The following is a 72,089-nucleotide window of genomic DNA, read 5'->3' on the forward strand; positions in this document are numbered from 1 at the left end:
ATATAAACATTCTTATCTGTTCACATAACATTCTTCAGTTGTATAAACACAAGTTTTATGTTACCACTGTCTTGAGTCCTTTGAAAAGTAACAGGGTGAAAGATACCACATTGGTGTGACTTGTGTCAACTTTTCACAGTTTATACTCTGTACTTTGGTATCTCTGAGCACAGTACTTGGTTGACCTAATGTATCATAAGTCAAAGTCTTTGGCTGTCTCCTGGTTCTACTTGGCTGTATTCTACGTACAGGTGTTGAGTTACAAGAGTCCTCAGATTCATCTTCAGCTTCAGTAGCCTCAGGTACCTCTTCAGGATGTATTATCTCTTCTTGCTGAGCGTTTTCTTCAATAACAGCATCTGTTGGATTTTCTGAATCACAGGGACGGAATTCCTGTGCGTCTGGGTTTAACTTTACTGTATCTTCAGGTGGGTGGTCATCCTTAGTAAGAGGAATCAGTGATCTCCATTGGTCCTGTTCTTCTTCTGATTCACTGTCTGAGTCTTGGTCTGGTCTTTGTACAGGCTGTTTCTTATGCAGAACATTATGATTCCCTGTTTTGTTCGAAGATGTCTTTGATGCTACTACATTATCTGGTTCTGTTGGTAGAAAGTCACATGGTAGTAACAAATTTCTGTGTAGAATTCTTGTTCTACCTTTTCCAGTTTCTGGTTTAACTTCATAAACTGGGCTGTCATCATGTTTTCTTTTGGTTACTATATATATTGTATCTTCCCAGTATGATCTTAGTTTTCCAGGACCTCCTTTTTCAGCGAGATTTCTCACTAACACTCTACTACCTGGTGTTAACTCAGCTCCATGAATTTTCCGGTCATAATAGTCTTTACCTCGATCTGCTCCTTTACTTGCAGTTTTTGAAGCAAGTTGATAGGCCTCACTCAATCTATTTGTCCATGTTTTTACATACTCTGGATATTTGTCATACTTTTCTGTTGCTGGGGTGTTGAACATATGATCAACTGGTAGTCTGGGTGATCTCCCAAAGAGAAAGAAAAAGGGTGAATATCCTGTAGCTTCACTTCTTGTGCAGTTGTAAGCATGAACTACTTTTGCTAGTGAGCTTTTCCAATCCTTCTTTGTTTCTGTTGAAAGAGTACGAAGCATTGACAGAAGTGTTCGGTTGAACATTTCAACTTGTCCATTTCCCTCTGGATGGTATGGGGTTGTGTGAGAATTTTGGATGTGGCAATATTCTCCTAAAGCTGCAAAGAGCTGGTTCTCAAATTCTCTACCCATGTCTTGGTGAATCTTAGCAGGAAATCCAAATTTCAGTACAAAGTCATTGAATATTTTGTCTGCAGCGGTCCTTGCTGACTTGTTTTTGGTTGCATAAGCCTGAGCAAACCTGGTGAAATGGTCTATAACAACTAAAATATACTCAAAGCCACCTTTACAAGTTTCCAGATGCAGAAAATCAATTGAGATCATCTCAAATGGGTATGTTGTAACAATGTTGTTCAATGGTGCTCTGGTTGGCTTGTTTGGACGCTTGTCTTTCAAACAACGACACTGGTGAGTAATATAGTGTTCAATATCATGTTGCATGTGTGGTCAATAAAATCTGTCTCTTGCCAAATCAACAGTTCTTTCCACTCCTAGGTGTCCCATTTCCTCATGTAGCTCTTTATACACTAAGTTATAGTATATTACAGGCAATACTAATTGAGATCCTGAAGGGGTTTTTCTCCTCAATATTTCTTCTGAATCAAGATATAGTTTGTGCCATTGTCTCATAAGTGCAGAAAGTTCATGAGATTCTCCTTTTCTCTGATGTCTTGTTGGGAATCTGTTCTCCTTTTTATGCTGCCATACTTTTCCAATTACTGGATCCTCCTTTTGTGCCTTTCTTATGGCTTCTTTGGAAAATTTAGCAATTGTTGGAACAGAACACAAATCCACTGTAGTTGTTGTGTTACTTATTGTCAGTGGACACAACCATTGAATTCTTTCTTCTTGCTGCACTTGAACACCTTGAGCTATACTGCTGATGACTTTGGGGTCAACTTCCTTGCAGAATTGTTCCATATACTGTTCAGGTATCTGATGGTAAAGTTGAAATCAGCAAGTTCTGCTACCCATCTATGGCCTGTTGCATTAAGTTTTGCTGTGGTCAGGATGTAGGTTAGCGGATTGTTGTCTGTGTACACCAGAAAAGATGGACAGTAATAAAGATAGTCTCTGAATCTCTCGCATATTGACCATTTCAATGCTAGGAATTCAAGTTTTCCTGAGTGCATATGGTAATTCTTCTCCGCTGGTGTTAGAGTTCTTGAGCCATAAGCAATGACCCTTAATTTGCCATCATGCTCTTGGTAGAGAACAGCACCTAGTCCCTCTTGTGATGCATCACAGTGAAGTACAAATGGTTTGGAGAAGTCTGGATAACCCATTACTGGTGGATGAGTCAGTACTTCAATCAGCTGGTTTAACACTTCCTGGTGCTGATCTGTCCATAAGATGGGATGATGGGAAGGTAACTGCCCATTTTGTTTTAGCTTAGGTCGAGGTTGTTTCCCTGACTTGTTCACAGGTCTGGAACTGGATATCGGTACTGAGTCTGCTGATAATAAGTCATATAGCGGTCTTGCGATTCTGGAGAAATCTTTAATATAGGGGCGATAATATGAAATAAACCCTAGTATTTTTCTGAGTTCTCCAACATTCTCTGGCCTCTTCTCTTTTAGTGCTAGAACAGGTGCAATTTCAGCTGGATCCATTGAGTGACCATCTTTTGACACTATTTTTCCCAGAAATCTGACGTGATCCTTAAACAGTTCACACTTTTTGGCAGTTAATTTGACTCCATGTTTCTGATAATGCTGTAATACTGCTCGGACATCTTCCACATGGTCATAAAAAGATTTGCTGTGAACCAAGTTGTCATCTAAATAGGGTTGGCAAATGTCATCTCTAAGTCCTATCAGACATTCTTCCATGCTCCTTTGAAACTCTGCCGGTGCTGAGTTGAGGCCAAAGGGTATACGAATCCATTCATACAACCCCCATGGTGTTATGAAAGCAGTTAATGGTCGGCTGGATTCTTCTATAAAGCCTTGATGATAAGCCTTCCCTTGGTCAAACACTGAGAACCATGAGCTTCCTCCCAAACTATCAAGCATGTCTTAGATTCTTGGTATTGGGTGACGATCAGGGATTGACTTTTGGTTCAACTCTCTGTAGTCACAACAAAGTCTTAAGCTGCCATCTTTCTTCCTTACACATACTATGGGTGAGGAATATGAGGATTTGGATGCTGTGATCCACCCACGGTTTAGTAGGTCCTGCAGGTATTCCTTCACCTCCTTGTGCAGTGGCTTTGGGACTGACATATAAGTTCGCTTCACTGGAGTGTTATCCATGAGCCGGATACTTAACTGTAATGAAGGTATACATCCGACATCTGAGTCATCTCTTGCAAAGGCATGACACTCCTTTCTCAACATCTGCCTCACCATGTCTTGTTGCTCATTTGTTGGTGACTTAGCATTGAGTTTTCTGTCAGTAGGCTCTTTTCGGGTTACAGTAGAACTCTTAGTCTCATGACCAATTGACGTGACTTGCACCACTGGACATTCTTTCGGTTTTACTTCTGCAGGGTAAGCTGCCTTAATGTGTTCAATACTTCCAAGGCTAGTCTTTCCTTTCAGAATGATGTCATGTTTGTTTGAGTTCCACACAGGTATAGCTAGTCTGGAAAGCGTACCTTTCTGGAGAGTAACTAAGGTTTCATTGATACACAGTCCATCAGGTAACTGACAAAAATCATGGGGTGTGAACAGCATGGTCTGAATCTGTTGAGATGGTCCTATGCGGGCAGTACATTTTAAGCTAGTGGCAGAATTTGCAGGTATCCTTTGGTCTCTTGTGCCCGTCTTTACAACTGGAGCCACCGCTTCTGAACAGTTAGCTTGTACTAGTTTTAGCAAACTATCTGCCCTGACTTTAGACAGAGAAAAGGATGTTCCTATAGCTTCCACTAGACTTGGAACTGAATCATCTGTGCCTCTGGAGTCTTTGATGATTTCCTCAATCACATTGTAACCAATGATTGGTTCTTCTGCCACCTTTGGGTCTCCAGAAACTAATACTGGCACTAACAACTGTCTTGTGCACTTGGCCTTTGAAGTAAGCTGGAACTGAACTTCAATCCATCCTGTGAAAGGAATGTCTGATTTGTTTGCTGCTTTTCCACACAGGGTTGCAGGTCCTATCAGTTCCTCTATGGCTCTCATTTTGGTGTGTGGAAGGACTCTTTCTCTCCATGCCTCATTGATTATGGTTACCTGAGAGCCTGTGTCCCATAAAGCCTGAACAGGGATTCCATCCATTTCACAGTTCACAAGGCATCTCTTTCCAATGAGTTACAGTAACTTTGTCTGGTACTTTGGAGCAATACAACTTACTTGGCTTATTACACTTTTAAGCATTTTTGACGAATTGTGAGCCCTGGAGTCTTGCAGATCTGTATTCTTGGTTTTCTGGCTCACCCCTGACGTAAGACTGCTTGCTGGTTGCATGTTGTTCTGGGACTCTGAGGTTTGGCAGGCTACTGCATGTCCCTCTGCAGCAGCCGCCATCCTTTTCCCGAATGCTGTTTGGTTACTCTGCAGCCTCTAGCTAGATGTCCACACTGGCCACATTTAAAGCAATGGTTACAACTTTGCTCCTGATTGGTCACTTTGCAGGCTTCACAGCTCGGTTTACCTGTTCTTCATAGAGTCTCTGGTGCTTTGGATGTATTTGCCCTGTTGCCAACAGAAGATATGAAGAGTGACTTCATCTCTGCCATTTCTTTCTGTAATTGTATGATTGCATTTTGCATGTCAGACTTGGAATTCTGATGCAGCTGCATTACATGGTCATTTGTATTCTGCTTCCTGTTTTGCATTGCTGGAGCAGCAGTGGTGGTTGGACTTAACTCTGCAGAGCTAGATTGGGTATTTGCTTGGCACTCACTTGTTTTAACTGCTTTAGTTGAAGGGGCTTTCTTCTGCTTTTGTTCCCTCTCCAACTCAATATTTGCTGCTTCATTCATTTTCTCTATAAGTAACTCATCAGAAACTGAAGGATTATCCAAGTACGGCTTTAAGTGGAACTTAATATTGTCACTGATCAGTCCAGTACTTACAGATCTTAAAAACTTTTTCTGTATGAGCTCAGTTCCAAACTGCTCCTCTGCTCCGGCCCCTTGTGATGCAAACAGTAGCCTATCTTTTAATTCAATGGCACGAAACAGGAAGTTCTGAGGAGATTCTTTGCTGTCCTGTGCAATGTTCACCAACTGGTTATACAAATCAGAAGCACTTTCCTCCTTGTAATGGCTCTTCAAGATGATTTTCAGTTGCCCAAGGGTTAATTCGCTTTTCATTTCAAGCATGCCTCTCAGACTTAGGCCTGGGCTTATAGCTTTTACTACAGCCTCTACAATTTCAGATTCTGTGTAGTCCTTTTGCAGTCCAGTGTCAATCTGATGAATTAGGTTAGTATGAGACAGTTTCTCTTTCTGCCCTCTTTCACCAATCTGGCCACAAATTTTAAAGTCTTTCCGTATAGCAACTTCTGGTAATTTACTGAAAAGGGAATTTTTGGCAGCTGTAGCATTCTCTTTTTGGCCTTGGTTGCTACTAGTACACTTTACTTTCTCACTGAGTGCTCTTATCTCCTGTTCAATTAACCTAGCTGCTTCCTGAAAATCACTTTGCAAAGTATGGTACTGGCCCTTTAAATTTTCAAGCTGTTGCTGTTCAGCTTGGAGGTCACTATTTCTGTCACTGTGAAGTGCAGCTGGCAAACCTTTCTCCAAATTCAAAATGAATTGCTTGGTTTGCATTAGGAAGGACTTTGCATTATCCTCTTCCTCTGTTTCAACCACAGTGTCTAGTACATTGTTAATCAGCCCCATAAAATGGCGGCGAGACTTTTTGCCATGCTCTCTTCTGTCACTTTAACAAACTGGCATGTCTTAATCAGGTCCTCCACTGCCATCTCAATTAACAATCGGCTGATTTCATTTTGTACTCTTTCTAGCTCCATTTTGTGGTTTAAACACTGAACACACCACACAGGCATATACTATCATAAAGCAGCTGATGTCTCACTTGTTGCTTAGTTTCCCTTGCAAAGCTCACACTCTCTTGACAGTAGGATTTTACTTCTAGACTGAGTGAATTTCCTCTCTATGATGCAGCACATTTTTCACCCAGTCCCTGTTCGGGCGCCATTTTTGTTGCACATATGAAGATGAATTCAGAGTGCGAGGGGAGGGTAAGAGAAGTAATTCCTTTTATTGCAGGGAGCTGTAAGGCAACAGGAACAGTCTCTTAGTCCTGCACATGGAAACTGGTGCATCAGGTAAAAGTTCCTAAACATCTAAACATACACTTTTATACAAATACTTTAGTATACAAGTAACATAACATATTACTATGCTGGAAATCTAACATATCTTGCTGCATAAAGAATCTATAACCAGCATTAACTACTGTGCAACATGTGCAGGTGTAACTGTCTGGCTGCTGTATCTCACTGCCGGCTGTCTGTGCTGGAGACAGTGTAAAACTGATTTGCAGTGACATATAAATTATTTTAGATAACTTTGTAAAACTTTAGGATGAGGATTACTACCTGTAAGACAACAGGAACAGTCTCTTAGTCCTGCACATGGAAACTGGTGCATCAGGTAAAAGTTCCTTCCTTAGCTGTGCACTTTGGTTCCCCCTGCGGTAGCAGAGCAGGAAGTGTTCCTGGGAAATACAGTCTTATGGGAAACAAGATGTAATTAAGTGCTGAACTTGTTTAAAAGCACAAATTTTTATTAGGGAGGTGCATAATCATCTTATACCTCTTACAGGATACTCTGGGTCACTTCCCATTAATGGGACATGTAAGGGCTGTAATAGAACTGGGAACTCCCTTCTGCCCCTTTGCCCCTTCCAGGCAGCACAAGGCAATGTAACTACTAGTGTTGTAGGGGGAGGAGCCTATCAGTAGCCAATCCTGAGGATGTACATGTAACCTATTTATCAGCTCAATAACTGCCTCCCCGGACTGGTACCAGTAGAACATGGGTTACACCATACCTCCCAACTGTCCCGCTTTCTATAGCTTGTCCCGCTGTCCCGGATAGTTCCCTGAATGTCCCGCATTTTCGTAATAGATTACAGAAATGCGGGACATTCATAGAACGATCCGCGACAGCGGGATGAGCGCTCCGACTCCTTGCGCTGCTTCTCTCAAGTGGCTCCTTCTCCGGCGGTCCCTGGCCCTTTTATAAGGTTGTGCCCGTGCGTAATGACGTCACACGTACGCACGGGCGCAACCTTATAAAAGGACCTGGGACCGCCGGCGAAGGAGCCGCATAAGAAGAGAAGCAGCGCAAGGAGTCGGAGCGCGTATGGGGGGTGCTCTGTGTATGGGGGCCTCTGTGTATTGGGGGGGCTCTGTGTAGGGGGGCCTCTGTGTATTGGGGGTGCTCTGTGTAGGGGGGCCTCTGTGTATTGGGGGGGCTCTGTGTATGGGGGGGTGTTCTGTGTATGGGGGTGCTCTGTGTATTGGGGGGGCTCTGTGTATGGGGGGTACTCTGTGTATGGGGGTGCTCTGTGTATGGGGGGTGTTCTGTGTATGGGGGGGTGTTCTGTGTATGGGGGGGGTGTTCTGTGTATGGGGGGGTGTTCTGTGTATGGGGGGGTGTTCTGTGTATTGGGGAGGCTCTGTGTATGGGGGGGTGCTCTGTGTATTGGGGGGGCTCTGTGTATGGGGGGGTGCTCTGTGTATGGGGGGTGCTCTGTGTGGGGGGGTGCTCTGTGTATGGGGGGGTGCTCTGTGTATGGGGGGGTGTTCTGTGTATGGGGGGGTGTTCTGTGTATGGGGGGGGTGTTCTGTGTATGGGGAGGTGTTCTGTGTATGAAGGGCACTGTGTATGGGGGCACTGTGTATAAAGGGTACTGTGTATGGGGGGGCTCTGTGTATGGGGGGGTTCTGTGTATGGGGGCACTGTGTATAAAGGGTACTGTGTATGGGGGGCACTGTGTATAAAGGGTACTGTGTATGGGGGGCACTGTGTATGGGGGGCACACTGTATGGGGGCACTGTGTATAAAGGGTACTGTGTATGGGGGGCTCTGTGTATAAAGGGTACTGTGTATGGGGGCACTGTGTATGAGTCTCCCCTGTGTGGGGGGGCAAAACTGGTAGATAGTTAGAACTCACATATAACTGACTGCCTTCTCTCTATATTTGTATTTTATATGTAGGAGTTGCTATATTATTTTCCTTAGGTAGTACAGTATGAGGGTATAGCACATTTGCGTCTGATCCCACCATTTCAACTATATAAAAGGAGTATTTTTTGGAAAACAATGGGGTGTGTTAATTAGGGCGTGGCCACAAAAGTGGGCGTGGTCAAAAAAATTTTTGTCCCTGTTTTCGGTTTTCAAATGTTGGGAGGTATGTTACACTGTACTCTCTCACCCAGAATGGGCCTTCACTAAGTGGTAGAGGAAGTTGAGGGGGTTGTGCAACTACATCTCTCTTGCTGCTATACAGAAAAATAAAAACAGAGGGCGCCGGAGCTTCTTGCAACAAAACAGAAAAAGTTTATTGGACTCCCACAGGGTTACTCACAGCAGCCTTATTATAAAGGCATAAACGTTTATAAAGTTTGTTACACTCTCCCCAGTAATTTATCCTTGGTAAAGGCCCCAAGAAGGGCCGAAACGTTGGCTACACTGTAATAAACATGAATAAAGAATAATTCTTCACACGAGCTGGAGTGCAGGTCTGTGTATCAATTTGTATTTCATAGATTTTATTAATATATAATATCAAAATATTTGAACAGCCAATCACACTCATCCTATAGAGTGACTGCAGGTACTATTGATAAATATGCAGGTTCTAGAACAATATTATGTAGGAAAGTCTATTGCTGTAATAGGGATTAACCCTTAACCTGCTGCTGCTTCATTAGTAAACTTTATCCCTGTCTCCCTGTAGGTACAGAGTTGGAGCTGCTGAGTGAGGCGCCTGGGGGAGAGAAGGAGGAAATTCAGGGAAATGTTCTGTACAGACTGAGAGTGAGAGACTCCCACTGACTGAGGCACCAGCTAAAGGGCCCCCCCAGGAACTGCCCCCCAAGGAGGGAGCTGCCAACCAAGGGACTCATCCATCTGCAGATCTGCCCCCAGAAGCACAGGAAAGATGGGTGGAGGGACCCCGAGGGGGCAGGGGGGCAGGATCAAACAGCTGGGGATAGAGATGCACCAACTGGATCTGAGGGTCAATATCACTGAGGAGCTGTGCAACTTGGCTGGTACATTGGGTTCCTTACTGGCACAGGGATCAGATGGAGCTGCACTGTGTGGGGCTGAGGGGGCAGATAATGAGGGCAGAGAGGCAGATGGGATAATGGCCCCTGGATTGGCTGATACTGTGCTGGGTATAAGGAGACTGATCTATGGGCCGGGGGCTACAGACCTGGTACTGGATATAAACACGGCTCATAATCGTGTATCTGTATCAGGGGACAGGAAATCTGCTTCCTACTCACTAACAGAACTACATTACCCACAATCCCCAGAGAGATTTCGGAAGTATGCTCAGGGTTTAAGCAGCAGGAGTTTCCCCTCAGGGCGACATTACTGGGAAGTGGAGGTCAGTGAATCAGGGGGCTGGGGGGTAGGGGCGGCCTATCCCAGTATAGAGAGGGGAGGGAGGCAGTCTAGCATTGGGAATAATAACAAGTCCTGGTGTTTGTACAGGTGGGCGGATAACAGATATTCAGTGAGACATGACAGTAAATGCACACAGTTACCCCACGTCCCTTCCTGCAGGAGAATCGGGATCTGGTTGGACTATGAGGCCGGACGCCTGTCCTTTTATGAGCTGAGTGAGCCAATCAGGCACTTACACACCTTCACTGCCTCCTTCACTGAGCCCCTTCATGCTGCATTCTGGGTACGGGGGGAGGGTACCTGGGTGAGAATCATTAGAGAGACCAAAAAAGGAGCAGAAGTACTGACACCAGAAACACAGAAAGACAGTGAGGATCTGACCCCAGGCAGAGAGAAGTTGGACCCAGAGACCCGGATGCAGGAGAAGGCTGCTGTGTCTCATATAATCCACAAGGGGGAGACAGAGAGGGAAGAGTTGGCCGGGCAGATCCCTGACATGGAGGAGCTGTGCAACTTGGCTGGTACATTGGGTTCCTTACTGGCACAGGGATCAGATGGAGCTGCACTGTGTGGGGCTGAGGGGGCAGATAATGAGGGCAGAGAGGCAGATGGGATAATGGCCCCTGGATTGGCTGATACTGTGCTGGGTATAAGGAGACTGATCTATGGGCAGGAGGCTACAGACCTGGTACTGGATATAAACACGGCTCATAATCGTGTATCTGTATCAGGGGACAGGAAATCTGCTTCCAACTCACTAACAGAACTACATTACCCACAATCCTCAGAGCGATTTCAGCTTTATGCTCAGACTTTAAGCAGCAGGAGTTTCCCCTCAGGGCGACATTACTGGGAAGTGGAGGGCAGTGAATCAGGGGGCTGGGGGGTAGGGGCGGCCTATCCCAGTATAGAGAGGGGAGGGTGGCAGTCTGGTATTGGGAATAATAACAAGTCCTGGTGTTTGTACAGATGGAATAATAACAAATATTCAGTAGAACATGACAGTAAATGGACAGATTTACCCCACATCTCTTCCTGCAGGAGAATCAGGATCTGGTTGGACTATGAGGCCGGACGCCTGTCCTTTTATGAGCTGAGTGAGCCAATCAGGCACTTACACACCTTCACTGCCTCCTTCACTGAGCCCCTTCATGCTGCATTCTGGGTATGGGGGGAGGGTACCTGGGTGAGAATCATTAGTTAGGGTGATACCAAGGAAGGAAATACATAGAGAGGTCTTATGACTTTAGGGAAAATTAGTAATTTAAGTCCGAAAATGCTCAATATGGCTTTCCTGTCTTTAACCCTTTTAGTGCCACAGGATGTAGAATCTACATCCTGGGTACCAAAGTACCTAAGTGCCACAGGACGTACATTCTACGTCCTGCTGCACTTTCGGATTTGGGAGCGGAGAAGCAGCTTTTCAAGCCGTTCCTTCGCTCCCCGCTCGTTCCCCAGCCTCCAGACAATAGTCAGAGGTGGGGAACGAGTGGCCCCTGGGGCGCGATCGCCCAGGGGCCCCATAAGAAAAGTCAGGAATGTGAATTCCATGCCTGGATTTCACGATCGCCTTCTGCCTTTCTCTGCTAGCCCCTCTGCTTCCTGCCACTCCTACTCACTGCCAACTGCTGCTGTCTCCCTGCAGATCCAGGATCTACTGAACAAGTAAGTGCCAAATACACACAAAAACACACATACGCACACATAATACACTAATAATACAATAATACACACTTATACTCACATTTACACACAAACACATACATTTTAGGGGAGTTGGGAGATTTGAAACATTCACAACACTTACACTTACACACACTTACTTGCATACATGCACACAAAAGACATTTTACCATGTGTACACACTCACTTACACACTTATGTAATTTTTTTTTTATCGTATCGTTTTTATTCTTGCCTGAAAAAAATGTTTTATTGCCATTGCGGATAGTGTATTCGCTAACCGCACTGCGCAATACCATTTGTGTATTATTTTGGTGTTTCTACTACATTTTCTGTGATTTTGGTGCATTTTTAGGTATTTTATAGCCTTTTTAGCCATTTATTAATGCATTTTCAGTTATGCATAGTTGTTGTTCGCTTGCCTTTGTCTGTAAAACTTATTTGCCCAAGCCAGAATACTCAAACTGTTATTCTGACCGCAGATATTATTAGGCAAAAAAGAAAATGATTTTAGTGATTTTTTTTATTTTTATCACTTATATTGCATTTCACATTGTTTTTTTATTACTTGTCTTTGCACATGGATATTTTGTCTGCTGTATTTCAATTTGGCTTCCTCTGTACCCCACATCATTTTGTAAATCTATGCATATTGGGCATCAAACTGTTCAGTAGACCCCTGGCGTTCATACTTAGAGTGCTTTATGTTGGTACATTACTAAATATGGGGTACATAATGGGGCAACATGCAAGCTTTGTCCCGATTTTCAGAAATGTCACATAAAACCGTTCTGTTTAGCATAGCTTTGTAGTTTGGTAGTTTGCAGTAGAAAGTTGTACTTGCCCATTTTTGTTTTATCAGAATGTGTACTTTTGGAAAATGTATGGTTTTCTAGGGTCTCCGTACTGTTAGGGGGTCTTATGGCACATAATACACATACCGGGTGCAAAAATTGCATGAGCCGGAGTGTCTTATGTGAAAATTCATATGCACTATTTTTATTTGGGTGCCCCTGTATGGCACGTAGTTTGGCCAATATATGCATATAGGGCATCAAACTGTTCAGTAGACCCCTGGCATTCATATTTAGAAAGTTTTATGTTGATACATTACAAAATGTGGGGGTACATAATGAGGTAACGTGCAAGCTTTGTGACAATTTTCAGAAATGCCATAAAAACCTGTTCTGTTTAGCATAGCTTTGTAGTTTGGGAGTTTGCTGTAGAAAGTTGTATTTGCCCATTTTTGTTTTGTCAGAATGTGTACTTTCGGAAAATGTATGGTTTTCTAGGGTCTCGGTACTGTTAGGGGGTCTTATGGCACATAATGCACATGCCGGTAGCTTATATTGCAGCGTATATACTTTGTATGCACTAATTTCCTTTTGGGGTCTCTAAATGCCAGATACATCAGTGATCCTATGCACAATGGGCATCAAACCCTTCAGCGGACCCCTGGCTTTCATATTTAGGGTGTGTTTTCTTGGTACCTAATGTTATGTGGGAGATAAGGTGCTTGAAAGTGGAAGATCTGAGGTGATTTTTTTAGAATTTTCATAATTTTTTATAGAAAATGCTAAATTCAGTAAAGCATTGCCGTTTGGTACTTAGGAGTTGGAAGACATAGTTACCCATTTCGGATTCGGCAGAATGTGTACTTTTCAAAAATGTATGGTTTCCTGGGGTAAACCTAATGTTCCAGGATTTTTGGCTTTGGAATTTAAAGTATGCGTATTCTGCTGTAATGCTTTGAAAATTTAGTAATTTACTGCTGGGAGTTTTTGATCTATAGAAGTCAGAAATCTCAATAAAACTATACATATCAGGTATTGGCACGTTCGGGAGACATGAGGCTTTCCAAATCAGTTGAAATTTTGTCCATAAAATAAAATATGTTTCTGGTAGAAATCCTTATATCATGAAAAATAGCATTTTTCTTTTTTTTTTGTATTTCAAGCTCTAAATCTTGTTTCAGAACTGGAAATACACAAAAACTCAGGTAGATTTGGAAAGCTCAGGTTCTCCTGAAAAAAAACAATATATAGTTTGCCTACCTAAACTTAACCCTTCCCCCAGTAAAAGCCCCTAAATTGAGAGAGCACAGAATATTTACAAAACGTCTGGCACTGAGGGGAACCGAAATGTCAAATTCTGCTGGCACTTAAAGGGTTAAGGAGGGCTGCCATCTTTCCACGCTGACTATACCAGGCAGGATAGGGGGGTCTATGAGGTAGTGGAGCTACACCATCCCGGGGCAGGCAGCTGGGGACAGATGAACTATATATATATATAGGATTTTTACTATTAACCCCTTTTATTTCCTTCTATGTATTAATAACTAATAATGTTCAATGTTTCCCTAACTGGGCGCATTCACCTGTCCGTGCGTGTGTGTATACCTTCTTGTCCGTTGGTTTAGGGGCTAAAGGGACATCAGGCTTCTCACCTGCCAAAAGTTTTTTTTTTTTTATCTGAAAGGATAAACCTTAAAAATGTAATGCCAAACTGCTCAGGGTGCTTTTGTAAGGACTTTTGCAACATTTTGCATTATTTCTTTTTTTCAGTTTCAGAGCTATTTCACTCTATATGAACTGCCAATATAATGAATTTTGTAACAGCGCCACCTGCTGGTCAGTTCCTGTAATGGTACCGTCAGAGAGATAAACCTTCAGAAGGAAAACAGAGACGTGTTATGATGTTGCTCTGCTCAGGGAAGAGATCAGAAGCCCCAGATGCCCTTTCCCTTCTCATTTCTAAGCAGAAAAACATCAGAACCCTGTTTTCCTTCTGAAGGGATATTTCTCTGAGATGTATGTACTATGACAGGAACTGCCCAGCAGGTGGCGCTGTTACAAAGTTCATTATATTGGCAGTTAAAGGAGACATATCCTATAAAAATTATGAATGTACCAGGGAATTATACTCCTCTAGATATAGAAGGATTGTGCTTAAAAAATTTGTGTTTCTGACTGATTTATTGAGAAATTACCCCAAACCCCACTAGCCCCGCCCATCTGTTCCACTTCCTGCTGGCTGAATTCTCTGGATGAGCTGGGGAGCCGGCGGCCCTCCGTACCCTGCACTGTAGGATAGGAACCAATCAGCAGCTAGGCTGACCTGATAGGGAACTGAAGCCTGTCTGTGCTTGTGTGAGTGCAGGGCTGTGATTGGCTCTCCCCCTCCTACTGTGCTTCTGGCAGGGACCGTTAGGACACGCCCACCCCTCATGTGAAACCCAGACAGGGACCTGAGAGGATCTATAGGGAGCTCCAATAAAGGGGCCATTGTTACAGATAGGGTTAATGTTTAGCCCAAAGGGAAACCAGCACCGGATATTATTCATAATTGCCTACAGGGTTAGGGTTTTTCCATTTATCCAATATGTCTCCTTTAATAGAAACTGAAATAGCTCTGATACTGAAAAAGAAGTAATTCATACAAGAAATTGCAAAAGTCCCTAAATCCCTTGAATGAAAAAGGAATAGTATCACTCAATAGCAGATCAGAGCTTGGGAAGTTTCCCACTGACTGTACTGGAATAAAGATAAATATTACTGAGTTTTATATAACGGTATGTGGCTGCTGCTGTTACAGACTAGCATGGGGGCCGGTATATGTCACTAGGTTATTACTTTGCTTTATTAAAGATTTTCTTGTTTCCCTGTGTCGTATGTTCTTCCCAAATGGAGCCGCCTGGTTTTATAGATTCAGACCCAATGCGGTGGGGGGGGGGTCTGTACTTGATGTGCCCCATACTCAGCCTGTCAGTTATATCTGCCCTACCGTTGGCCCCCATACTGGCCTGTACATTGGAACCCTGCCCTGAGGGCTTGGGGAACTATTTACGTACTTTGGCCATTTAGAGAATGGCTCCACCCACACTCCCAATGGGAAGGAGGAAATACAGGTTAAAGGAGCTTGTGGCCCAAATGGACAGGTCACATGATATTGGCCTCCGTTCTATTGTTCTGTGTGAGTTAAGAACTGGGTGATTGGAATGGAGAGAGGAAGGAAGACCTAAGGCTCCTTTTTACTTCCTCCTCTTCCTCTCACCATAGGGCGATATTGTGCAGCAGCAGATTGGTTCCCAATGTTCCTGATCAATGAGCCAAATAGATTGTACATGGATATAAGTTGGGTTTGGTCTTAAAGGAGAAGGAAAGTCATTTTGGCATTTTACTGCCAATAGATTTGCCACATTAGTGCCACCTAGAACCCTATATTTATTCTGCAGAAAGCTTTACCTGCCTGAGTAACAGCCCTAGAAGCTCCCTCTGATAGCAGCTGCCATTTTAGCTTGGTCTTGGGAGCTTCCTGCTGCAGTTATAGCCGTTGGAAGCTTAGATTACACATTCCTAAGGGAGGGGGGAGTGAGTTCTTATGCATTCTTATGGGAGGGGGGAGAGGGAGAAAGAGACAGGAGAGAACTGAGCAGACTCAGGCCCCAAACCTGAAGGAGCCCTAAAAGAGAGGAAGTCTGACACAGAAGAACATATTCACAAAAAAGGAGACAAGAAATCCTGTGTTTCCTTTTATAGAGGACTCAGTGCAGCGTTACTGTGAGTGCTTATGGCTGTATTTACATAGACCTTTCTGATAAAGCTACTGAGTTTGTACCTTTCCTTCTCCTTTAAATGTGTAACAAATCGCACAGATCTTTCATCTCTATATGTATGGCTGCCATTACAATAAACTGGAGAACCAGGAAGGGGGGACTCATACAATGAATAAATAGATGTAACTCGGTTGGTTATATGAGCATTACGCCTCTCACTTTTTAGGTATTGACCCCTCCCATTATCCTACATCCAAGTGTGTCTGGGAAACCAACTCCCCCTATGCCCACACAGGGGCCAGTAATGCTCCCAGTAACCGAGAGGGATCTGACAGTCACAGAGCTGATTGGCCAAAGCCGGATACAGAATTCCTGGAAGAGAGACACAAGTATTAGAAAACTGCCCGAAATCCCTACAGCCCCTGAGATAATAACCCCTTAACCGCCAGGGCAGTCCTTAGTGCTGGAAATATACTTATGTATGGGTAGCATTGTGGGACAGAATGGCACAAGGAACCCTACGCAATGCCCCTCCCTAGACTGGCAGCTCCTGCTATCCTGGCACTGCTTGGGCAAGCCGGGGGCACAGGTGATCCAGCTCCTCCAATAACAGAGGGCGACCATGACAGGAGGAAGGGTGAGAGGAAGAGAACAGTCCCTGTTGGAGAAACAACCAGTCTTACCGTGCCAAGAGCCAGAGCTCATGGATTTAGTATATATACTAGTATATTCCTATAAGGTCCCTATCAGGTCAGCCTAGCTGCTGATTGGTTCCTATCCTACAGTGCTGCCGCCCCCCTGCACTGCCTGGGAAAGGAGGCAGCAGGAAGTGGCACAGATGGGCGGGGCTTAATGGTTGCCACAGCCTGGTATTCAGAAGGACTGTTGGGGTCAAAACCTCCAGCCCGGTTTCCCAAATAAGGAAAACTGGGCAGGATTCACTGACATTGATGCGGCAGTTGGGTAATCATAAATCACTGCGTCTTAGCCCCGCCCTGCGACATTATGGCCCTGCCTCTTCCTCACCCACCGTGACATCACCCCCCGCCCCCTGCCAGGTGAAGAAAGCCGGCAGAGGTGGCAACTCTATTGGGACTAGTGGGGTTTTTGCAGACATTTTCAATAAACCAGCCCCAAACACTACTTTATAAAGCACATTCCTTCTATATATACAGTATATACACTGGCACATTCTCGTTTTTAGGAAGGTTTGAGTGACTGTGGGGTCTGCTTCCTCCATAGTTGTAGAAACCCCCCCCTCCAGCCACTCTCCTACCTGAAAGCGAGTGGGTGGTGAGAGCTGCTAGGGATCATGGGATGCGAGTGGGTGGTGGGAGCTGCTAGGGATCATGGGATGCGAGTGGGTGGTGAGAGCTGCTAGGGATCATGGGATGTGAGTGGGTGGTGAGAGCTGCTAGGGATCATGGGATGTGAGTGGGTGGTGAGAGCTGCTAGGGATCATGGGATGCGAGTGGGTGGTGAGAGCTGCAAGGGATCATGGGATGCAAGTGGGTGGTGAGAGCTGCAAGGGATCATGGGATGCAGGTTACTGTGTAGGTTGGGTCCCTCTACTGGAGGGGGAGTGCTGGGTAATTACGCTACTGGGGATTGCTGGGTAATTACGCTACTGGGGAGAGCCGGGTAATTACGCTACTGGGGAGAGCCGGGTAATTACGCTACTGGGGAGCGCCGGGTAATTACGCTACTGGGGAGCGCCGGGTAATTACGCTACTGGGGAGCGCCGGGTAATTACGCTACTGGGGAGCGCCGGGTAATTACGCTACGGGGGAGCGCCGGGTAATTACGCTACTGGGGAGCGCCGGGTAATTACGCTACTGGGGAGCGCCGGGTAATTACGCTACTGGGGAGCGCCGGGTAATTACGCTACTGGGGAGAGCTGGGTAATTACGCTACTGGGGAGTGCTGGGTAATTACGCTACTGGGGAGCGCTGGGTAATTACGCTACTGGGGAGTGCTGGGTAATTACGCTACTGGGGAGTGCTGGGTAATTATGCTACTGGGGAGTGCTGGGTAATTACGTTACTGGGGAGTGCTGGGTAATTACGCTACTGGGGAGTGCTGGGTAATTACGCTACTGGGGAGTGCCGGGTAATTACGCTACTGGGGAGTGCCGGGTAATTACGCTACTGGGGAGTGCTGGGTAATTACGTTACTGGGGAGTGCTGGGTAATTACGCTACTGGGGAGTGCTGGGTAATTACGCTACTGGGGAGTGCCGGGTAATTACGCTACTGGGGAGTGCCGGGTAATTACGCTACTGGCAGGAGTAGAGCCTAAGACAAAACCTCCACTTCATTTACAACACTCCCATCTGTACTTAATGAGGATGCTGATCTTTATTCTTCAACATTAACTGCCCTCCCTAAATAAATAATACTGCTGATGCCTGTATCTCCATATCCCGTCAGAGCGGCACCGCCATAAAGTGCAACTGTTTATGCTTTGATGTTTCTGCATTCATCCTGCCGAAAAATCTATTGGTTGATCGGCTTTACCGTGTAGTTTTACCAGTAATCTGATGCCCCATCTGGCACTTGGGAAGCAGGGGGGCAGCACTGAAGGGAGACACAGCAGAATAAACAAGAAAGGAACTCGTAAGGGTTAACATTCCCTTTAACTGCACAGCGACTCGCACACTAAAGGTAAGTTTAACTTAGGCGCCCTCGGGGGGTTGGGCAGGTCACGGGGGGCACTGAGGGCGATTTGGGGTGCTGCAGCGGGGGCCCCTTGGGGATTGGCAAATGAAAAGTGCACTTTGCCCCAGGCACTGCTCTTAAATTACCCTTTTTCTAGGGGAGTACAAGGGGAGCAGACCCAGATATACATGCACCCCCTCTTTCTACTTGTTATTATAAAACCAGAAGTTTGATGTTTCCTTTATCCTTATGATGTGCAGGGTAAGTACCACCCAGCAGCATTTATACCTTACCCCCATCCACATGGTGTGTGTCATCCCTTTCTATATAACAGCACACCCCCACCTAGTGGTTGCTGCTGAAACTACAGGGAAACTCCCATTTTACCAGAAAAGAAAACATACACAATGAGGACCACCCTTAGGTGTCCATATCCCACAAGGCCGCCCTCTGGTGCCTGTCTAAAGGGGAACCCAACCTAAGGGGCCCAAATCTTGGGATCCCTACACATGAAACAAATGGACAAGAACAAATAGTTTTAATGTTAATAATGATTTCACCCCATCAACATGTGCCTGTGTTGGGACAATAGTCAGGGTGGGGTCAGTTGGCTCCCTGCTGGGCTACTTGCCCCCATACAGGCTTTTATATGCAGAGGAACGAGTAACAATGGGAGAAGTAAGGGAGGAGCCGGGGCAGAGTCTCCCCTTTATCCTCATTACTCCCCATGGCTAAGGGCAGAAGGGGGGAGTAGTATAAAGAGTTGGGGAATATCTCCAAGGAGCAGATTTCTGGGGAGAGTCTCTGCTGAGGACGTACCAGGGGGATGAGAAGAAGAGCCGGACAGGAAGGAATTCTTACCCAGACACAGGTAATTATACTGGGGGCTCCTTATTAGTTATTATTATCTTCTCATATTCCAACAATAATAAGCCCAATAATTTCTTCCATTAATGGGGAGCCAGGCAGGAGCCGGTCAGGAAGGGTTAAAGGCACAAATATCTGAGAGTATTTCAGGCTTTAGTTCTTAGGCTTCTATTCTTTTCCCAAGTTACTGCCGGAATGTTCCCCACATGGCTACGGATAAATGGGACTTACAGGGGTCTCTTATCTGACATATTCTCCCTTCTGGGGGTTACGGAACATAAACAGGATTATGGGAATCTGACTTTATTGCTTTATTCCTGTGCAATGATACTGGGGCCCGGCCGCCCCGGCTATAAGTGATTCAAGGGGAGTTCATTTCCAGCCGGCACCAAAGGAAAGGGCTCGGCATTGGGTTGGGTTAGGCAGGGCCCCTTGTTAGGCCAATGGGGAATATACCCGGGTTTCCTAATTATTTCTTATTATGGTGTTTAGACATTGTATGTCCATGTTGCCTTTGATATGTTTGTATCTACAGCCCATGGTTTTACATTTGTGGTTTTTAACTATTAATATTTTAGCAAGAAAAAAGCATCAGACCCCAGTATGTCATTTATACGCACTAATGTACCTCCTATGGGAAAATATCAGCGAGAAATGACAAACTGTATAAAGGAACAAAGTGCCATTAAATGCTAAGGTTTCCTCTGATATATATATACAGACGGAGCGGAGGCTTTCCCAAAATGTGGCTATCTGTAACTAGCCGTGATATCACAGTGAAATTCCTTTGTTTTACATACACAGCTATAAATAGAGTGGCCACTAGGTGTCCCCAGTGAGTTTAGTTTCTCTCACCCAATGCTTATCTCAGGAGGGGAAATAGTACAAGCACCCCCGCTGTGATACTTCTTTGATCTGCCACAGTTTGAGCCCTGGCTTGTCAGTTTACAATAAATAGCACTTGGCACCACAGTCAGATGCCTATTGGTGCCATGCCTTTTTTTTTATATGTATATGTACATGTGCCATTTGACTGAACAATATACAAGCAAGTAAATACCAGTTAAAGCAGATACCACACTCTGCTTTAGTGTTTTTTTTCACTCTTTTACCATGCTGATAAGGTCATGGTCTTGATTGAGAAAGACAAAACAATGAAACAATGGCTGGAGCAATAACTCAGCAAATAAGGTTGGTGAGTTGCTGGACTGGGCGTCTGGAGTTTGATTCCCAATCAAGCTATATTTAGTTTCTCAAGACAAACAATTATGAAAAAAGCACAATGGACCTTTTTATACTTTACATAAAAGAATTGTCTAGATATAAAGCAAGATAAAGCTAATTAATTAATTTGTTTGATTTGTGTGAGTGATTTAATTAGGCACCACAGATTATGCAGGACAAGACAATTTGGGGGATTACAGATAGGAGGAGGTGAATGGAGAGGGGGCCACTGTGGCTGTGCCATATATTGTGCAGTGCTTTTCTTGTTAGCATCTGACAGTAAATATGTCAGAAGTAGGGGTGCTGCTGCCATGAAGTGTATGAGAAACTCTTCTCAGGCAGCAGCGACCTGCAAGTTACCAGGGGTGGCAAAAAGCAATTCCTGGTAACATTTAGGGCCAAAATTCTGGTTTTAAAATTGGAATTTTGGCTTTTCTAGTGCAGAGAGAACTATTCTGCCTTTTGCACTAGCGATGTGCCACAGGGGAGTGGGGGTGGGTTGCATCAGCTCAGCCACCTCATGGCAGGACTGGGTACCAGATTGCCCCTGGACAACATAGCAACTGCAGCTACAGAGAAAGTGATCTGAGTGGCTCTGCACCCAACCACTCCTTGCATTAAGTGCACTGGCCGGCGCTGCATCAGACTGTGGGCACTCACATGGAACAGATTTTGGTGCGTAAATTCAAACGTATAAAATCCCCTCCATGTGTGTACAAACAGGTCTTTTGGAGTGGATCCACTCCAATCAGAAAAAAACGCTTAGTGTGCCATTAACATTATATGTAATGTGTAACTATATGCTGTGTACATTATCATTAACAGGTGGGGGTGTTGTAAAGAGAGACCCCTGGCTCCCAGTGGGTGGAAGCTTTGTCTTAGACTTCCCCCACAAACGTTTGTTCTAGCCACCAGCCATTCATTATTTTTTTTTATTATCTACCCATATTCCTTACCCCTTACATATGTATTTCTATACAGAATTAACACAGAGTAATTTGCGTAGTAGGTAAACACTTTTATTTTCAGTAAAGAAATATAAACCTAAAACATTACCAGTAAAATCAGGAAGGGACACGCACATGCAAAAACTACAGTATTATAAAATGTACTAAGTGTATAAACAATTTAGTCTATAGAACGCCAACCAGTCCAACGCGGCATTCGCAAAAGGGCATTAAGCGTGTCTCTAATTTTTTTCATCTCCATCTCTCGAAGGGAAAATTTATCGCGAGTTTGCTGTACAATGTCCTCTAATAAATTTCTTGGCAATGCTTTTTTGCCTCTAGATCCATCAAAGTTTACACATTTAACCCAGGTTGTATACATGCTATAAGGCACATGATGCTGAAATATAAGTTGTGCAAAACGATGGGGCATGTTTTGGGAAACTATATAAAAGCAATTAAGTTTTTCAGGTGTTAAAGGAGTCAGAGGAATGTCTGGCAATTGCTCCCCAATTCTCAAAAGATTATGTGTTGTTCCTACACAGGGTTCCCATAACCTCCGAGGTATTAGGTTACATCCTTCCAGGGATGTCAGAGACGTAACTGGTGTCTCCAATACAGGTCACGCTGTAGATACTTGTGATCCTAATGCTGCCCTGTGAAACTGCTGTTATTTTTAGTATGCACCCTGGCTGTAAACATTGTGAGCACTTGCTGGTTTTATTATATTGCAAAATGTTCCTTGGGTTCCAGCATTTGCCCCAATGTCTACAAGTTGCAACTATATACTTACCCGTACAACATTCCCTAGGTTCCAATACCTGCCCTAAAGTCTTAGATAGGTGTTAGAATTTATAAAGTGCTAATTAACTTTATATAACCATTAACCATATTTAACTGTATAACCCCTAGCTACTAACAGCTAAGGACAAGTTAAATATAACCCTGAATGAATGAGGAGTGACAGGTGGCATTTGGGGAAGATGATTTTGGTATCCTTGCAAGGTAGAGGTTGAAATCATCCTTTCATACATTTATATATGAATATTTATATGTATGTCCAGTTAGTATTAGGTTTTATATGTAAAATTCTGTGTTAGAGATATTGTTTATGTTATTTTATATAAATCACAGGATTGGGTCTTCCGAGCTCAGTACATTTGCCTGTCATAGGAATTTGCCTTCTGTAACAGAAATAGACAAGGGGAATCAGCATCCTTATAGGCTATTGTTAGACTTTACTACATGACAAGTAGTGAGTCTGTGGTGCAGTAACACCTCCTACATACAAGGTTGTGCTGATACATAGCCATGTCCATAGTAGCCAATCCCTGACAATATAATATCTATTACTGACAAATGGGTGGGTTTAAGTGGAATATGATCTATGTTAAACCTGTATAAAGCGAAGCCTTACTTGTATTAGAGAGGAGAGAGGGTGGGAGAGAAGACACTCCCAGAAGGAACATCAAGACCTCAGTACCCTCCAACATCGGGTCATGTAAGATAATAGGCCGGGCACCTTAGAATAACTCAATTTATGTGCCAGTTAAGAATTGTACTTTGTTTCTTATATTCCATTTATGCCTAAAGGATTAAAAGACTCTTCCTGTATTAAAATTCATGTTTATTTGTGGATTTTGAGGGTTCCCAGAGAGTACCCTCCCTTCATCAATCTTACGGTAAATTTTATATAATATCATTATGGATTATTATTTTTTATAATAATTCATATTTTACAATGGCGAGCCATCCATATTTTTTTCTAAGAACTCTTACTTTCTTGTAAAGAAAGACTCACCAGTCCCTGTGATAAAAGGTATACAAGGTATATAGTCATATTCCTTGTACAGGGGGGAGTGAATGTCTGTTCTTTGATAAAAGTTAGACAAGTTTTAAGAAGTTTTTGGAGGAAGAAAAGACCCTAGAGGTTTCTACTTTGTACTGAAAGTCCAGGAAGAGGTTTCCAGAACAAGTGAGAGCCCAAGAGAGGTTTTCAAACTGGACTGAATACCCACGAGAGGTTTTCAGGAAAAGAAAGGTGTGAAAGTCCACAGGAATCCTAAACATGAGGTAGTCAGTGGCCACTGCCGTGATAAGGACACGAATTTCCTTAATATTCCTGGATCCACAGAGGAAGACAGTATTCAATGCTACCCTGATAGTGCACAATCAAGAGACAGACGGGAATACTGTATGAAGTGTGAAAGTTCCTTGATCAGGTAAATGGATTTAATTCATTCTCTTGCGTTTGAAAGTAATGCAATTTTTAATTATTTCTCTGGTGTAAAAACAAATGCAGATTTATGGAAAGTTTTATGGGATGAGTGTGAAAATTTCAATAAGGAAATTGATGGCAAAACTTTTTCTCTTAATAAAAAGCAAAAGAAAATTGCTAATATTATGAGAATGATTGACATTTATAACACACTAATTGCCCAAGAGTATTCCATAGATGCTGGTAACACCAAGATAGAAGGTAATAAGCACATAAATTGTTCTAAGGTTTGCCTTGAAGAGAAAGCTTTTGTGCCTAGTATTTCTAAGTTTGTGGAAGTAAATCAGGGTAACTGTAAAAGTGAGGAAAACCATGTAGAAACACAGTTACAAGTTAACAACAGGCTTAGGAATTCTAAGAAGCCTAAAGAACCCAAAGAGAAAAAGAATAAACTGGTTTATAAAGGTATTCTTTTTAAGGGAAATTTAGTCTGTTTCAAGTGCAGGAAAAAAGGACATACAAGGAGGGAATGTGACACATTTAAAGCACGTGATCACAGTACACACAGTATGTTTCCTTCTTCTCCTGCAGACATGCTGGATACATCAGTTGTAGCCAGAGAGCAAATTGCAGTTGGTCCTATGAAAACTGTCAAAATTAAACATGCATTGGCAGAGTTTCTAGGATTCAGGAATCCAGCACCATAAACATTGTTTTTAAAGTATTTGCAGTTTATGACTTGCTACGGAAGGATTAAATAAAATAAAAAAAAACAAAATATATATATTAATATATACATACATTGTTATTAATGTCTGTAGTCAAGGAAAAGGTTAACTACAGATTTACTTAACAAAGGTAATGTCAGTACCGGGATCCTTCTGCTCAAGTTATAACAAGTACAAGTGACATCATGAGTACTGAAAGTAGTTAAAGAATATCAATTTATAGTAAATACTATAAAAACATCAAAATATCAGGTACTGAAAAGCAATTTTGCTGTTTCCTTGTTAATGAAGCAGTAGGTTGTTTGAGCAGATTTACAGTTTAATTGGTGAAAAGTTATTTTGTAATTGGAATTAAAAGTAACCAGAATATTGCAAATTTGCAGAGAAGAGTGTGAGACGTATACTTCATACCATGAGGAGCTTAGATCCCAGAGTTACTTTTACAGCAGTTATGCTATTTTGATATCCAGATGTTTTGAAGAAAAGTTAAACTAAGATTGCTATCAGAATTGTAGCAGTAGTTCTTATAGAGTATTTGGAGTTCATATGTAGATGTTATAACATAATGTGTGTAAGCTTATAGTGAATTAGCCCTTTAATTAACACAAGCTACACCGTATTTTACCCAGGATGAGACTGTATCCTTCAGGGGGGAGCCCTCGCTTTGTATGGAGGCCAGGTGGATATGTGTTGTATTTCTCAATAAATGGGCGCCAGTGGTTCTTAACATTGAAACCATGAACTGTTTATTTACACAGCCACTTAGGAGTAATTACAGAATAGGCAGGCAGTAGCATTTCACAGCATAGGCAGTACTTACAAGAATATGTCACACTGACCCTTTAGCTGCAGGGCACAATGGGTTAACTCCCAGCTTTCAGGTATATGCTTCCAGTGGAACCTGGGTGATCACTATCTAACCCTAGGTCTGTACACTGTTACCCTACTCTGGGCAGTATTATACCCCGGCTTATAATGCCTCTACAATCCTGGTTGGAGCAAATGCGGCTCACTAAATAGCCCTGCCTGTCTATCACACCCAGTGTGATCTATAACAGGAACTGCCTATTCTTTCTAAAGCTACCTATTCAGAGTAGAGCTCTCCTCTTGTGGAGAGAGCTCCACAAAATGGCTTTTTGCCTCATGGCTGCTCAGCCTTTTATACCCACAGTGACACCTTATGGCCAAAGTGTGGAAATGCACAAGGGGTCATGCTATGACCCAGGAACAAGGGACTTACTTCCCATTACATTAAGGACCCACAGAGTGGGAAAAGGCATAATTTACCAGTTCCCTACATGTGTTATTTATTGTAAGGCAATATTATTGGTATATAATATATAGGTCATAGTTAAACAGACACACAGACTCTCTTCCTTTAGAGAAATGAGCAAAGATTCTGTCCATTGCAAACTTTCTCGGGTTTATAAAAAACCTTAATTTAGTTCATGAGAACAGGGTTTTTCATAATGACCACATAAGGGAGCTGTGTCCTGAACATTAATAAGGATGTAGGATACAATTAGGTATAGGGGTAAAAGAAATAGGGAAGATTGAATTTACCTTACAATTTGAAGCAGGGATTCTAAACTGGTAAATCCAAGGCATCTCTGTGTTACAGTCTAAGGCATTAAGGTCTTGTGTGACTATAGATGTAATTGAAAAGTGTTGTTTCAGTAATGGCTGGAGAAATTTGTAATTTCAGTTATAGTTGCTAGTGGTATTCATATAAATGAAGTCTAAGCATTAATTGTTACAGATCCATGAGGCTGTAAGTAACTGAAGTTTTGAGAATTGCTTGGTAGGGTTTTTAGACCAGAATAGCTAGCAAGGTTAGGCCAGCTGTCTGAGACAGTGCTATACAAAATCTTCCTACCCCCATCCTAGAAGTGTCAGGATTGTCAGATTATTTTCTGTGTGACACCTGTTTACTAAAAATGCTTCCCATGATAAAAAATAACTGAAATTATTGTATCAAGAGTAACTTGTCAAGTATTGATATGTCTTGATCTTTGATTTATCAGTATCAAATATGTACAAAAAAAGGGTATTTTTGTATTCCTATATGAATTATAGCTATAATGATTAAGGAAAAGAAATTATTTTTTTTAAGGGAATACATTGGTACACCAGTGATGTGTAGAACTGCTCAGCTGATTTAATGGAGAAACAGTAAAGTTTGTATTGTAACATATTCATTTTTGAAAAATTATTAAGATAATTTGTTTCTCAACCAAAACCTGAGATAAAGTATGTTTAGTAAGCATAGAGGAATTAATCTCTAAGCTAAATAAATGTCTATATGTTATGTGTATATCACAGTATTCACAGTATTAAAACCGGGTTTATTTTTCTTGACTTACAGAGTTCTAGGGTAAATTATACCAGAATAATGTGTAACATTGCAATAACCAGTTTAACCAAGGTCTATTCTGTCCAAGGAGTAAGAAGAACATGAGAGTTCTGATGGCTAATAGAGAGTCTTATAAGATGGTCTAAAAAAAATTAATATGGTGAAAGTCTCTATGAAGACAGAGAAATAGATTCCTGTGTTAAACCATAGTATTATAATTGAGGATACTGGAACTAATGGCAAAATGAAGTTATGGTTTTTCACAAAGAACATTGCATTTCCTATAACATGTAGTAGGTACATTCTAATTGGAATAGGTTAGTGCAGTCTACTAATATTATAGGTGGTTGTATTTTTAAAATATCATGCTGAGGAATTTACCTTTGTCTATTCTTAAATCATGTGAAAAAATAGTATAAGGATTGGCTATTTATTAACACCAAAATACCTCACTGTCACAAAGCATCAGTTAAATGTAGAGAGTGGCAGTGTGATAGTTCTCTTCTTGTCTGAACCCTGACAGGGGGGAGCTAAGGATGGTGTTTGACCTTCAGGTGACAGGCGGTACATTTGTGTATGGACAACTGGATGTTTCTTGTTACACAGGTCTAATTTAGACTTTCCAGTCTTTTTGTCAGTTCTCTAGGCCATGTTTAAAAAAATAAATATTTTGATAATCATTGCCTAAATAATGATACTGTACTTATTCCAGCAGGTTATGGAAGAAAATCTCTATTAAGCTGATTAAAAGTAACAAGATTAAAGAAGTAATTCTACACATGATGATGCTATCTACATTCGAAATTTCATAAAAGTGACAAATGTTCATTAGTTCAAACCAGAGTTGTCAACAACATTAAAGCAACTGGAACAACAGTGTTACGGCTGAGAGCATCCAAGAAAAGAAGAAGCCAGAAGACTTCAAAAATAGTTACTTTATGGGTGTAGGGATGTGAATGTAGAAATTATGATGTTTTTGAGTTTTTTCATGTGTAGGAATAATTATCAGATACTTTGGATCTTATTATTAGGCAAATGATTAGGTAAACACATACAATACTTCAATGTAATACATGAGTTTAGTTTAGAGAATTAGTTTTTTTATACATTCATTTTCCATTATTTGTTTAGTAGATTATGTCAATGGTAACAGAATTAATATATTTCCATCATTTACCATCATAAGTTAAGTTAAATTACCTTTATAACTACAATTAGTCTGTGTTGTTTAAGTAAACATTTTACAACATTGGGCATCTCAGTAGTGGACTAATGAGATGTGGAAAATAGAAATAGTTAAAACAGACCAAGTGGCTACAGGCGGGGCCTAGTTAGGTTCTAGTAAGGGCATAGTCACTTCTAATTATGTTTAGTGTGAGGTGTGAAGATGAAGCCTAATTAACAATTACTAAGGACTTCCTTGTAAGCATTTGATATATGAATGTTAACTGTTTACTTTACAATATAATTTAAAGGACGTGCAGATACATAGTTATAGGTTTTTGAGTATATGTATTTCTGCTACAAATGTTATTTTTTGTTTTACAAATTTGTTTTTATTTAGATGATTAATGTGTTAGTGAAACTGCTATATTGTGTCTTTTATACATATGTAAATGTATGAGAAGGACCAAGCAAGGAGTACTTCCTAGATGTATCATAGACTTTTCCAAATACGTCACTTCCAGTCATGTGTGAATGAGATATGAATGATGTATGCCTGACATAAATTAATTATTAAATCATTAATTTCAGGGGGGAATGTTAGAATTTATAAAGTGCTAATTAACTTTATATAACCATTAACCATGCTTAACCATATAACCCCTAGCTACTAACGGCTAAGGACAAGTTAAATATAACCCTGAATGAATGAGGAGTGACAGGTGGCATTTGGGGAAGATGATTTTGGTATCCTTGCAAGGTAGAGGTGGAAATCATCCTTTCATACATTTATATATGAACATTTATATGTATGTCCAGTTAGTATTAGGTTTTATGTGTAAAATTCTGTGTTAGAGATATTGTTTATGTTTTTTATATAAATCACAGGATTGGGTCTTCCGAGCTCAGTACATTTGCCTAGGAATTTGCCTTCTGTAACAGAAATAGACAAGGGGAATCAGCATCCTTATAGGCTATTGTTAGACTTTACTACATGACAAGTAGTGAGTCTGTGGTGCAGTAACACCTCTTACATACAAGGTTGTGCTGATACATAGCCATGTCCATAGTAGGCAATCCCTGACAATATAATATCTATTACTGGCAAATGGGTGGGTTTAAGTGGAATATGATCTATGTTAACCCTGTATAAAGCAAGCCTTACTTGTATTAGAGAGAAGAGAGGGTGGGAGAGAAGACACTCCCAGAAGGAACATCAAGACCTCAGTACCCTCCAACATCGGGTCATGTAAGATAATAGGCCGGGCACCTTAGAATAACTCAATGTATGTGAAAATTAAGAATTGTACTTTGTTTCTTATATTCCATTTATACCTAAAGGATTAAAAGACTCTTCCTGTATTAATACTCATGTTTATTTGTGGATTTTGAGGGTTCCCAGAGAGTACCCTCCCTTCATCAATCTATCATTATGGATTATTAATTATTTTTTATAATAATTCATATTTTACACCATCCCACCGGTGATTTACATTTTCGCCGGTGGGATGGCAATCCAGGGAGATTAGTCGCCCACAAACAGGGAGTTTTGTCGTGGGTGACTAATCTCCTCGTGTGCCAGAGCCTTAAAACATTGGAGGACAATGACTATGGCTGAATCCAAAAGGAAAAAAAAAGTTGGAGTTGAGTTGGAAGAGACAGGCTTAGGGATAGTTGGATTAGAGCTTATATCCTATCGCTGTTTCCCATCTCATTACATGATAATGAATTGTTATTACATAATATTTATATCATGGACATTTCACAGGGTCCAAGAGACGTTTGAAGATCTGAGGATTTTTTCCCATGGACTTTACATTCCGGAGTTCAAAATAAAATAATGATGTGTTGAATATAGGTTATCCATTTCAGGGGGGTTATGTAAGATATTTTCACAGAATTATAAACTCACAGCATATGAAATGTACCCCTGCCAGTCACACATACTTGTAAGTTAATTTGGGAAAGGACTGAGCCGCCTTTTAACATATGTTCTTGCCTTTTATAGATACTTGGGGGGAAGGGACATACTGACACCCGGCATATACTCTGGGGCACAAGTCTCTCTCTCTTCCCAGGAGGGACAGACACATCTCTCTCTCTTCCCAAGAGGGACAGACACATCTCGCTCTCTTCCCAGGAGGGACAGACACATCTCTCTCTCTTCCCAGGAGGGACAGACACATCTCGCTCTCTTCCCAGGAGGGACAGACACATCTCTCTCTCTTCCCAGGAGGGACAGACACATCTCGCTCTCTTCCCAGGAGGGACAGACACATCTCTCTCTCTTCCCAGGAGGGACAGACACATCTCGCTCTCTTCCCAGGAGGGACAGACACATCTCTCTCTCTTCCCAGGAGGGACAGACACATCTCTCTCTCTTCCCAGGAGGGACAGACACATCTCTCTCTCTTCCCAGGAGGGACAGACACATCTCTCTCTCTTCCCAGGAGGGACAGACACATCTCTCTCTCTTCCCAGGAGGGACAGACACATCTCGCTCTCTTCCCAGGAGGGACAGACACATCTCTCTCTCTTCCCAGGAGGGACAGACACATCTCTCTCTCTTCCCAGGAGGGACAGACACATCTTGCTCTCTTCCCAGGAGGGACAGACACATCTCTCTCTCTTCCCAGGAGGGACAGACACATCTCTCTCTCTTCCCAGGAGGGACAGACACATCTCTCTCTCTTCCCAGGAGGGACAGACACATCTCTCTCTCTTCCCAGGAGGGACAGACACATCTCGCTCTCTTCCCAGGAGGGACAGACACATCTCTCTCTCTTCCCAGGAGGGACAGACACATCTCGCTCTCTTCCCAGGAGGGACAGACACATCTCTCTCTCTTCCCAGGAGGGACAGACACATCTCTCTCTCTTCCCAGTAGGGACAGACACATCTCTCTTCCTGAGAGTCAGACACACACCCAGGCACACACACATATATGACACATACACACATATCACATATACTTAACATTATATTTATATGCATTAATTGTACAGATTATTCCTGTGAGCTGTCAAGGGTATGTGTGACTGGCTGTTTGTACTTTGCATATAATTTGTAACTCCACACAATAAAGATATTTTGTTATCACCTGGGTGAGTGGTACTTTGACCATAATACTTACACAAAAATTTTATAATAAATACAAGATATTCTACACCCATAAACTTACCAAGGGAAACCAGTTTCTAGTGGGAGACCAATTTAATTGCTTTTTATGATGTGGTAAGTAAGAAGCTGGACAGTGGGGGGCAGTAGATATAACCTATTTGGATTTTGCCAAAGCATTTGATACCGTTCCCCACAAACGACTGCTTTCTAAGCTAAGGTCTATTGGTCTTAGTGAAGTCGTTTGCACATGGATAGAAAACTGGCTACAGGATCGGGTACAGAGGGGGGTTGTTAATGGTACATTCTCTACTTGGAATAAGGTTCTCAGTGGGGTCCCTCAGGGTTCTGTACTGGGTCCACTTTTGTTTAACTTGTTCATAAATGACTTGGGGGAGGGTATTATGAGTAATGTATCAGTGTTTGCAGATGGCACAAAACTCTGCAGACCAGTCAATTCTATCCAGGATGTGACATCCCTGCAGCAGGATCTTGGCCAACTGGCAATCTGGGCAGCTAAGTGGCAGATGGGATTTAATGTGGATAAATGTAAGGTCATGCACCTGGGATGTAAAAACATGCAAGCCCCGTATACCCTTAATGGGACTGCACTAGGCAAATCCATAATGGGGAAGGAGCTTGGAGTCCTTGTAGATAATAAACTTGGCTGTAGCAAGCAATGCCAGGCAGCAGGGGCAAACAGGGTATTGAGCTGTATTAAAAGGGGTATAAATTCACGGGAGGGGGGTTATTCTTACCCTTTACAGAGCGCTGGTAAGGCCCCATCTAGAATATGCTGTTCAGTTTTGGTCTCCAGTGCTCAAACGGGACATTATTGAGTTAGAGAGGGTCCAGAGAAGGGCAACTAAGCTGGTAAAGGGTATGGAAAGTCTCAGTTATGGGGAAAGACTGGCCAAGTTGGGTCTGTTTACACTGGAGAAGAGGCGCTTAAGGGGGGATATGATAACTATGTATAAATATATAAAGGGATCATATAATAACCTTTCTAATGTTTTATTTACCAGTAGGTCCTTCCAACGGACACGAGGGCACCCACTTCGTTTAGAAGAAGGGAGGTTCCATTTAAACATTCGGAAAGGATTTTTTACAGTGAGAGCTGTGAGGTTGTGGGATTCCCTCCCCGAATCAGTCGTGCTGGCTGATACATTATATAACTTTATATAGGGGCTGGATGGATTCTTAGCAAGTGAGGGAATACAGGGTTATGGGAGATAGCTCTCAGTACAAGTGAGGGAATACAGGGGTAGGGGAGATAGCTCTCAGTACAAGTGAGGGAATACAGGGGTAGGGGAGATAGCTCTCAGTACAAGTGAGGGAATACAGGGGTAGGGGGGATAGCTCTCAGTACAAGTGAGGGAATACAGGGGTAGGGGAGATAGCTCTCAGTACAAGTGAGGGAATACAGGGGTAGGGGGGATAGCTCTCAGTATAAGTGAGGGAATACAGGGGTAGGGGGGATAGCTCTCAGTACAAGTGAGGGAATACAGGGGTAGGGGGGATAGCTCTCAGTACAAGTGAGGGAATACAGGGGTAGGGGGATAGCTCTCAGTACAAGTGAGGGAATACAGGGGTAGGGGGGATAGCTCTCAGTACAAGTGAGGGAATACAGGGGTAGGGGGGATAGCTCTCAGTACAAGTGAGGGAATACAGGGGTAGGGGGGATAGCTCTCAGTACAAGTGAGGGAATACAGGGGTAGGGGAGATAGCTCTTAGTACAAGTGAGGGAATACAGGGGTAGGGGAGATAGCTCTCAGTACAAGTGAGGGAATACAGGGGTATGGGAGATAGCTCTTAGTACAAGTGAGGGAATACAGGGGTATGGGAGATAGCTCTCAGTACTAGTTGATCCAGGGACTGGTCCGATTGCCATCTTGGAGTCAGGAAGGAATTTTTTCCCCTCTGCGGCAAATTAGAGAGGCTTCAGATGGGGTTTTCGCCTTCCTCTGGATAAACTAGTAGTTAGACAGGTTATATATAGGCATTATGGTTGAACTTGATGGACGTATGTCTTTTTTCAACCCAACTTACTATGTTACTATGTTACTATGTTACTGATTGGCCATTTCTCAGCCACTTCCACACAGACTTTATTAGTGTGAAACTGTGCCTCTCCCCTACACAGGGTATAAAGGTTACAATGTATATTATATATGTTCATATACCAGTGAATCAGGGAGCGGCTCTGTACTAAGGAGTCAATTCTACTAGCAGTATTCACCTTCCAGCACTGAGAGACTGCCCGGCCTGCACTACCCAGCACTGAGAGACTGCCCGGCCTGCACCTTCCAGCACTGAGAGACTGCCCGGCCTGCACTACCCAGCACTGAGAGACTGCCCGGCCTGCACCTTCCAGCACTGAGAGACTGCCCAGCCTGCACTACCCAGCACTGAGAGACTGCCCGGCCTGCACTCCCCAGCACTGAGAGACTGCCTGGCCTGCACTCCCCAGCACTGAGAGACTGCCCGGCCTGCACCTTCCAGCACTGAGAGACTGCCCGGCCTGCACTACCCAGCACTGAGAGACTGCCCGGCCTGCACTCCCCAGCACCGAGAGACTGCCTGGCCTGCACTCCCCAGCACTGAGAGACTGCCCGGCCTGCACCTTCCAGCACTGAGAGACTGCCCGGCCTGCACTACCCAGCACTGAGAGACTGCCCGGCCTGCACTCCCCAGCACTGAGAGACTGCCCGGCCTGCACTCCCCAGCACTGAGAGACTGAGCCCCAGTAACCAAATAGAGAGTCAGTGGGTTAGTAATTAGAAAATAGATTTATTTCAGGCCGTTACTGCCTGTAAGTGGGAGAGTCACAAGATGTATATTCAGTACATGTCGAGCGGATCGCTTCAACCGGACAGTTTGCTGTCTTCCTGGTGACAGGGTTCGGCATGTGGTTGATCGGGTTGACACATTATTGGGAGGGGCTGGGCATGACCCGGCTGTCTTGGTACATATCGGTACTAACGACAAAATGAACGGTAGGTGGGGGACCTTAAAGAGTGAGTTCAGGGATCTAGGCTCTAAGATTAGGCAAAGGTCCTCAAATGTAAAAAAAAAGCGGGAGCTTAGGGAGCTAAATGCGTGGCTAAAGTCTTCGTGTAGGAAGGAAGGGTTTGGGTTCCTAGAGCACTGGGCTGACTTTTCTTTGGGATACAATCTATACAGCCCTGACGGATTGCACCTCAATGGAAGGGGGTCTTCTGTGCTAGGGGAGAGAATGGTTAAGAGGCTGGAGGAGTGTTTAAAGGAGACATATCCTATAAAAATGATGAATGTACCAGGGAATTATACTCCTCTAGATATAGAAGGATTGTGCTTAAAAAGTTGTGTTTTGGACTGATTTTTTTGAGAAATTCCCCCAAAACCCCACTAGCCCCACCCATCTATTGCACTTCCTGCTGGCTGAATTCTCTGGATGAGCTGGGGAGCCGGCGGCCCTCCGTACCCTGCACTGTAGGATAGGAACCAATCAGCAGCTAGGCTGACCTGATAGGAAACTGAAGCTTGTCTGTGCTTGTGTGAGTGCAGGGCTGTGATTGGCTCTCCCCCTCCTACTGTGCTTCTGGCAGGGACCGTTAGGACACGCCCACTCTCCATTTCACACTGGACAGAGAAGTGAGAGGATCTATAGGGAGCTCCAATAAAGGGGCCATTTTTACAGAGAGAATTAATTTTTAGCCCAAAGGGAAACCAGCACCGGATATTATTCATAATTGCCTACAAAATTAGCGTTTTTCCCCATTTATCCAATATGTCTCCTTTAAACTAGACAAGGGGGGGTTGGTAAGCTAGATTCTTATGGGAAAGCTAGTGTAGATGGGGCAGTGGGACCAGTAAAGGGTTGTGGGGGAGGAGTGAGGGGGGCATATCAGATAAGGAGCTTCCATTGTTACAAGGGAAACAGACTAATTTTCACCTTAGCTCTAACTGTCCTTTAGCTAATGTAAGCATCAGAGGGAGAAGTAGTAATCTCCGCTGCATGCTGGGTAATGCGCGTAGCTTGTCGGGTAAATTAGGGGAGCTGCAAGCTATTGCATGTATTGAAAATTATGATTTAATTGGTATCACTGAGACCTGGTGGGATGAAAAATGCGACTGGGCTGCGAATTTAAATGGTTATACACTTTTTAGGAGGGACAGAGAGATTAAAAAGGGTGGAGGGGTTTGTCTTTATATAAAGTCAGATTTAAAGCCATGTAATAAAGACATTACCAATGAAAACGTTGAATCTCTTTGGGTAGAAATTTCAGTAGGGCTGAAGGTCACAAAGAAAATGATCATTGGTGTATGCTATAAACCACCCCGTATAGATGAGGGGGATGAGGCCCAGCTATTGTTGCAAATGGAGGAGGCTTCACAACTGGGTCAAGTTGTTATTATGGGGGACTTTAATTATCCGGCACTGACTGGAGTAATGGGGGGGCTAAGTCAGAAACAGCTAGTAGGTTTGTAACTATGCTAAATGGCAACTTTTTATTTCAGGCGGTTCAAGAACCCACTAGGAATGATTCTATTTTGGACCTGGTAATATCTAATAATAATGAACTCATCTCTAACATTTGTGTGGGGGGGGGCATTTGGGGAACAGTGATCCCAACATGGTCCCTTTGAGATAATGCTGCAGAGACAGCTCTATAAGGGAGTAACTAAACGCTCAATTTTAGACGTGCAGACTTTGCCAGTTTAAGGGCATCTCTGCAATGTGTCAACTGGGAAAGGCTTTTCATGGGGTTAGGCACAGAAGGAAAATGGAACATCTTTATAACATTGCTTTGCAGGTATACACAACAGTATATTCCCCTTGTAAGCGAGGAGAGGCATCGCAAAGCAAAACCTTTATGGCTGAATAAAAGTGTTATTGTCGAGGTTGGTAAGAAAAAACGTGCTTTTAGGGCATTCAAGTTAGCTGGGACAGCTGGGGCTTTCATCAGGTACAGGGGGGCAAATAAAGCAGCAAAAAAGCTATCAGGCAGCTAAAATAGAGATGGAAAGGGATATTGCAGCTAGTAGTAAAAAGAATCCTAAATTATTTTTTAATTATGTGAATAGTAAAAAAATGAAGCAAGAAGGGGTGGGAACTTTATTATCACGGGGGGGTACGTTGGTTGATGAGAACGGGGAAAAAGCAGAAATGTTGAACTCTTATTTCCCATCTGTCTATACATCTGAGGAGCCAGATAATGAAGGCTTCCCTTGTAATATGCCCAGTTCTAGTAATTTAGCTACTGACGCATGGGTCACTCAGGAGGAAATTCAAAAGAGACTTGAACATGTAAAGGTAAACAAAGGTCCAGGGCCGGATGGGATTCATCCCAGGGTATTAAATGAGCTGAGCGCTGTGATTGCTAAACCTCTTCAATTAATTTTTCAGGATTCATTGAGGTTTGGCATGGTGCCGAGAGACTGGCGGATTGCTAATGTGGTGCCGTTATTTAAAAAGGGATCCCGTTCTCAGCCTGAAAACTATAGGCCTGTTAGTCTGACATCAGTAGTAGGAAAACTTTTGGAAGGGGTAATAAGGGATAGGGTACTTGAATACATTGCAGTTCACAATACTATTAGTTTGTGCCAGCATGGTTTTATGGGTAACAGATCTTGCCAGACTAATTTAGTCGCCTTTTATGAGGAGGTGAGTAGGAACCTTGATGCTGGAATGGCAGTTGATGTCATCTACTTAGACTTTGCTAAAGCGTTTGATACAGTACCTCACAGAAGGTTAATGATCAAATTGAGGAATATTGGCCTAGAACATAATATTTGTATTTGGATAGAGAACTGGCTGAAGGATAGAGTACAAAGAGTGGTTGTAAATGGAACATTTTCTAATTGGACCAGTGTGGTTAGTGGGTACCGCAGGGGTCAGTCCTTGGGCCTTTGCTTTTTAACTTGTTTATTAATGCCCTGGGGGGGGGCATAGACAGTACTGTTTCTATTTTTGCTGATGACACAAAATTGTGCAAAACTATAAGTTCCATGCAGGATGTGCCGCTTTGCAGAGCGATTTGACAAAATTAGATAACTGGGCAGCAAACTGGGAAATGAGGTTCAATGTTGATAAGTGCAAAGTTATGCACTTTGGTAGAAATAATATAAACGCAAACTATCTACTGAATGGTAGTGAGTTGGGGGGATCCTTAATGGAGAAGGATCTAGGGGTTTTTGTTGATAACAAGTTGTCTAATTCCAGGCAGTGTCATTCTGTGGCTACTAAAGCAAATAAAGTGCTGTCTTGTATAAAAAAGGGCATTGACTCAAGGGATGAGAACATAATTTTGCCCCTTTATAGGTCCCTGGTAAGGCCTCACCTTGAGTATGGGGGCATGTGAGTGAGTATGGGGGGCAGTAACAGTGAGTATGGGGGCAGTTTTGGGCTCCAGTCCTTAAGAAGGATATTAATGAGCTGGAGAGAGTGCAGAGACTGCAACTAAACTGGTTAAGGGGATGGAAGGGTTAAACTATGAGGTGAGACTGTCGAGGTTGAGGTTGTTTTCTCTGGAAAAGAGGCGCTTGCGAGGGGACATGATTACTCTGTACAAGTACATTAGAGGGGATTATAGGCAGTTGGGGGATGTTCTTTTTTCCCATAAAAACAATCAGCGCACCAGAGGCCCCCCCTTTAGATTAGAGGAACGGAGCTTCCATTTGAAGCAGTGTAGGGGGTTCCTCAGGGTGAGGGCAGTGAGGGGGTTGGGGAATGCCCTGCCGGGGGATGTTGGGTATTGGGTTCCTCACGGTGAGGGCAGTGAGGGGGTTGGGGAATGCCCTGCCGGGGGATGTTGGGTAGGGGGTTCCTCACGGTGAGGGCAGTGAGGGGGTTGGGGAATGCCCTGCCAGGGGATGTTGGGTAGGGGGTTCCTCACGGTGAGGGCAGTGAGGGGGTTGGGGAATGCCCTGCCGGGGGATGTTGGGTAGGTGGTTTTTCACGGTGAGGGCAGTGAGGGGGTTGGGGAATGCCCTGCCAGGGGATGTTGGGTAGGGGGTTCCTCACGGTGAGGGCAGTGAGGGGGTTGGGGAATGCCCTGCCGGGGGGTGTTGGGTAGGGGGTTCCTCACGGTGAGGGCAGTGAGGGTGTTGGGGAATGCCCTGCCGGGGGATGTTGGGTAGGGGGTTCCTCACGGTGAGGGCAGTGAGGGGGTTGGGGAATACCCTGCCGGGGGATGTTGGGTAGGGGGTTCCTCATGGTGAGGGCAGTGAGGGGGTTGGGGAATGCCCTGCCGGGGGATGTTGGGTAGGGGGTTCCTCATGGTGAGGGCAGTGAGGGGGCTGGGGAATGCCCTGCCGGGGGATGTTGGGTAGGGGGTTCCTCATGGTGAGGGCAGTGAGGGGGTTGAGGAATGCCCTGCCGGGGGATGTTGGGTAGGGGGTTCCTCACGGTGAGGGCAGTGAGGGGGTTGGGGAATGCCCTGCCGGGGGATGTTGGGTAGGGGGTTCCTCACGGTGAGGGCAGTGAGGGGGTTGGGGAATGCCCTGCCGGGGGATGTTGGGTAGGGGGTTCCTCACGGTGAGGGCAGTGAGGGGGTTGGGGAATGCCCTGCCGGGGGATGGGGTAATGGCAGATTCTGTTAATGCCTATAAGAGGGGCCTGGATGAGTTCTTGAACAAGCAGAATACCCAAGGCTATTGTGATACTAATATCTACAGTTAGTACTAGTGGGTGTATTTATAGTTTATGTATGTGAGTGTATAGATTGGTAGGTGTGGGTTAAGTGTGCTGGGTTTACTTGGATGGGTTGAACTTGATGGACACTGGTCTTTTTTCAACCCTATGTAACTATGTAACTATATATCAGGCATTATTGCCGACGATAAAGAATGTAAAATTGCGGCATTCGCCGATGACCTATTAATGTTTATTACAAAGCCAATTATCTTATTACCTAATCTTTTGAATCTGATCAACACATTTGGGTCTCTATCCAACGTCAAAGTCAATCTAACAAAGTCAGAAATATTGAACATAAATACCACGAATACCACAAAGAGAACTATAGAGTAAAGCCTTCCCTTTAGATGGGCTAAGGATTCTATCCAATACTTAGGCGTACAAATCCCAGCAGACCTAACACAATTATTCCAAAAAAATTACCCCCAACTACTTGAATCCATAGTCAAGACAAACAATTCAAGGCACAAATTAAATCTCTTGGCTAGCTAGAATACAAGCAGTGAAAATGTTTACGATGCCTAAAATACTGTATTTATTACAAACCCTACCGATTTTAATACCTAGAACTTATTTCAAAATCTTAAAAGCAGCTATAACAAAGTTTGTGTGGGCTAATAAACCCGCAAGAGTTCAATACAGGCAATTAACCCTTCCAAAAGAGAGTGGAGGCCTAGGCCTTTCAGATCCCCAGCACTATTATGCAGCCATCCTACTCTCCCGTATAAAAAGCTGGGCCTCGCTAGTAAGCAAGAAAACATGGGTAATCCTGGAACAAATGAACTCTGAAGCCCCCCTCCCAAATTACCTATGGTCAGAATTATACTTAATACCCAAAACATTGAAAAACCACCCTCTAATAGGCTCTATGTTTAGATGGTGGTCTCAAAATAAACATTCAATGAATCTAACAAGAACCCCATACATACTCCAACCATTGATTCTCAACCCGGCCTTCACCCCAAACATGGACAAATGTACCTTCAAAAAGTGGCAATTGAAAGATGGTGCTCCCACAAAAATAGCTGACTTTATTAAGAATAACAAAGTAGTACCCCTGGCTGATATACAAAAACGATGGGGTCAAACCCCGTGGGACTTTTCGAATTATCAACAACTCCATCATTACATTTCAAAGGAAAAGGAAGGGAACTGGAACAGAACACCAACAACATGGGAAAATCTCTTAGACCACCCTGACCCAGTTGACAAACCAATATCGACATTACACAAACTACTGCTTAACAATATAATCACTCTGAAACAGCCTTTTCAATTAGATTGGGAAAAAGATCTAGGCATAGAGCTAACTGATCAAGCCTGGGAGAGAATCTTTACATCAATACACAAATCTGCAAGAGCAGTTAGCGTGAGGGAAATGAACTACAAACTAGCCACCAGATGGCACTACAAACCGGTGAAACTTAAAAGACTGTATAGCAACAGTTGAGACTTATGCTGGAGATGTGGAGTAGAAAGAGGAACCCATTTACACATTTGGTATACCTGCCCCAACCTAAAACAATTTTGGACTAAGGTCATCCCCGATATATCTAACATTACCCAGATACCGAGCAAAGAAACAGAGATCTCAGCGGTACTCCTTAGTATTACCCCAGAAAAGAAAGTAGTTTTATCAGACCCACTTACCTTGCATTTACTTCATGCTGCGAAAACCCTAATCCCACGTAACTGGAAATCAGCAACTCCCCCATCCTACAATGACTTCTTGCCTTCTGTATCCCCCATTTACAAAAAAGTTTATAAAGTTTGTTACACTCTCCCCAGTAATTTATCCTTGGTAAAGGCCCCAAGAAGGGCACAAATGTTGGCTACACTGTAATTAACATGAATAAGGAATAATTCTTCACATGAACTGGAGTGCGGGTCTGTGCATCAATTTGTATTTCATAGATGTTATTAATATATAATATAAAAATAGTGGAACTCTGTTCTGTGCCAAACAGCCAATCACACTCATCCTATAGAGTGACTGCAGATTCTATTGATAAATATACAGGCTCTAGAACAATATTATGTAGGAAAGTCTATTGCTGTAATAGGGATTAACCCTTAACCTGCTGCTGCTTCATTAGTAAAACATTATCCCTGTCTCCCTGTAGGTACAGAGTTGGAGCTGCTGAGTGAGGCGCCTGGGGGAGAGAAGGAGGAAATTCAGGGAAATGTTCTGTACAGACTGAGAGTGAGAGACTCCCACTGACTGAGGCACCAGCTAAAGGGCCCCCCCGGGAACTGCCCCCCAAGGAGGGAGCTGGCAACCAAGGGACTCATCCATCTGCAGATCTGCCCCCAGAAGCACAGGAGAGATGGATGGAGGGACCCCGAGGGGGCAGGGGGGCAGGATCCAACAGCTGGGGATAAAGATGCACCAACTGGATCTGAGGGTCAATATCACTGAGGAGCTGTGCAACTTGGCTGGTACATTGGGTTCCTTACTGGCACAGGGATCAGATGGAGCTGCACTGTGTGGGGCTGAGGGGGCAGATAATGAGGGCAGAGAGGCAGATGGGATAATGGCCCCTGGATTGGCTGATACTGTGCTGGGTATAAGGAGACTGATCTATGGGCAGGAGGCTACAGACCTGGTACTGGATATAAACACGGCTCATAATCATGTATCTGTATCAGGGGACAGGAAATCTGCTTCCTACTCACGTACACGCCAACATTACCCACAATCCCCAGAGAGATTTCAGGTTTTGGCTCAGGCTTTAAGCAGCAGGAGTTTCCCCTCAGGGCGACATTACTGGGAAGTGAAGGGCAGTGAATCAGGGTACTGGAGGGTAGGGGCGGCCTATCCCAGTATAGAGAGGGGAGGGGAGCAGTCTGGTATTGGGAAAAATAACAAGTCCTGGGGTTTGCGCAGAGGGAATAATAACAGATATGCAGAGGAACATGACAGTAAATGGACAGATTTACCCCACGTCCCTTCCTGCAGGAGAATCAGGATCTGGTTGGACTATGAGGCCGGACGTCTGTCCTTTTATGAGCTGAGTGAGCCAATCAGGCACTTACACACCTTCACTGCCTCCTTCACTGAGCCCCTTCATGCTGCATTCAGGGTACGGGGGGAGGGTGCCAGAGTGAGAATCATTAGTTAGGGTGTCGGTGGGTTTCCCCACATGAACCCCTCGCTTCAGGTCTTTCCCAACATTTCCATTGGATTAAGGTCAGGACTGGGACTTGGCCATTCCAGAACTTTATTCTCTTTACTCACCTGTAACCAGTCTTTGGCAGAACCACTTGTGTGTTTAGGATGGATGTCTCGCTGAGTGACCCACTGTCTCTTGAGATTCAGTTCAAATACAGACATCCTGACATTTCTCTGGCTCAGAATTCATTGTTCCATCAGTGATGGCAAGCTGCCCAGGCCCAGATGCAGCAATAGGCCCAAACCAGAACCCTCCCACCACCATGTTTCACAGATACAGGGATAAGGTTCTAATGCTGGAATGCAGTGTTTTTCTTTCTCCAAATGGAACGCTTCCCATTTAAGTAAAAAAATTACATTTTGGCTTCATCCATCTGCAAAACATTCTTCCAATCTCCTTCTGGTTTGTTCACATGATCTTTAGCAAACTGTAGGGGCTCAGCAGTATTTTCGGGTTAGAGAGCGGTGCCTTTCTCCTTGCTCCCCTACCATACACACCATTGCTGCTCAGTATTCTCCTGATGGTGGGACTCATGGACTTCAGCATTGGCCAATGAGAGACAGGCCTTCAGTTGCTTAGAAATTCCCCTGGGTTCCTGGGTGGGACCTTATCTTTGATGGGTGATCACTTCTGGGCGGGGTAACAACAGGCTTGAATTCCCCCCATTTGTACACAATCTGTCTGACTGCTGATTGGTGGAGGCCAAACCCTTTAGAGAGAGTCTGAAACCTTTCCCAGCTTTATGGGCAGGGCTGTGGAGTCAGTAGATAAATTCTCCGACTCCACGACTCCGACTCCTCTGTTTTTAATATGCTAATGCAGTGCTGTCCAATTGGCGGCCCACTTTAAATGGTATCAGTACTGAGATTAACTGCCCCCCCCTGCATGGTTCTCACCTCAGATTCAGGCTGTAATCAGGCTGTACTGTTCAAACATCTAATCCCCTGTACTGTTCACACCTTTTAATCTATGCATTGTTCACCCCCTGCATTGGTCACACCTCCTGCTCAGGCTGTAATCACCCACATTGTTCGTCTGTTCACACCTCAGACATTGTAAGTACTGCCTGGCCTATGCTGCCTGTGTATAGGCAGCATAGGGAAGGCAAAGTATGGCACACACAGGCAGCATATGGCAGGGAGAGTATGGCACACACAGGCAGGGTAGGACAGAGTATGGCACACACAGGCAGCATATGGCAGGGAGAGAATGGCACACACAGGCAGGGTAGGGCAGAGTATGGCACACACAGGCAGCATATGGCAGGGAGAGTATGGCACACACAGGCAGCATATGACAGGCAGAGTATGGCACACACAGGCAGCATAGGGCAGGCAGAGTATGGCACACACAGGCAGCATATGGCAGGCAGAGTATGGCACACACAGGCAGCATATGGCAGGCAGAGTATGGCACACACAGGCAGGGCAGGCACAGTATGGCACACACAGGCAGAACATGGCAGGGAGAGTATGGCATAGGCACACACAGGCAGGGCAGGCACAGTATGGCACACACAGGCAGAACATGGCAGGGAGAGTATGGCATAGGCACACACAGGCAGGGTAGGGCAGAGTATGGCACACACAGGCAGGGTAGGGCAGAGTATGGCACACAGGCAGCATATGGCTGGGAGAGTATGGCACACACAGACCAAGCCTTTGGGTTTTTACTGCACTACCACCATTGTGATAAAATGAGTGTGGTTTAAAAGGGGGGGTGGTCAAAACTGGCTTCCATTAGCGGCCCTCCACCATGTATGCGCGAGAAAGTTGGACAGCACTGTGCTAATGTATTTTATACATCCAGGAAGGGGCAGGTGGGAAGGGGCACTTAAAACACGACTGAACTGATAATAAACTGATAGACAATTTTATCTATACTCCTACTCCTAATGATTTCCCTAGAATCCCATAGTCATGTTTAAAGTTTTAGCTAACATTACAGCTGAATTACAGCAGTTTTTCAAATGTTTTAAAGCTTCAGTCTTAAACTATGGACTATCCATTCCCTTCACGTATACAGGTATTTCTAGTTATCAGTGAGAGTTAGGCTGGTTCCCAGTGAGAGTTAGGCTGGGTTCCCAGTGGGCATTGGGTTCCCTGTAACAGAGGAACCCGACGCAGTGGAGCTGCCGCACCGTAACTGTGCATTACGTCCCATTGAGTGAAGCATACAGCCAATGAAAAGCTTCCTGGTCACTCAATGTGTTCGTTTATGCACTGCGTGCATTGGGCTTTATTCTTATAGCAGAGAAGTAATTAATTATGACTGTTTGTGAATTGGGACATTTAAACTTGCTTTATTTTTTTTTTTCTATTCCCATTTAAATTTAGTAAGAGTCGGAGTCGGTTCATTTTTTGCCGACTCCGACTCCGACTCCGACTCCAGGCACCCAAAATTGCCTCCGACTCCGACTCCTCGACTCCAACTCCAACTCCACAGCCCTGTTTATGGGCACCAACATCTCTTTGTTTTCTGAGCCCCTCAGACCCCCCCTGTGTTGGAGCCGTGATACATATCCATAAATGTGATGTATATGTGATCTAGCATTGCTGGGCCCCAACTGCACCCCCCCATCAGGGAAACATTTTGTATTGTTCTGTTTTATTTACTCTTAAATAATTAATCATGTTCAATGTTACCCTAACTGGGCGCATTCACCTGTCCGTGCGTGTGTGTATACCTTCTTGTCCGTTGGTTTAGGGGCTAAAGGGACATCAGGCGTCTCACCTGCCCAAAGTTTGGTATTTTTATCTGAAAGGATAATAAACTCTTAAAAAATTTAATGTCAAACTGCTCAGGGTGCTTTTGTAAGGACTTTTGCAATATTTATTTTTTCAGTTTCAGAGCTATTTCACTTTATATTAACTGCCAATATAATGAATTTTGTAACAGCGCCACCTGCTGGTCAGTTCCTGTAACAGTACAGTCAGAGAGATAAACCTTCAGAAGGAAAACAGAGACGTGTTCTGATGTTGCTCTGCTCAGGGAAGAGATCAGAAGCCCCAGATGCCCTTTCCCTTCTCATTTCTAAGCAGAAAAACATCAGAACCCTGTTTTCCTTTTGCAGGGAAATCTCTCTGACTGAACCATGACAGGAACTGACCAGCAGGTGGCGCTGTTACAAAGTTCATTATATTGGCAGGTAATAGAAACTGAAATAGCTCTGAAACTGAAAAAAGAAGTAATTCATGCAAAAAATTGCAAAAGTCCCTAAATCCCTTGAATGAAAAAGAAATAGTATCACCCAATAACAGATCAGAGCTTGGGAAGTTCCCCACTGACTGTACTGGAATAAAGATAAATATTACTGAGTTTTATATAAGGGTATGTGGCTGCTGCTGTTACAGACTAGCATGGGGGCCGGTATATGTCACTAGTTTATTACTTTGCTTTATTAAAGATTTTCTTGTTTCCCTGTGTCGTATGTTCTTTCCAAATGGAGCCGCCTGGTTTTATAGATTCAGACTCACTGTGGTGGGGGGGTCTGTACTTGGTGTGCCCCATACTCAGTCTGTCAGTTATATCTGCCCTACCGTTGGCCCCCATACTGGCCTGTACATTGGAACCCTGCCCTGAGGGCTTGGGGAACTATTTACGTACTTTGGCTATTTAGAGAATGGCTCCGCCCACACTCCCAATGGGAAGGAGGAAATACAGGTTAAAGGAGCTTGTGGCCCAAATGGACAGGTCACATGATATTGGCCTCCGTTCTATTGTTCTGTGTGAGTTAAGAACTGGATGATTGGAATGGAGAGAGGAAGGAAGACCTAAGGCTCCTTTTTACTTCCTCCTCTTCCTCTCACCATAGGGCGATATTGTGCAGCAGCAGATTGGTTCCCAATGTTCCTGATCAATGAGCCATATAGATTGTACATGGATATAAGTTGGGTTTGGTCTTAAAGGAGAAGGAAAGTCATTTTGGCATTTTACTGCCAATAGATTTGCCACATTAGAGCCACCTAGAACCCTATATTTATTCTGCAGAAAGCTTTACCTGCCTGAGTAACAGCCCTAGAAGCTCCCTCTGATAGCAGCTGCCATTTTAGCTTGGTCTTGGGAGCTTCCTGCTGCAGTTATAGCCGTTGGAAGCTTAGATTACACATTCCTAAGGGAGGGGGGAGTGAGTTCTTATGCATTCTTATGGGAGGGGGGAGAGGGAGAAAGAGACAGGAGAGAACTGAGCAGACTCAGGCCCCAAACCTGAATGAGCCCTAAAAGAGGCTCACAAAAAAAGAGACAAGAAATCCTGTTTCTTTTGATAGAGGACTCAGTGCAGTGTTTCTGTGAGTGCTTATGGCTGTATTTACATAGACTTTGAACCTTTCCTTCTTTAAATGTGTGAAAAAATCGCACAGATCTTTCATCTCTATATGTATGGCTGCCATTACAATAAGCTGGAGAACGGGGAAGGGGGGACTCATACAATGAATAAATAAATGTAACTCGGTTGGTTATATGAGCATTACGCCTCTCACTTTTTGCAGTCTCAGGTATTGACCCTCCCATTATCCTACACCCAAGTGTGTCTGGGAAACCAACTCCCCCTATGCCCACACAGGGGCCAGTAATGCTCCCAGTAACCGAGAGGGATCTGACAGTCACAGAGCTGATTGGCCAAAGCCGGATACAGAATTCCTGGAAGAGAGACACAAGTATTAGAAAACTGCCCCAAATCCCTACAGCCCCTGAGATAATAACCCCTTAACCGCCAGGGCAGCCCTTACTGCTGGAGGTGCCAGGGCAAGATATACATATTGGCATCATATAATCCATGGGAAGGTGTGGCTCAGCAAATGCCCCTCCAAAAGTTAACTTGAAGGTGAACTACCCCTGGATGTGCACCCCATTATGGAGGAACGTGGTGCTATTTGAACATTGCGCTTTCCTATAGTTCCCATAAGTTCTACTGTGTGTCCTTCTGCCATCTTGAATGTGTGGGTAATTCCAGGGGTCCCACAACAGATTCCCACACTCACATCATATTAACCCTGATTCCAATGCTAAAAATGCTACAAGCCGCAACTTGTTCCCCATGTAAAGCTGCCCATGCCGGGTCAGACTGGGCCGGTGCTCCCTCTGGCTGCTGGTCTCCCCCCAACGTACTGAGGGTAACTGAAGTTTAACTTAGGCACACTCGGGGGGTTGGGCAGGTCACGGGGGGCCCTGAGGGGGATTTGGGATGCTGCTTTGGGGGCCCCTTGGGGATTTGAAAAAGAAAAGCGCACTTTGCCCCAGGCACTGCCCTTAAATGACCCTTTTTCTAATAGAAGGAGCTGTTTGGGGAGTACAAGGGGAGCAGACCCAGATATACATGCACCCCCTCTTTCTACTTGTTATTATAAAACCAGAGGTTTGAGGTTTCCTTTATCCTTATGATGTGCAGGGTAAGTACCACCCAGCAGCATTTATACCTTACCCCCATCCATGATACAAATGGACAAGACCAAATAGTTTTAATGCTAATAATCATTTCCCCCATCTACGTGTGCCAGAAACTGACATTTCAATACATTTCAGTCCCCCCCACCCCAAACTATGATATGGGAGGAGCCTTGTTACTCTGAGAGGTTCTGTGGGACAATAGTCAGGGTGGGGTCAGTTGGCTCCCTGCTGGGCTACTTGCCCCCATACAGGCTTTTATATGCAGAGGAACGAGTAACAATGGGAGAAGTAAGGGAGGAGCCGGGGCAGAGTCTCCCCTTTATCCTCATTACTCCCCATGGCTAAGGGCAGAAGGGGGGAGTAGTATAAAGAGTTGGGGAATATCTCCAAGGAGCAGATTTCTGGGGAGAGTCTCTGCTGAGGACGTACCAGGGGGAAGAGAAGAAGAGCCGGACAGGAAGGAATTCTTACCCAGACACAGGTAATTATACTGGGGGCTCCTTATTAGTTATTATTATCTTCTCATATTCCAACAATAATAAGGCCAATAATTTCTTCCATTAATGGGGAGCCAGGCAGGAGCCGGTCAGGGAGGGTTAAAGGCACAAATATCTGAGAGTATTTCAGGCTTTAGTTCTTAGGCTTCTATTCTTTTCCCAAGTTACTGCCGGAATGTTTCCCACATGGCTACGGATAAATGGGACTTACAGGGGTCTCTTATCTGACATATTCTCCCTTCTGGGGGTTACGGAACATAAACAGAATTATGGGAATCTGACTTCATTGCTTTATTCCTGTGCAATGTTATTGGGGCCCGGCCGCCCGGCTATAAGTGATTCAAGGGGAGTTCATTTCCAGCCGGCACCAAAGGAAAGGGCTCGGCATTGGATTGGGTTAGGCAGGGCCCCTTGTTAGGCCAATGGGAAATATACCCGGGTTTCCTAATTATTTCTCATTATGGTTTGTAGACATTGTATGTCCATGTTGCCTTTGATATGTTTGTATCTACAGCCCATGGTTTTACATTTGTGGTTTTTAACTATTAATATTTTTGCAGGCAAAAAGCATGAGACCCCAGTATGTCATTTATAAGCACTAATGTACCTCCTATGGGAAAATATCAGCGAGAAATGACAAACTGTATAAAGGAACAAAGTGCCATTAAATGCTAAGGTTTCCTCTGATATATATATATATATTTCATATTATTTATAGTGGGGGCCACTACTTGTTATAATACAGAGACTCAGTGGGGCAGAGGGATCTGTTTAATCTGTGGATATGATTCATTTATCAGAACAGTATGGCAGCTCCTATATATAAATCATATACTGTAATTAAACACACATATTCAGTATCAATACCGTTCCCTTGGGCAAGATAACCTGTGCCATTGGGTTCCCATAACATTTATAAGAAAAGCAAATAAATGTAAATGCAGGTTACAAACACAGCGGGGGTCATTTATTAACAGTGGGCAAATTTGGACATGGGCAGTAACCCATGGCAACCAATCAAATTGTTATATTCATTGTTCTACATCCAGCTGCCCGAAAAGAGGTCAGCACTGACTGGTTGCTATGGGTTACTGCCCATGGGCAAATTTGCCACTGTTGATAATGAGCCCCACTGTGTGTGGGGGAGGGGATAGGCTGATGAATGTTGGGCCCATGGATACTGTCTCCTTCCCTAATGAGCCCAGCACATTGCCGGAGGTTGGGGAGATCTCCTGCACAGTATAACCCAACTCTTTATAACCAACAGGTTCCCGGGGGGTCAGACTGGAGAGAATAAGGATTTACCCAGAGGGAGATTTTCCCAATCCCAGAGACCAGCAGGATACAAGAGAAAATAATGCTGCTTCATATCAGTAAGTCTCCCATAATCCCCTACAGAGGGATGTTACTAACTCGCTATATTATATATATATATATTGTCCATTCCCCTAAACATGTACACATTCGCCTTCCATAGGATTCTTATTTTAAAAGAGGATGTAAAGTCACAAATCAAAATCCTTGCGTGTTATTTAGACCAATGAAATAAATGTATTTAGCAGCCTATGCCCCGCCCCTGTAATGAGCTCTGATCACAGCTCCTGGGAACCTACACGCCCAGGGGCCGGCCCGATATGAAGGAAAGCAGGGACTGCTCTGTAACAGACTTGAAATAAAAACAAAAGCCGGGACTGCCCTATAACTGAACAAATAGCCCAGGAGTTTCCTGGATTGTCATTGGTCAGTTGCTGATAAGGGCAAGTTAGTCCCAGATAAGGAAGTAAAACAGGAGCGGAGAGTAAGACACGCCCCCTCCTCCTCCGGCTGCAGATACTGAGGGATACAGAGCCCCAGTTAGCTGTGTTTAACCCTGTGTTAACTGCTTTGCCATCTGATATTTTAGAACGACATCTGTTATAGAGCTTTCCTTATTAGGGCTATGTATATATATATATATACAGGTATGGGACCCGTTATCCAGAATGCTCAGGACCAAGGTTATTCCAGATAAGAGGGTTTTCCGTAATTTGGATCCTCATACCTTAAGTCTACTAAAAAATCAATAAAAAATTAATTAAACCCAGTAGGATTGTTTTGCATCCAATAAGGGGTAATTATATCTTAGTTGGGATCAAGTACAGGTACTGTTTTATTATTACAGAGAAAAGGGAATAATTTAACCATTAAATAAACCCAATAGGGCTGTTCTGCCCCCAATAAGGGGTAATTATATCTTAGTTGGGATCAAGTACAGGTACTGTTTTATTATTACAGAGAAAAGGGAATCATTTAACCATTAAATAAACCCAATAGGGCTGTTCTGCCCCCAATAAGGGGTAATTATATCTTAGTTGGGATCAAGTACAGGTACTGTTTTATTATTACAGAGAAAAGGGAATCATTTAACCATTAAATAAACCCAATAGGGCTGTTCTGCCCCAATAAGGGGTAATTATATCTTAGTTGGGATCAAGTACAGGTACTGTTTTATTATTACAGAGAAAAGGGAATCATTTAACCATAAAATAAACCCAATAGGGCTGTTCTGCCCCAATAAGGGGTAATTATATCTTAGTTGGGATCAAGTACAGGTTCTGTTTTATTATTACAGAGAAAAGAAAATCAATTTAAATTCTTATTTGATGAAAATAGAGTCTATGGGAGTCTTTCCATAATTCGGAGCTCTCTGGATAACAGGTTTCCGGAAAATGGATCCCATACCTGTGTATATATATATAAGATTTTTGGCTTTACATCCCCTGTAGGAATGTGATGTACTCCTTGCACCAATAACATTTCCTGCAAAGCTTTCCCTGGTGAGTCCCCATTGGATTCAGTCTCTAGGAGGTAGAAGAGATGGGGCTTTTTTTTTACTAAAGTCTAATTAATCCTTTTACTTCTTTGCTATTAGGGAATTGGCCTGAGAAAGAGCAGCAGAACCTCAGTGCTGGGAGATATTGTTTAGTTCCATATGGATCTGACATGTCCAGGATGAAGAAGATCATAGAAGTTGGAAGGGAAAGTAAAAATGTTCAGGGGAACCTCAGCCGAACCCAAACTCCCAATGAATCTGTCAGAACCCCCAACCAGAATGATAGGTTCCAGGTATCTCAGGAACATTGTGTTGATGGAACCTCTTCTGCTCTACAAATACAAAAGCTCCGTAATACTACTAATATACAGGATATCAGAAGGCCCAATATTTCCAAACTTAAAAAGGTGAAGTCCTCTGTAAAATCACACATTGCCAAGATGTGTCACCAAGGCACAAAAATGCATATTTCCTCTAAAGCCCACAGTGCCCTGAAACCTTTTATCTGCCCAAAATGTGAGAGGAGATTTTGTGACATCCGGAACCTTCTCACCCACCAGAGAATCCACACGGGGAGGAGCTTTGTCTGCTCCAAATGTGGGAAATGTTTCTCTCACAGAAAGATCCTCATTGCTCATAAATGGGTTCATACTGGGAGGAAACCATTCACCTGCACTGAATGTGATATGGGCTTCTTATGGAACAGGGACCTTCAGGAACATAAAAAGAGCCATAAAAGAAGAAAAAATAGCAGCTATCTCTTGGCTCACACGGGAAAGAGACTGAAAGAAGTTAGTACTGACTCTTGTAAAAGAGAGAAGGTGTTTTACTGCAGAGAGTGTGGTAAAAGCTTCAGGCAAAAGTCTAGGCTTGAGATCCACATTCAGTGCCACACAGGCGAGAAGCCATTTGTCTGTGTTCATTGTGGGAAAGGCTTCAGAGATAAGTATAAACTCAGTCTGCATCTAAGGATTCACACAGGAGAGAAACCATTTGTCTGCACTGAGTGTGGGAAAGGCTTTAGGGATTCGAGCTCTCTGAAATCTCACCTCCAGATTCACACAGGAGAGAAACCATTTGTCTGCACTGAGTGTGGGAAAGGCTTCAGGAAAAAGTGTGATCTCAAATCTCACCTTCATATTCACACCGGAGTGAACCCATTTGTCTGCACTGAGTGTGGGAAATGTTTCAGGGATAAAAGCGAACTGAACATTCATATTAACGTACACACAGGAAAGACTTTCCCCTGTACAGAGTGTGGCAAATCCTTTGCAGCAAAGAACAATCTGAAAAGGCACCAAATGGTTCACACTGGGGAGAAACCACACGAATGCACAGAGTGTGGGAAACGATTCATGGAGAAAAGTAAACTAGAGAGACATTATCTAAATCATACTGGAGTAAAACCATTCAGCTGCTGTGAGTGTGGAGAACAGTTCAAATGGAAACACCAGCTCCAGTATCACCAACTGAGTCACACCGGGGAGAGGCCATTTGTCTGTACTGAGTGTGGGAAGAGCTACAAGAGTAAGGATACACTCACTGCGCACTGTCTTATTCACACAGGGGAGAAACCATTTGTGTGCCCTGAGTGTGGGAAACCATATAAGAGCTACAGTGCACTGAGGTACCACCTCCAGACTCACATTAGATGATAGTATCTTGCTAGTATCCCACATGTCAATGTTCCTGAGCTATCCCACATCTCAACGTTCCTGAGCTATCCCTCATCTCAACGTTCCTGAGCTATCCCTCATCTCAATGTTCCTGAGCTATCCCTTATCTCAACGTTCCTGAGCTATCCCACATCTCAACGTTCCCGAGCTATCCCACATCTCAACATTCCCGAGCCATCCAACATCTCAACGTTCTTGAGCTATCCCTCATCTCAACGTTCCTGAGCTATCCTACATCTCAACGTTCCTGAGTTATCCTACATCTCAACGTTCCTGAGCTATCCCACCTGCCCTCATCAGTGGCGGCCATATTCACTGCATTTGCTGCTTAAGTGAATGGGAATCCAAGACAAATGAAGAAGAGGGTTTTGACTGAGGTTCTTTCTGAGAGCAGCACAAATGCTCTAAAGGTGTAATTGGACAAACCAAATACTGTTACACATTTTGTTTTATGAGTTCATGAACACTATATACAAATACTGCAAGAGGAATGCATAGAGAAACATAGGGGCAAATGTATTATGTGAAGATGGGTCGTTATTCTGGTGAAGATTTCTAGTTTTCTGTAGTCACCAACCAGTCTGTTTTGGAAGCAGAAGGCAAAAAGACAGAAATACACATAATCAATGTTGTTATCCTTCCCCAACAAGAACCTTATTATTTAACAAGGCTCAAAAGGGTCTTCAGCATAAAATACGCTTGTTTATTAATTAATATAATACAAACCCTTGTCAGCAACACAAACCAGTGAATTACATGTGATACAAAGAACTTCAGATTAAGTCATTTGTTACAGATTATATCGGCAACTTCATTACATCATTTACGAGTTCCAAAGGATAAGGAAACCCCTTAGACCAATAGTAGTAGCCCTAGGATATTCCTGCCATTCAGTTCCTCTCCTGCTGATACAGTTACAGTTACACCCAATCATGAAACAAATAAACAAAACCAAATACATTAAAATGCAAATAACAGTTTCAGCCCATCCGTATATTCCCCATTCAGCCCCCGGGGATCTGTTTATCTGTGGGACAATAATCAGGGTGGGGCGGATTGGTTTCCTGCTGGGACATTTTTCTGATACTTCATGTATGTATTATGATATTTAAAGGCAAATTCATCTTTCTAAGGGAGGAGAAGGCCACAGGCGAATTAAACCCCCTCAAACTGATGATCAGCCCCTGTATAAATAAGGGGTCCCCCCAACTGTGCTTCCTTCTCATACACAGAACTGTAACACAGAGTAAATCAGAAATACACAGGATATTTTATTCCCACTCAGATCTACCAATCACCAAAGGGTTTGTTTCTCCAATGACTTGGGGGGATAATAATCTGAATGGGACCTGTGTTTGTGGGGCAGTTGTCTCTATACTTCATATAGAATTAGCTCAGGGGAACAACAAGATGAGACACAGGAACATTGGGGAGAGCTTTTTATAATCATTCCTATCTTCTCCCATATGAGATGTTTGGCTTCTATTGCTCTCTGGTGGGGAATAGCCTTCCCGTCACTGCTCCCCATACCAACCAATTGGAAATGCAATGCCTGAAGCAGCCAGGAGGGCTAAACAGCACTGGGAGCAGTGGGGACAATTGAACCTCTGGTTAGGGATGTTCAACACTGTCCCTTCAGGGGATCTCCCAAAAAAAAAATCTTGGTGATCATATTCTTAAAGGAGACATACAGAATAAACAAAAAAAACCTAACCCTATAGGCAATTATGAATAATATCCGGTGCTGGTTTCCCTTTGGGCTAAATATTAACCCTATCTGTAACAATGGCCCCTTTATTGGAGCTCCCTATAGATCCTCTCAGGTCCCTGTCTGGGTTTCACATGAGGGGTGGGCGTGTCCTAACGTTCCCTGCCAGAAGCACAGTAGGAGGGGGAGAGCCAATCACAGCCCTGCAGTCACACAAGCACAGACAAGCTTCAGGAAGATGGACAGATGGGTGGGACTAGTGGGGTTTTGGAGAAATTTTCAATAAATTAGACTGAAATCATAGGCAGATTACAATAAGGCTGAACCCCCCCCAAACCTGCAAGCGCCGGTTCTTCTGTAATCAGCTGTGCTCTGATTGGATCTTTCTTCTTGTGGATTCTCCAATCAGAGCACGGCTTTCTTGACAGACAGTAAAATTGACCAATCAAGGCACAGATGCAGACAGGGCTCGGGAGATATTACAAACTGAAGGCAGTGCAGGGGTTCACTTTTTGTTTTTAATATATTCTTTATTTTGATTTCAGGAATAGTTGGGGTACAGAAAAAAGAAGGGGATGGGGAAGGAACAAATGCACTGACATTCAGTTACGTACAGCAGGAATAAACAAGGATTGACAACAAGTTCTATAGCATTGGGGTCAGATGGTTTATGGGGAGTTCAAGTAAATTCCTATGGCAACGGGGCTGTGTGGGGGGTTTATTAGTGAAAGTGACCCAGGGTTCCCAGAGTCTCCAATAAGCGCTGCTATTATTGTGGCTCATATACGTAATCTCCTCCTTTTCATTTTCTCTACTAAATATATCCATTGTAGGTACGTTGGGGGGTCTTTCGCTTTCCAATATCTTGGGATTAAGGTTCTAGCAGCGTCAATAGTTGCTGGGTAAGTATATCTGTAACACACAGTTTTTCTGAGGGATTAGATTTAGTAAGATAGTTGGTATTTTGTTTTCTTTAATTGTTATTTTTGTTATAGTTGCTATTGTTTCCAGAAATTTGGACCAGTAAGTTTTCATTTGGGGGCATGAGAACCATATGTGGGTGTGGTTTCCCGCTCCCTTATCACATCTCCAGCAAGAGCCTGTGCTGTTTTTGTTCATCTTCTTCAGCTTTGTAGGGTGTAGTGCCACCTTGTGGCCAGTGTGAAATTCATCTCTCTGACCCTTACTGCCCTTGATGATTTATGAATGGATGAGAATACCTTATCCCAGGCTTTATCTGTTATTTCTATGCCCAGCTCTCTTTCCCAATCCGTGCAAAACCTTCTTTTGGGGGTTTCTGCATTATTCATTAATAGCTTGTATAGAGAGGAAATGATCTTTTCTATTGGTTTTGGGGATTCTAGTACCATTTCCCATTTCCCAAAGAAAGATGTTTTGAAAGCATTTTACCTCCTAAAACTGCCATTATATGAGAGCTGCATACACAACCTCTTAGGTCAGAAGCCAGAGTGAAATGAAAGATGGGAGTGTCCTCCAGTCTCCCACAGGAAGTGGTCACAGCACTGTAGCAGGGAAACCCCTCCCAGTTTACCCCCTCTGTGTCTCTCTGCTTGTGCTGCTGCCGGGGGGGGGGGGAGGAGGAGCAAGCAGAGCAGGAATGACTGCCTGTGACATCACAAAGCCCCACCCACCCTATGCATATTCACTGCACTTTAAGTAGCTCTGTTATTGAAGTCTATCAGGGCCCCAGCCACATACTGAAGAGTCTAAGCCGGAAGTTGCCATAAGGCCTGGGGAGAGCACAGTTTTTAAGCAGTTACGGACATATTTGAACCCAAAGGTATTAAAATAAAAGCACTTACTTCTATATAACATTATTTTACATGGTTTAGTGCATTGTAAAAATGTATGGTATATATCCCCTTTAAGGGGCTACCCCAGTCTTGTCCCTGAGTCACTTGTATGAAATGGTGTATTTGCTGGTAATTCCACGTGTCTCTTGGGGGTCACTGACCCCGGCAGCCAAGAAGTATTGCTCTGTGAGGCTACAGTTTTATTATTATTGTAACTTTTTATTACTTATTTTTCCATGCAGGACCCTTAACTATTCATAGTCCCATCTCTCGTCTAAACCACTGCCAGGTTGCTAAGGTAAATAAGACCCTAGCAACGAGATAGCTCCTGAAATACCAAATGGAGAGCTGCAGAACAAAAAGCTAAATAACTGAAAAACCATTAAAAATAAAAAAGAGGACCATCTGCAAATTGTCTCAGAATATCAATGTCTACATCATATTAAAAGTTAAATTAAAGCTGAACTACCCCCTTTAAGCTAACTGATCCCAAACACAAATGTATAGAGAACCCCTCACAGAAGTGCCTGTATGGATACTTATACATCCTAAGCATTTTAGGGTAAAATAAAGCCCCTCCCACCCGCACTTTTGCGCAGTATCCCTGGGAGTCAGTGGGAACCGCAAGGGGCAGTTGGGAGGTTCATTTTTTACACCGGCAGCGAATCCACTAAGTGTCACATTAGCTGTAGGTCAGTCTGTGTATGGGCCATCTTTAGCCCCCAAACAGAAAAGTCTCCCTCCGCCTATGAGTGAAACACAACTTTTTAAGCCCATTCCTTCTATATTTATATAAGTACAATTCACTGGCACAATATTATTATTCACACAGTATGTCCCTTTAATATTCTTCCAAAAGTCAGTCCATTTAGGGCAATGCCCCATAATATGGGGGAACACTCTTATCTACATTCCCTCCAGCACTAGGGAATGATTCTCACCCAGGCACCCTCCCACCCTACCCAGAATGCAGCATGAAGGGGCTCAGTGAAGGAGGCAGTGAAGGTGTGTAAGCGCCTGATTGGCTCACTCAGCTCATAAAAGGACAGGCGTCCGGCCTCATAGTCCAACCAGATCCTGATTCTCCTGCAGGAAGGGACGTGGGGTAACTGTGTCCATTTACTGTCATGTCTCACTGAATATCTGTTATTATTCCCTCTGTACAAACCCCAGGACTTGTTATTATACCCAATACCAGACTGCCCCCCTCCCCTCTCTATACTGGGATAGGCCGCCCCTACCCCCCAGCCCCCTGATTCACTGCCCTCCACTTCCCAGTAATGTCGCCCTGAGGGGAAACTCCTGCTGCTTAAAGCCTGAGTCACCCACTGAAATCTCTCTGGGGATTGTGGGTAATGTAGTTCTGTTAGTGAGTAGGAAGCAGATTTCCTGTCCCCTGATACAGATACATGATTATGAGCCGTGTTTATATCCAGTACCAGGTCTGTAGCCTCCTGCCCATAGATCCTTCCCTTTACCCCAGTCACAATCCCAGCTAAGCCTATCCCTCACATACCCCATTGTTCCCTAAGTCTGGAATGTGATTGATTGGAAACATATGGTCTTAGGGGTAATACAGTGGGGGGGGTTTTCCAACAGGGATTTATATCAGCAACAAAAGGCTGGTCTCATACATACCCTTACACACTTACCCTTACACACTTACCCTTACACACTTACCCTTACACACTTACCCTTACACACTTACCCTTACACACTTACCCTTACACACTTACCCTTACACACTTAGGGGCTGATTTACTAACCCACGAATTCGAATTGGAAAAATTCCGATTGGAAAACGAACATTTTGCGACTTTTTCGTATTTTTTGCGATTTTTTCGGCGCCTTTACGACTTTTCGGAAATTATCGCGACTTTTTCGTTACCAATACGATTTGCGCGAAAAAACACGAGTTTTTCGTAGCCATTCCGAAAGTTGCGATTTTTTCATAGCGTTAAAACTTAAAAGGCGCGACGTTTTGCGCAAGTTTTAACACTACGAAAAAATCGCAACTTTCGGAATGGCTACGAAAAACTTGCATTTTTCCGCAAAAATCGTATTGGTAACGAAAAAGTCACGATAATTTTCCTAAAAAATCGCAAAATACCGATCATTACGAAAAAAACGCAATCGGACGCATTCGGCCCGTTCATGAGTAAGTAAATGGGCCCCTTACACTCACACAATCTCTCACTTACACACATTCACTCACACACACACACACACACAGCCCTGACACACACATGCACACATATTTAATACTTTATATGAATACATACATACTTTGTATTGTATTGGGAAGCTGTCAATATTGTTTGTGACTGGCTTAATCATTGGTAATTTGTATGTAACTTCTGTAACTCTTTTCCACACATTAAATATACTTTAAATATCACCTTGGTGAGTGGTGTTTGGTGACCACAGTACTTACACAAATATATTAGAGAAAGGATATTTATAACAAGCTCCCAGTAGGTATCAGAATAGCACTCAATAGTAAGAAACCAAGTCCGGCTTGGGACTCCTCCAGTTACATGGGAGTAGGAGAAACAATAGGTTAGCTGAAAGCAGTTCTAATGTGCAGCCCCATAAATATCATGGCAGTGTCCCTTAAACATTTAATAATCTGGGACTTAAAAAAAGGCAGAGAATACGAGTTCTTGTAAGTTAATTAATAGTAGGTAACAGGCTGTACAGTCTCAGTATAAACTGGGAATTCATTATCATCTATTCTAGAGAAATATAAAGTCCCTCTAGAACAATATTATTCCGTATTTAGTTTACAATCTAAGGTCCCTATCCCATTCCCATCAGTCCCTGCCCCAGTGAGCTTACAATCTAAGGTCCCTATCCCATTCCCATCAGTCCCTGCCCCAGTGAGCTTACAATCTAAGGTCCCTATCCCATTCCCACCAGTCCCTGCCCCAGTGAGCTTACAATCTAAGGTCCCTATCCCATTCCCATCAGTCCCTGCCCAGTGAGCTTACAATCTAAGGTCCCTATCCCATTCCCATCAGCCCCTGCCCCAGTGAGCTTACAATCTAAAGTCCCTATCACATTCCCATCAGCCCCTGCCCCAGTGAGCTTACAATCTAAAGTCCCTATCCCATTCCCATCAGTCCCTGCCCCAGTGAGCTTACAATCTAAAGTCCCTATCACATTCCCATCAGCCCCTGCCCCAGTGAGCTTACAATCTAAGGTCCCTATCACATTCCCATCAGTCCCTGCACCAGTGAGCTTACAATCTAAGGTCCCTATCACATTCCCATCAGCCCCTGCCCCAGTGAGCTTACAATCTAAGGTCCCTATCACATTCCCACCAGTCCCTGCACCAGTGAGCTTACAATCTAAGGTCCCTATCCCATTCCCATCAGTCCCTGCCCCAGTGAGCTTACAATCTAAGGTCCCTATCATATTCCCATCAGTCCCTGCCCCAGTGAGCTTACAATCTAAGGTTCCTATCACATTCCCATCAGTCCCTGCCCCAGTGAGCTTACAATCTAAGGTCCCTATCCCATTCCCATCAGTCCCTGCCCCAGTGAGCTTACAATCTAAGGTCCCTATCACATTCCCATCAGTCCCTGCCCCAGTGAGCTTACAATCTAAGGTCCCTATCACATTCCCATCAGCCTCTGCCCCAGTGAGCTTACAATCTAAGGTCCCTATCCCATTCCCATCAGTCCCTGCCCCAGTGAGCTTACAATCTAAGGTCCCTATCCCATTCCCATCAGTCCCTGCCCCAGTGAGCTTACAATCTAAGGTCCCTATCCCATTCCCATCAGTCCCTGCCCCAGTGAGCTTACAATCTAAGGTCCCTATCCCATTCCCATCAGTCCCTGCCCCAGTGAGCTTACAATCTAAGGTCCCTATCACATTCCCATCAGTCCCTGCCCCAGTGAGCTTACAATCTAAGGTCCCTATCACATTCCCATCAGTCCCTGCCCCAGTGAGCTTACAATCTAAGGTCCCTATCCCATTCCCATCAGTCCCTGCCCCAGTGAGCTTACAATCTAAGGTCCCTATCACATTCCCATCAGTCCCTGCCCCAGTGAGCTTACAATCTAAGGTCCCTATCACATTCCCATCAGCCTCTGCCCCAGTGAGCTTACAATCTAAGGTCCCTATCCCATTCCCATCAGTCCCTGCCCCAGTGAGCTTACAATCTAAGGTCCCTATCCCATTCCCATCAGTCCCTGCCCCAGTGAGCTTACAATCTAAGGTCCCTATCCCATTCCCATCAGTCCCTGCCCCAGTGAGCTTACAATCTAAGGTCCCTATCCCATTCCCATCAGTCCCTGCCCCAGTGAGCTTACAATCTAAGGTCCCTATCACATTCCCATCAGTCCCTGCCCCAGTGAGCTTACAATCTAAGGTCCCTATCACATTCCCATCAGTCCCTGCCCCAGTGAGCTTACAATCTAAGGCCCCTATCCCATTCCCATCAGTCCCTGCCCCAGTGAGCTTACAATCTAAGGTCCCTATCCCATTCCCATCAGTCCCTGCCCCAGTGAGCTTACAATCTAAGGTCCCTATCCCATTCCCATCAGTCCCTGCCCCAGTGAGCTTACAATCTAAGGTCCCTATCCCATTCCCATCAGTCCCTGCCCCAGTGAGCTTACAATCTAAGGTACCTATTTCCATTGGCCCTTGCCCCAGTAGCTTACAGTGTTATGTCAATTTAGTCAGGGGCCACTTACCTGCCTGTAGATTCTAGATAGCACCCTGAGTGGGATGGAACTCAGAAGCCTAATGCTGCAAGGCAGAAGTGCTACCCATTAATCCTGCTTCATCTAAATAATCCATTTTCATATAAATATACTTTTTTTGTAGTTTCTGCTATTGGATAATCCTAAATAGAAAGCTGCCATTTTAAGTACTAAGGGCCGCCCCCTGGGATCATAGGATTCACAGTGCACACAAACAAGCCAAGGCACACATACATGCTAGGCCCCATCAGCCAATGAATGGGCAGAGTTCTGCCTTTTGCTCCCATACTACTTCCTGTTACAGTTCGAGCTGCATCACTTCCTGTCAGCTGATCCCTGAGGGAGCACACAGCCCATCACTAAATGGCGGCTCAAGGGAAAGGATGTAAAATGGCAATATTTACTAATAGATATGGCGAGATTCTTTAATAGATCACTTAACATATTATAAACTGTCTGTTGGTTATGTATTCATTCTGGGGGTTTAGTTTCCCTTTAATGTCAGCTATGTACTAATATATATGTAGGGGAGCTGTGTATACTTGTCTCTCCTCTGTGCTGTTACTGTGTAAGGAGGAGGAGCCCCCACCCCCTGTGTGAGCTGACAGGAAGGAAGGGAGAGAAGAGGGGCTGCTGGGAACGAGGAAGCAGACAGACAAGCAAGGTGTTGGTAGCTCACACAGTGCTCTGTATAATAAAGTAATTGGGAATCCTCCCCAGTGGCAGAAAGCGTGCTCTCTTAGGGTGCGGAAGGAAAGGGGGTCCTGTACAGGGCTCTGAAGAACAAAGCGTGCTCTTCTCAGGGCACGGAAAGCCAAAGGGAGTTCTAAGACTCTGAAGCACTTGCCACATAAGTGGGGGATTCCCCTCAGCAGTTCAGAAAGTACCACCTACTGTATGTTATGTGAGTGAGGTTGCCCCTGGCTGGCAGGCTGTATCTATCTCTGCTAATTTAAAGGTATAGCGTCTGCCAATAAATCCATCAACCTTTCCTGTGTTTGTGTGTTGTGGATCAGAGAAGTTTCCCAGGGAGGGGTACCGCAGTCCAACCTGTCCTGACCCTGGGTGGAGGCACGCCAGTTATCAGTGTACCTGCCCTTCCATATAGCGGAGGCTCAGGGCTCCTGTAGCGCCACACGCAGGTGAATGCGTGCTAGATCTCATGCAGTAGTAAAAGAGGGCTACATTTGGAGGCACTGCTGAGATCGAAGCAGAAATCACTGCAGATATGCCATTAATAACGCCAACCCAGGTCTATGAATGGGCCCTAAAGGAAAAGGTGAACCCAGACCATGTATTTGCCATTGATCGTGTACCACCTGAAGTTACACTGGAAATGTTAGAGAGTAACCTGTCTAAATACAGACATTTGGAGGGTGCACATCTGATAGCAGATGAGGGATCAACCATGGACGGTTATGCAGTCCTGCTTTTCAAAGTGAGTGATCCACTAAATTCAGAAGTGGGGCCATATGCTGTGTTCCCTGTGGGTGATTTATCGGTAGGGTGCCCCCTGGTGTACCCCCAGGCTGTTGTTGCCCCCTGGAAAGTTGAAGCACCCAGTCCAGATGCAGGCTACACCAGTAGAAAAAGGAGGCTGCTGCCGTCACTACCCTGCAATGTGCAGCACACAGTAAAGCAAGAACCGCTTGTAACTGAGACCAGTGAAGCTAAGGATGTCAGCATTTCAGAGCATCCCTTGACTGACGCAATAACTCAAATGACAGAGGCATTGGCTCAGGGCTTGCAGCTGAGCCACTATAAAAAGCTAAAGACATTTTCAGGCACAGAGCCGGTTCCTACAGGGGAAGAGGGGTTTGAGACATGGAAGGAGTCTGCACTACAAGCGTTAGATGAGTGGGCCTGCTCAGAACAAACCAAGAGGCAGCGAATTATGGAGCATGTCCGTCCCCCTGCAGCTAGTATTGTGTTAAATTTTAAAGCCAGTCACAAAGATTACAATGCTATGGACATAATTGATATCCTCACTTCAGCATATGGGAAGCATGAGGACCCTGACCAGTTATTGGCTGACTTTAAACAGATGAGACAGAAGTCTTCTGAGGATGTATCTGCCTTCACCCTCCATCTAGAGAATATGCTGCGGAATCTCTTGTCAAAAAAAGTGATTACAGCAGAGGAAGTAGATACACTACGTCTAAAACAATTACTAAAGGGGATGTCCCCATTCTTCCCCATGTATTCCACGTTGCAGATACTCCTGAGGGATAAAAGAGATACCGGCTTTATTGACCTGATGAAAGTGATTAAGCAAGAGGAGGCAACCCTACTCTTTGCTGGTACCTCTTGGGTACCAAAGCAGAACCCCGCTTTACCTACCTCGAAGGATATTAAGCTAACTGGAAAGGGTGTACCATCAATAACCCCAATCCGGAAAAGGTTCCCATCAGAGTGGCATAAGGGGGTACCTGCCACTACCCCTACCAGTTGTTTCGGGTGTGGCCAGGAGGGGCATTTTGTTAAAGACTGTCCTGAGAAATTTTCCCCTAATGCAGTGCAGACAATGTCATGTGGGAAGCCAAGTAGCTACCCCAACAAGGTTACAAAACCCTCTGCGACAAAGGACAGAAACATGGTGGGCCCTAAGTCCTTGGTAGACATCCTGTTAGATGGGCAGCCAGTACAAGCTTTGTTTGATACCGGATCACAGGTCACAATAATCCACTATAGTTATTACCTGCAACATCTATCCCACAAACCTTTACAGCCTGCTAGAGGTTTAGAATTGTGGGGGCTGAATCAGCAGGCCTACCCCATACATGGATTGCTACAAGTGACTATAACCATGCCGAGGTGCCATGGTACACTGCCTCTGTCCCAGGAAGTTGATGCTGTGGTCTGCCCAGATACAGGAAACCCTAACGCTGCTCCCATCATTCTGGGAACAAATGTTAGTGAGGTACGGACTACCCTAAACCCTTCAGTCACTGTGACAAAAGCCCCTAGGTATTCTGACCATGGTCCAGAGGTTGTCTGCAACACCTTCACAGTTACTTACAAGTATGGGTTGTTACGCCATGTTGCTGGGCAAACTGTTGAGATTCCTCCGGGGTCCATTAGGACTGTGAGAGCACTAACTGATGTAAAACCTGAGATGATGAAAGGCTATAGATGTGTGCTGGTTGAAAGCCCCTCCGAGGCAGTGGTCCAGAATGGGTGGAAAGTTGTCCCGGAGAAGAAAGAGTGGGGCAAGAAAATACCTCTTGTTGCTCAAGTAACTGTTCAAAATATCTCTCCATATGCTGTAGTAATCCGGCCTAAACAGGAGTTGGCTTATTGCTACCCCGTTCATGAGGTTTCTGACCTTGCTGAGGTTCAGTCCACCCTAGTATCTGCTTCTGTATCAAACTTGGCATTTGATTTTGGGGATTCCCCTGTTTCTGAGGAGTGGAAGCAGAGGCTGAGTAACGGTTTACTTGAACGCAGACAAGTCTTTTCAACAGACGAAATGGATGTAGGGTGTGCTAAAAGTACCCAGCACACTATCCGCTTATCCGACTCCACTCCATTTAGGGAGCGGCCTAGGAGAGTCCCTCCCAAGGACCGGGAGGATCTCCAGCGCACCTTACAGGAAATGAAAAGGCGAGGAATTATTGCTGACAGTTGGAGCCCCTATGCTTCCCCTATAGTCATCGTGAGGAAAAAGGATGGCTCAATCCGGTTGTGCGTGGATTATCGTACTTTAAATAGACGCACTGTACCTGACCAGTATACTCTACCTCGAATTGAGGAGACTCTGGAAGCCCTTAATGGTAGCAAATGGTTCACTGTAATGGACTTACGCTCTGGCTATTACCAGGTACCTATGGCATCTGAGGATCAGGAAAAGACTGCATTTATATGCCCCTTGGGTTTTTACCAGTTCACAAGGATGCCCCAAGGTATTTGTGGGGCCCCAGCTACCTTTCAGAGACTTATGGAGAAGATGTTGGGGGACCTGTCACCCCGAGAGTGCCTGGTGTATCTGGATGATATCATTGTGTTTGGGGCAACGCTAGAGGAGCATGAGCAGCGTCTGATGAATGTGATTGACCGATTAATAGCAGAAGGACTAAAACTGTCAATCGACAAATGTAAGTTTTGCCGCTCCTCAGTAACCTATGTAGGCCATGTGGTCTCCACAGAAGGAATAGGAACTGACCCGGCCAAGATTGAAGCGGTGGTAACCTGGCCCAAACCCCAAAATGTCACTGAGCTGAGATCATTTCTCGGGTTTTGTGGTTACTACAGGCGATTTGTAGAGGGGTATTCAAGAGTGGCCCACCCATTAAATGAATTGTTGAGGCTTTCTAATGTGCATGGTGAAGGGACAAAAAGAGATGCTAAAGCCCCTTTTGGTGATAAGTGGACTTCAGCCTGTGAAGAGGCCTTTGTTCAGTTAAAGAAAAGGCTGACAGAAGCCCCTGTATTGGCTTATGCAGATGCTCACAGACCATATGTCCTCCATGTTGATGCCAGTTATGAAGGGTTGGGAGGTGTCCTACACCAGAGGTACCCAGAAGGGCTGCGGCCAGTGGCCTATCTTAGTAGGAGTCTGGCACCCAGTGAAAAGAATTATCCTGTGCATAAACTGGAATTCCTGGCTCTTAAGTGGGCCATTGTGGACAAGTTGCATGACTTCTTATATGGAGTAGAGTTTGAAGTACGAACAGATAATAACCCTCTCACATATATTTTGACTACTGCTAAACTTGATGCCACAGGGCACCGTTGGTTAGCTGCACTGTCAAACTACTCTTTCACCCTCAAGTACAAACCAGGGCCTAGGAATATAGGAGCGGATGCTCTCTCTAGACGACCGGGTCTGCCTGCCCTGGAGGATGATGGGGAGTGGGAAGAGATACCCAGCATCGGTATGAAGGCCTACTGTGCTACAGCTGCTGTAGTGGATGACAAAGTGGCTTTTTCTGAGTTGAGGGTCGTAGATTCTGTTGGTGGAGGGCCGGAGTCTGTACCACCTATGTACTGCTGTCCCATTTCTCTAGTAGGGGGAGAATCCAAGTTAATCAGTCACAAGGACATGGTTCAAAGCCAGAAAACTGATCCTGTGATAGGCCACCTGTGGAGAGCGGTTAACAGCAGAAATCCTGCTTTGCTCAAGAAGAGTTTGCCAGGAGGGTATGAATTTTTCCAACGTGACTGGGGTAAGTTCTGTGTGGAACAAGGACTGTTATACCGGTTGATACCATATCATAATCACCCTGGGAGGCGGCAATTAGTGTTGCCCCTTAAATTCAGGAACATGGTGTTAAGGAGTCTGCATGATCACCATGGACATCTTGGAATGGAGAAGACTTACGGGCTGGTCCAAGACCGCTTTTTCTGGCCTAAAATGAGAGATGCAGTTGCAAGTTACTGCAGGAAGTGCCTAAGGTGTCTGCAAAGGAAGACACTTCCGGTCCTCGCTGCCCCCATGGGTCACCTTAAAAGTTCAGAGCCCATGGACTTGGTGTGCATGGACTTTCTTTGTATTGAGAATGATTCGAGGGGCATCGGTAATGTTCTGGTAGTCACCGATCACTATACCAGGTACGCCCAAGCTTTCCCCACCAAGGACCAAAAAGCCTCCACAGTCGCTAAAGTACTATGGGAGAAGTTTTTCATTCACTACGGGTTGCCAAGTAGATTACATTCTGATCAAGGCAGAGACTTTGAGAGCCGTCTTATTAAAGAGCTTTTGCAACTGTTACATATTGAAAAGAGCCGAACTACTCCCTATCACCCCCAGGGAGATGCCCTTCCTGAGAGATTTAACCGGACATTGTTGGACATGCTAGGTACCCTGCCAGTGGAGGATAAAAAGAGCTGGAGCAAGCATGTGGAGGCTATGGTGCATGCTTATAACAGTACTCGGCATGATAGCACTGGTTTCTCTCCATACTTCTTGATGTTTGGGAGGGAGCCAAGGTTGCCCCTTGATGTCCAGCTGGGTGTATCTACAGATGGAGTGAGTCATCGGGACCACTTTCAGTACGTTTCCCGATTGAGGGAAGGCTTGACTACTGCCTATCGTTTGGCTGAAGAGAATGTTAGCAAGTTGAATGCCAATAACAAAAGGAGGTATGATCATAAAGTCAAGTACAGAGAGTTACTTCCAGGTGACAAAGTGTTACTAAGGAATTTAGGAGTGCCTGGGAAGCATAAGCTGGCTGACCGTTGGAGAAATGAACTATTCGATGTGGTGAGCAAGCTGCCTGGGATTCCGGTGTACAAGATAAAGGGACCAGAGGGTCGAGTAAAAGCCTGGCATAGAAATCACTTACTCCCTGTATCTCAAGCAAGTGATGTTTCTACAGGTATTGACATTGAGGAAGGTCAAATGGAGGGTACTTCTGACTTCCCCAACGCCACGGAAATCCCACCTACGGTTCAACAGACCCCTATGGATGCTCAAATGCCTGAACCTGATGAGGGTGGCAATGATGTAACTCAGAGTGACTCTCTTCCTTCTGAGGACTGGCCTATTCCTGTCAGGGATAATTTGAATCCTGCATCCCCGGAGTTTGTACCAAGGTCTGAGACAAACCAGAGGTTGTTGCTGAGTGATGGAAACCCTTCTAATGAGGATTCAGCTAGAGGACTTCCCCCGAGAGAGGTGAGACGGGGTGCACGAGTTCGGCAGCCCCCACCTGTACTGACTTATGATACACTGGGAAATCCTTCTTTTGTACCACATGCTGGACTTTACCATGCCTGGGTAGGGGCGGTGTCCAATCTGGTAAATATGCTGCCGGTGTTTGCACCCCCAGGACTATACTATTATTGATTCAGTTTATGAAATGTGCCTTGGTAAGTATAAGGTTGAGTATGTTGCATGCAGTTCCTTTTCAGCTAGTGGTTATGTAAATAGGCCCTGTGAGCTAAAGCAGGCCAGAAGATTTTGTATGCTTCATGTTATTGCATTACTTGGTTATGTTTTTTTTATTGTTTGTCAGCCAGGAGGTGACAGTTTTTAAGCAGGGGGAGAATGTAGGGGAGCTGTGTATACTTGTGTCTCCTCTGTGCTGTTACTGTGTAAGGAGGAGGAGCCCCCACCCCCTGTGTGAGCTGACAGGAAGGAAGGGAGAGAAGAGGGGCTGCTGGGAACGAGGAAGCAGACAGACAAGCAAGGTGTTGGTAGCTCACACAGTGCTCTGTATAATAAAGTAATTGGGAATCCTCCCCAGTGGCAGAAAGCGCGCTCTCTTAGGGTGCGGAAGGAAAGGGGGTCCTGTACAGGGCTCTGAAGAACAAAGCGTGCTCTTCTCAGGGCACGGAAAGCCAAAGGGAGTTCTAAGACTCTGAAGCACTTGCCACATAAGTGGGGGATTCCCCTCAGCAGTTCAGAAAGTACCACCTACTGTATGTTATGTGAGTGAGGTTGCCCCTGGCTGGCAGGCTGTATCTATCTCTGCTAATTTAAAGGTATAGCGTCTGCCAATAAATCCATCAACCTTTCCTGTGTTTGTGTGTTGTGGATCAGAGAAGTTTCCCAGGGAGGGTACCGCAGGCCAACCTGTCCTGACCCTGGGTGGAGGCACGCCAGTTATCAGTGTACCTGCCCTTCCATATAGCGGAGGCTCAGGGCTCCTGTAGCGCCACACGCAGGTGAATGCGTGCTAGATCTCATGCAGTAGTAAAAGAGGGCTACATATATACTAATATTGATACAGATGATGGTGTGAGAGCAACAAGGTATTACTTATGCCATAGGGAATGCAAAAGCCCTCCAACAGAATTTTTGATAGAGATGCAATTGTTTCAAATTTGAGAATAACTATTATGCCCAACTAATACGGCGATGGGGAGTCCGGTCGCCCCTAAGTGTGCAAATTTATATGTTGGTTTTTGGAAGAAATGTTTTTTTATACTTCTGAGTTCTATCAATGTGGCGCCACCTGCTGGTGATGTATTTCTGGGTTATTTTCTGGGTTAAGTCAATACCATTGCCCCAAAGATTAATTTTAATCTGGAAGTTTCTACAAAATGTGTTCATTTTCGGGGTGTAACTATTGAGAAATATAGTGGGGGGGGGGTAGGTACTTTGATTTATAGAAAACCTACAGATTGGGATACTACACTTCATGCAGGGAGTTTCCATCCGTGGGGGTATAGAGCAATTTGCCCATCTCACAATTCCTACGGGTGCTACGTATTGGCAGTGACCCTGAGGACTGTGGGAATAAACTGCAGCACATGTATGATGGCTTTATGGAGCGGGTCACACAGATGAAATGTTGGATGGATCTCTATCGAGAGCTAAAACAATATATACAAACGGCGGTAAGAATAAACAAACCCGGCTGGGGTACCTTTTGTGCAGACCTATAATATTCATTCAAATTATAATAGGAATCAAGTTATGGCTAATTGGAATATTATAGAAAGTGACAGTGAGACAGAAACCGACAGTAATTTCCAAGAGACCAAGAAATCTTAGGGATATTTTAATATCAGCAGATCCTATAAATAATTATGGTAACACAAAATCTGGCACAGGGAGGCATGGCTGCTTCCGGTGTTATAATTGCTCTACTTGTCATTCCATTATTGAAGGAGATAGATTTGCACACCCGTATAGGGGAGACTATTTTAAAATTAAAGGAGAAGGAAAGGTACAAACTCAGTAGCTTTATCAGAAAGGTCTATGTAAATACAGCCATAAGCACTCACAGTAACACTGCTCTGAGTCCTCTATCAAAAGATTAGTTGTGTCTGTAATTCCTCTGCCAGAGACACGCAGCTCTCTGCTCTCTCCCCTCTCCTGCTGCCCCCTCCCTCAAGAATGCTAAGAACTCACTCCCCCCCTTAGGAATGTGGATCTGAGCCAATCAGCAGGAAGCTGACTCATAGTCTTACAAACTGAGCATGTTCACTTGGTCTGGGTGTCTGTGCAGGAGTGAGGCATTATGGGAACTTTCTTTACACAGCTAAGAGTTTTTTTTCTCTGTTTGGCTTCTGATCTTCTGAACAGGAGAAATATGGGGAGACTTAAGGGCACTATTGAGAGAACTGAAGGTATGCCTGCAGCTTGGGATTAACTCTTTACTAGCCTTTCCTTCTCCTTTAAAGGCAGGTATACTTGTTATACAAACTTTTGTGTATTTTGTTACTAAAGTGTCCATGTTCCCCGGTATACATAGGGAAGACAGTTTTGCCCTTTAAAAAAAGATTCTCAGTACATAAATCCCATAATAAAACTGTATGTGAAAGAATGGTGAAAGGGGAATTAAAGGGGATGAAAATCCTGTAACTTTACATTTTGCCCATAATAACCATCCTGTGAGCTCCGGTGATTGAACGTGCCGCAGCTTAGTAGGGGTGGGGCAAAGAAATGATTGTGTGGCGAATCCTGGAATTTTGGATTCAAAGGTTGGAAACAGTACAACCAAAAGGTCTAAGTTCATACTTGTCCTTTAAATGCTTTTTAAATGTCAGGTGATGGATATGTTATGTTTTATACTTAGGGAAGGGTCGCTCATTAGACCCGCCTATTATGGGTGGTTCTTAATGTTATGATATAAATATTGCACGGGTGCAGCTGCGCAGCACAGAGCGGCCCCTTCTCTCATTGCACGGGTGCAGCTGCGCAGCACAGAGCGGCCCCTTCTCTCATTGCACGGGTGCAGCTGCGCAGTACAGAGCGGCCCCTTCTCTCATTGCACGGGTGCAGCTGCGCAGTACAGAGCGGCCCCTTCTCTCATTGCACGGGTGCAGCTGCGCAGCACAGAGCGGCCCCTTCTCTCATTGCACGGGTGCAGCTGCGCAGCACAGAGCGGCCCCTTCTCTCGTTGCACGGGTGCAGCTGCGCAGTACAGAGCGGCCCCTTCTCTCGTTGCACGGGTGCAGCTGCGCAGCACAGAGCGGCCCCTTCTCTCATTGCACGGGTGCAGCTGCACAGTACAGAGCGGCCCCTTCTCTCATTGCACGGGTGCAGCTGCGCAGCACAGAGCGGCCCCTTCTCTCGTTGCACGGGTGCAGCTGCGCAGCACAGAGCGGGCCCCTTCTCTCATTGCACGGGTGCAGCTGCACAGTACAGAGCGGCCCCTTCCCCTCATTGCACGGGTGCAGCTGCGCAGCACAGAGCGGCCCCTTCTCTCGTTGCACGGGTGCAGCTGCGCAGCACAGAGCGGCCCCTTCTCTCATTGCACGGGTGCAGCTGCACAGTACAGAGCGGCCCCTTCTCTCATTGCACGGGTGCAGCTGCGCAGCACAGAGCGGCCCCTTCTCTCATTGCACGGGTGCAGCTGCGCAGTACAGAGCGGCCCCTTCTCTCATTGCATGGGTGCAGCTGCGCAGCACAGAGCGGCCCCTTCTCTCATTGCACGGGTGCAGCTGCGCAGCACAGAGCGGCCCCTACTCTCATTGCATGGGTGCAGCTGCGCAGCACAGAGCGGCCCCTTCTCTCATTGCACGGGTGCAGCTGCGCAGTACAGAGCGGCCCCTTCTCTCATTGCACGGGTGCAGCTGCGCAGTACAGAGCGGCCCCTTCTCTCATTGCACGGGTGCAGCTGCGCAGTACAGAGCGGCCCCTTCCCTTGTTGCACGGGTGCAGCTGCGCAGCACAGAGCGGCCCCTTCTCTCATTGCACGGGTGCAGCTGCGCAGCACAGAGCGGCCCCTACTCTCATTGCATGGGTGCAGCTGCGAAGCACAGAGCGGCCCCTACTCTCATTGCACGGGTGCAGCTGCGCAGCACAGAGCGGCCCCTTCTCTCATTGCATGGGTGCAGCTGCGCAGCACAGAGCGGCCCCTACTCTCATTGCACGGGTGCAGCTGCGCAGCACAGAGCGGCCCCTTCTCTCATTGCATGGGTGCAGCTGCGCAGCACAGAGCGGCCCCTTCTCTCATTGCACGGGTGCAGCTGCGCAGCACAGAGCGGCCCCTTCTCTCATTGCATGGGTGCAGCTGCGCAGCACAGAGCGGCCCCTTCTCTCATTGCACGGGTGCAGCTGCGCAGCACAGAGCGGCCCCTTCTCTCATTGCATGGGTGCAGCTGCGCAGCACAGAGCGGCCCCTACTCTCATTGCACGGGTGCAGCTGCGCAGCACAGAGCGGCCCCTACTCTCATTGCATGGGTGCAGCTGCGCAGTACAGAGCGGCCCCTTCCCTCGTTGCACGGGTGCAGCTGCGCAGCACAGAGCGGCCCCTTCTCTCATTGCATGGGTGCAGCTGCGCAGCACAGAGTGGCCCCTTCTCTCATTGCACGGGTGCAGCTGCGCAGTACAGAGGCTGCTTTTCCACGTTACTGCGAATGCGTCAGTGACAGGAAGCAGAGACAGAGGAAGCAGGAGAGAGAGTCGCTCTATGGCGCTCGCTGAGACACCCCGGGCCGGGCCCTGTTAGCAGCAAACTGCAGGTCAGTGAATACAGTCAGCTGCTCCCCCAGTAACTGGGACTTTCCTTCTGCTTTAAATTCAGTTTTAACT

General features: G+C 44.7%; 2 protein-coding genes and 1 long non-coding RNA gene across 4 annotated transcripts; all 3 read left to right on the forward strand.

Annotated features, from left to right (window-relative positions):
• Window positions 1–22,693: 22,693 nt before the first annotated feature.
• On the forward strand, window positions 22,694–29,452 carry LOC105945694. The gene is made up of 2 exons (XR_001923543.2): window positions 22,694–23,845; window positions 27,635–29,452. It is a non-coding gene; the product is annotated as an uncharacterized LOC105945694 (long non-coding RNA).
• Window positions 29,453–47,580: 18,128 nt separating this feature from the next.
• On the forward strand, window positions 47,581–52,507 carry LOC100490457 (gastrula zinc finger protein XlCGF57.1-like). 2 transcript variants are annotated; one of them, XM_004919719.4, is made up of 3 exons: window positions 47,582–47,926; window positions 49,210–49,315; window positions 50,854–52,507. In XM_004919719.4, the coding sequence occupies exons 2-3, from the start codon at window positions 49,300–49,302 to the stop codon at window positions 52,407–52,409; spliced, it is 1,572 nt and encodes a 523-aa protein (XP_004919776.2). In that variant the 5' UTR covers window positions 47,582–47,926; window positions 49,210–49,299; the 3' UTR covers window positions 52,410–52,507. The 2 variants fall into 2 exon arrangements, with proteins under 2 accessions (XP_031760123.1, XP_004919776.2); XM_031904263.1 differs by lacking the exon at window positions 49,210–49,315 and having other exon boundaries at window positions 47,581–47,926.
• Window positions 52,508–61,889: 9,382 nt separating this feature from the next.
• On the forward strand, window positions 61,890–63,208 carry LOC116411529 (paraneoplastic antigen Ma1 homolog). The gene is made up of 2 exons (XM_031903952.1): window positions 61,890–63,061; window positions 63,178–63,208. Exons 1-2 carry the CDS (start codon window positions 61,890–61,892, stop codon window positions 63,206–63,208), a joined length of 1,203 nt encoding a protein of 400 aa, XP_031759812.1.
• Window positions 63,209–72,089: the final 8,881 nt, after the last annotated feature.

Source organism: Xenopus tropicalis, chromosome 6, assembly GCF_000004195.4.
Source record: "Xenopus tropicalis strain Nigerian chromosome 6, UCB_Xtro_10.0, whole genome shotgun sequence".
NCBI classification, from domain to species: Eukaryota; Metazoa; Chordata; class Amphibia; order Anura; family Pipidae; genus Xenopus; species Xenopus tropicalis.

Bases quoted from the DNA above. Each gene is read 5' to 3' on its own strand.
- LOC116411529 (XM_031903952.1), top strand. From the start codon at position 61,890: ATGCCATTAATAACGCCAACCCAGGTCTATGAATGGGCCCTAAAGGAA. The intron at 63,062-63,177 runs GTTCCCATCAGA...CCCCTAATGCAG, and splicing joins ATAACCCCAATCCGGAAAAG to TGCAGACAATGTCATGTGGG.